The 70,891-nt window shown below is 38.2% G+C and overlaps 2 pseudogenes; one reads left to right on the top strand and one right to left on the bottom strand.

The window, feature by feature from the left end:
• Positions 1-25,976: 25,976 nt before the first annotated feature.
• On the top strand, positions 25,977-54,182 carry LOC127237798 (ras-related GTP-binding protein A-like; annotated as a pseudogene).
• A 4,948-nt stretch (positions 54,183-59,130) lies between these two features.
• LOC127237797 (elongation factor 1-alpha 1-like) lies at positions 59,131-60,032 on the bottom strand (annotated as a pseudogene).
• Positions 60,033-70,891: the final 10,859 nt, after the last annotated feature.

Here is a 70,891-nt window from a genome sequence, read left to right as displayed (position 1 = left end):
AAAATAATGAAGATAACTCAGGCAAAAGGATTCTTGGAGTATAAATAGAATATGATAGGATTCAATAAAAGAATGTTACTGGAACTGTCGTGTGATAAGGGTTTGTTTTATGTGACCTGAACTTTTATGAAAAAAAGATTTCAGATTCTGAGAGTCTCTTCTAACGCATTCCCCCAACCACTACATTTCTGTGCTTACATAATACAAATTTGGGGCAAGGGAGAAGCACATCAAGAGAATTGGGAGCTGGATTTGTTAAAAACTTTTCCCACCCACAAGACTGGAGGAGTTTGGTTCTATTCAGCCTTTCAAAAATTTATACAGTTGAACTCATTTTACTACCAGACTAGAATTGGGGACCTCAAAGATTCTTGGTCTCACTGGAGAAAGAATTCTAGGGGAGACAAGTCAAAGCAAAAGCAGATTCCCAATTGGAGTAGGGAGAGAAAATCCAATTACAACTGCTATGGTATTTTGCTAATCTTAGACATATAATAGTGGAATTTGCAGAAATTGAGAAAGCATTTCTAGGGAGCAGAGAAGGGAAAGTGATCATAATTCCATAAAATATGGAATTATGGAACCAAGATGACAATTTGGGGATAGTGTGTACATTAAAACTGCAACTATAAATGAGGTGCTAATGAATTTCTAGCTTTACTTTTGGGTCTCAGAAAGTATTAACAGGCTGACACTGTCCAGCTACATAAGGTCATTACCATGAGATTAAATATGTGTTTCATTTTTCCCTGTCTCCCCAAACTTGCCAATAAATGAGGCAAGATAAATGAGGTTTTTTTTTTAACTAAATGACCAGTTTATTATTTACTTAACTAGATTGTTAATAGAGAAATATTAACTAATTTTCTACTTACACCTTTGCTACAGAATTTTCATATATGCATATTTCCATATATATTACCATACAAACACACACATACACACACACACACACACGGTATGGTATTTTGGGGAAAAAAAATTACCTAAGGTTGAACCAGCTAGTCTCAAAGAAAAGTCAGGAAGACAGAGAACTTAGATAGTAATCAAATTACCCTTATCACTTCTGAGTATTTAAACTCTGCCAACATCCTCCACAGAGCATGGGCAGGGGGTATACACCTTTCCTTTGGCAAGAAAATACTTTGTAATGATTTTCTTTCTTTTTTTTTTTAATTTTTTTTTTATTTTACATATCAATCCCAGTTCCCTCTCCCTCCCATACTCCCATACACCCTGAATCCCCATCCAATCAGGAAGGACCATTAAAATCCACCAAGTCATTTGGAGTAAGGCCTAGGCCCTCCAGACTGTCTCTAAGTTAAGGGAGCATCCCCACATGGGGAATATGCTCCCAAAGTCCTTCTGTGCACCAGGGACACATGCTGGTTCCCCAGGCCCACCAACTGAGACCCACCTTCAGGTGGTCAAGGTCGATTCAATGATGGTTTCCCAGCTATCAGTCTGGGGTCCCTGACTTCCCCCTCTTCAGGTCTCTGTGGGTTTCTGCAGCCTGCTCTTGACCCCCTTTCTCATCACTCCTCCCATCATGCAGATGAACTCAGGTGTTCTGCTCAGTGTTTAGCCATGGGTGTCTGCTTCTGTCTCCATCAGCTACTAGATGAGGGATATAGGATGGTATTTAAGTTAGTTATCAATCTCATTATCAGGAAGGAGCATTTAAGGTAACCTCTACACTATTGCTTAGATTGTTAGTTGGAGTCATACTTGTAGGTCTCTAGATATTTCTCTAGTGTCAGCTCTCTCTTCAAACCTATAATGGCTCCATCTATTATGGTATCTCTTTCCTTGCTCTATTCTGCTCCTACACAGACTCAATATTTCTGGTGCCTCTCTCCTCCTCTTTTCTCCTTATCTTTCACCTAATTCCCTCTTCACTCACTGCTCCCCATGTTCCCAATATGTCCCTTTCCCCTTCTGTGGGGGACCTCGCAAGACTTTTTTTTTTTTTTTTTTAGGGTCCTCCTTGTATCCTAGCTTCATTGGCAGTGTGAATTGTAGGCTCCATGTCTAAAATCCATTTATGAGTGAATATATACCGTGTTCCTCTTTTTGTGACTGGTTTACCTTACTCAGGATAGTTTCTTCAACTTCCATCCATTTGCATGTGAATTTCAAGTTTCCATCATTTTTTTCTGTTGAAGTAGTATTGCTTTGTGTAAATGTACCACATCTTCTTTATTCATTCTTCAGTTGAGGGGCATCTAGGTTGCTTCCAGGTTCTTGCTATTACAAATAATGCTGCTATGAACATAGTTGAATAGATGTCTTTGTTGCATGGATGTGAATCATTTGGGTAGATGTCTAACAGTAAAATTGCTAGGTCCTGTAGTAGACTTGATTCCCATTTTCCTGAGGAACCTCCATATTGATCTCCAAAATGGCTGTTCAAGTTTAAACTCCCACCAACAGTGGAGGAGTGTTCCCCTCTCTCCACATCCTCTCCAGCAAAAACTGGCATTGGTGTTTCTGATTTTAGCCATTCTGACAGGATTAAGATGGTATGACAGAGTTGTTTTGATTTGCATTTCCCTGATGGCTAAGGATGTTGAGCACTTTCTTAAGTGTCTTTCAACCAATTTGGATTCCTCTATTGTGAATTCTCTATTCAGTTCTGTACCCCACTTTTTGATAGAGTTTTGTTTTGTTGCCTAGTTTCTTGAGTTCAGTATTTTGGAGATCAGCCCTCTGTCAGAAGTGGTGTTAGTGAAAATCGTTTCCCCACTCTGTTGGCTGCCATTTTGTCTGTTGACTGTGTCCTTTGCCTTACAGAAGCTTCTCAGTTTCAGGAGGTCCCATTTATTAATTGTTCATATCAGTGTCTGTGCTACTGGTGTTACATTCAAGAAGCAGGCTCCTGTACCAGTTGACTCAACGGCACCTCCCACATTTCTCTTCTAAGAGGTTCACTGTGGCTGGATTTATGTTGAGGTCTTTGATCTATTTGGACTTCAATTCTGTGCATGGCAGACAGGCATGGGTCTATCTGTAGTCTTCTATCCATGATCATGCAGTTGTGACAGCACCATTTGTTGAAGATGCTTTCCTCTTTCCACTGTATAATTTTAGCTGTTTTGTCAAAAATCAGGTGTTCATAGGTGTGTGGGTTAATACCAGGATTGTTGATTCGATTTCATTGCTCTGCCTGTCTATTTTTGTGCCAACACCAAGCTGTTTTCAGAACTATAGCTCTATAGTAGAGCTTGAAGTCATGGATGGTGATGCCTCCTGAAGTTCCTTTATTGTACAGGGTAGTTCTGTTTTTCCATATAAAGGTAAGTATTATCCTTTCAAGGTCTGTGAAGAATCATGCTGATATTTTGATGGGGATTGCATTGAATCTGTAGATTGCTTTTGGCAAGATTGCCATTTTTACTATGTTTATCCTACCTATCCAAGAACATCGGAAATCTCTCCATTTTCTGGTACCTTCTTTAATTTCTTTCTTTAAAGACACAAAGTTCTTGCTATATAGGTCTTTCACTTGTTTGATAAGTGTTACCCCAAGATACTTTATGTTGTTTGTAGCTTTTGTAAGGCATGTTGTTTCTCTGATTTCTTTCTCAGCCCCTTTATTGTCTGTATATAGTAGGGCTACTGATTTTTTGTTTGTTTGTTTATCTTGTGTCCTGCTAATTTGCTGAATGTGTTTGTTTATCAGCTGTAGGAGTTCCCTGGTAGAATTTTTCTGCTCACTTATGTAAACTATCATATCATCTGCAAATAATGAAAGTTTGACTTCTTCCTTTCCAATTTGTATTCCCTTGATCTCCTTTTGTTGTCTTAATGCTCTTGCTAGAACTTCAAGTACAATATTGGAGAGATATGGAGAGAGTGGACAGCCTTGTCTTGTTCCTGATTTTTTTTGAGAGGAATTGCCTTAAGCTTATCTCCAGTTTTATTTTGGCTGTTGGTTTATTTTATATTGCTTTTATTATGTTCCTGTTACTCCTGATCTCTTCAAGACCTTTATCATGAAAGGATGTTGGATTTTGTCCAAGGATTTGTTAGCATCTAGTGAGATGATCATGTGGTTTTTCTTTTTCAGTTTGTTTATATGGTGGATCACATTGAAAGATTTGTGTATGTTGAACCATGTTCACCCCTGGTATGAAGCCTACTTTGGTCATGATGGATGGTTTTTCTGATGTGTATTTTATTGATCATTTTTGCATCAGTATTCATGAGGGATATTGGTCTGTAATTCTCTTTTTTTAGTTGTGTCTTTGTGTGGCTTGGGTACCAAGGTAATTGTAGCCTCATAAAAACAGTTTGGCAATGACCCTTCTGCTTCTATTGTATGGAACAATTATTTGAGGAGTATTGTTATTATCTCTTCTTTGAATTTCTGATAGAATTCTGCACTGAGGCCATCTGGTCCTGTCCTTTTTTTTTTTTTTTTCTTTTTTCTTTTTTTCCTTTGGTTGGGAGACTTTTGATGACTGATTCTATTTCATTAGCGGTTTTAGGTCTATTTAAATTTCTTATCTATTCTTGATTTAATTTTGGTAAATGACAACTATGCAGGTTTTGTTCATTTCCTTTGAATTTTCGAATTTTTGTGGAGTACAGATTTTCAAAGTCTGACCTGAAAATTCTCCTTATTTCCTTTGTGTCTGTTGTTATGTCCCCCTTTTCATTTCTGATTTTGCTGACTTGCATGTTCTCTCTCTGCTTTGTGGTTAGTTTGGATAAAGGTTTGTCTATCTTGTTGATTTTTCTCGAAGAACCAACTCTTTATCACATTGATTCCTTGCATTGTTTTCCTAGTTTCTACTTTATTGATTTCAGCCCTCAAATTGATTATTTCCTGGTGTCTACTCCTCTGGGGTGAATTTGCTTCTTTTCGTTCTAGGGCTTTCAGTAGTGCTCTTAATTCTCTAATGTGATTAGCCTCCATTTTCTTAATATGGACTTTTAATGTAATGAACTTTCCTCATAGCACTGATTCAATGTGTCCCATAAATTTGGGTATTTTGTGCCTTCTTCATTGTTGAATTCTAGGAAATCTTTAACTGCACATTGTTCAGTTTCCTTGAGTTTTAGGGTTTCTGCAAGGTTTCTGCAAGTTGGTGGGATAAGTAAGATACAGGGTGCTATTCCTTTTTTTATTATTATTATTTTTGTATCTGTTGAGGTTTGTTACCTTGCCTAATATGTGTTCGATTTTAGAGAAGGTTCTATGTGGAGCTGAGAAGAAGGTATATTCTTTTGTGTTTGGATGGAATATTCTATAGGTTTCTGTTAGACCAAATTGGAACATAACTTCTGTTTGTTCTTTTGTTACTTTGTTAAGTTTCTTCCTGGTGGTCCTGTCTAGTGGTAAGAGTGGGGTATTGAAGTCTCCCACTATGAGTGTGTGAGGTTTTATTGAGCTTTGAGTTTTAGTAGCCTTTCTTTAAATAACGTTGGTGCCTTTATATTTGGGGCATAGATGTTCAGAATTGAGACTTTGTACTAATGGATTTTCCTGTAATGAATATGAAATTACCTTCTTTATCTCATTTGATTGATTTTGGTTTGAAGTCTAACTTGTTAGATATAAGGATAGCCTCCCCTGCTTGCTCTTGGGTCCATTTGATTGGAAGATCTTTTCCCAACCCTTTACCCTGAGATATTGGCTGTCTTTGAAGCTTAGATGTGTTGTTTGTATTCAACAGATGGATGTGTTATGTCTTCGTATCCATTCTGTTAGCATGTGTCTTTTTATAGGCAAGTTAAGGCCATTAACATTGAGGGAAAGTAAGGGACATTGATTGTTAATTCTTGTTTGTTTTAGATTTGTTGTTGGCAGTGGTATTGTGAGTAGATTTGCCCAGCTTTTTCTTTTGTGTTTTGGTAAAGTGGGATTATGTATTGCTTATGTTTTTGTGAGTGTAGTTAACTTCCTTGGGTTGGAGTTTTCTTCCAGAAGTTTCTGTAGGGCTGGATTTGTGGATATGTATTTTGAAAATTTGGTTTTGTCATGGAATATCTTATTTCCTCTGTCTATAGTGATCGAGAGTTTTGGTAGTTATAGTAGCCTGGGCCGGCATCTGTGGGCTCTTATTGTTTGTAGAACATCTATCCAGGACATTCTGGCTTTCAAAATTTCCATGTAGAAGTCAGGTGTAATTTTGATAGGTCTGCCTTTATATGTTACCTGGCCTCTTTCCTTTACTGCTCTTAATATTCCTTCTTTATTCTGTTTGTTGAATGTTTTGATTATTATGTGGTTAGGGGACTTTTATTTATTTATTTATTTATTTATTTATTTATTTATTTGGTTCAGTCTATTTGGTATTTGGTATGCTTCTTGTGCTTTCATAGGCATGTCATTCTTCAGATTGGAAAAGTTTTCTTCAATGATTTGTTGACTATGTTTTCTGCACCTTTGAGCTGGGATTCTTTACCTTCTTCTATGCCTATTATTCTTAGGTTTGGTCTTTGCACGGTATCCCACATTTCCTGGATGTATTGTGTTAAGGATTTGTTGGATTTAAGATTTTCTTTGGTTAATGAATCTGATTACTCTAGTTTATCTTCTGTGCCTGAGATTCTCTCTTCCATCTCTTGTATTCTGTTGTATTCTGTTGGTTATGCTTGTGTCTGTAGTTCCTGAACATTTACCCAGTTTTTCTATGTGCAGCATTCCCTTTATAGTTTCAGTTTATTATTTCAGCTTCAGGTCTTGAACTATTTGAATTGTTTCCTTCATTTGTTTGATTGGTTTTTTTGTTTGTTTGTTTTTTTGTTTTTGTTTTTTGTTTTTGTTTTTTTGGCTGCCCTTGTTTTCTTTAATAGATTTGTTCATTTCTTGCATTTTTTGCTTTGTCTTTTCCTCTACTGCTTCAAATTTTTTGTTTCTTTTTTCTTCCATTAAGGGATTTTCTCATATCATATTTGAGGGCCTCTGTCATTTTCATGAAGTTATTTTTTAGGTCATTCTCTTCTGCTTTATCTGCTTTGGTGTGTTCAGGTCTAGTTGGTGTAGATTCCCTAGATTCTAGTGGTGTCATACTGGTCTTTCTATTGTTGAGTGTTTTCTTGTATTGCAGTCTTCCCATTGCTTCTTCCATCGGGTGCAGGTGGATTCTCTCTCTACCCTGCTCTCCCAGTGGGTGTAGGTGTGTCAGGACTTCGATATAAATAACTCTGGATGATCCAAGTTCTCTTGGAGGTCTCTCAAGTGGAGGCTACAGCAAGGCCAAGGATAAGGGGATGGCAAGCTCCAGGTGGTGGATGCTCCAGAGTACCAGGACTGGACCACTCAGGCAGAAGGCAGGCGAAGGGGTCCAAAGGTCAGGTGAGGGCTGGCTCCAGGTGGTCTTGCAACCCAGGAAGTGCCAAGGGGATGGTGGGAATGTTGGACCTGTGCTGTGGTCAAACACTCACCCTATGCAGTGGGCCCAGCAGGCACATGGATTGAGGTTTTGTTTAAAGGAGAAGAAAGGAAGCCACATAATAATAAAGAAATATTTCAGCTTATACCTGAAACTGCCACCAGCAAGATTTAGCTGTTCCAAGTAGAAATGTGACATGTCCAAGTAATAAATAAAAGTATATGCCTTGTTTTAAGAATTAAGAGGAAGATAAATGTAAACTATCAACTTTTTATTTTGTTTTGAAATAATCTTTTGCATGTTAGGTGAAATGAAATATAATTATTCCAGCTGTTTTCACTTTTTAAATGTAAATCTAGAATTTTTTTACCACTTTGTATTCTCAAGAAGGTTTTCCAAATGAAAAAACAGACTACTGAATATGGCTCCTAATTTGGAGGAGGAAGAGTGTCTAGAAAGTTTTTCACAAGCAAAGTAAAAACACACTCTGATAACTAGCAGCCTGCCTATTTTGAGAGCTTATTTTAATATTATTGGTATTTTAATTTTATTAATCTTTGTATCTGTGTGGGCACATGTGCTCTATGTGTGTGTGTATGTGCACGCACACGTGTGTACGTGAGAGAAAGAGACAGAGACAGAGAAACAGAGAGAAAATTTTAGTACATTTTTCTTCAGGCGATTTAAGTCTTTCTTATGAAAGAAGCCAATAAAACAATGTCAAATGTTTTATTACAGTAATATACATCAGTCATGCCATTGATCTTCATACTATAAAGTTTGTGCTTACATTGAGGATAAGCAGGAAAAAAGAAAAAGGTCTGTCCGACTTCCAACTTTCATCTTTCATACTTTATCATTATACAGCTTGTTACTTTTGCAATGACAGCCAAGTTTCTGTGAATCAAACAAACCTGGATATACCTCAGGAAATATGAGAGGTAAAGGCCATCTATAAAGTTGGAAGCAGAGTTTCCACCCTCATTTCTAAGACCAATTACAAGTTTGATAAGGGAATAAAACCTCTGGAGTGAAAATTTGCCAGAAAGATCCAAAACTCCTGAAAGTGCCTCTGAATTCTAAAGCAAAAGCTTGAAACCTGAGGCTGGAAGGAAAGTACAGGTAAGCAGAACATTTCAAATGTGGAGTTTCAGTTGTCTTCAAGCTGTGAAGTCAAGATGGTACTGTTCTGACACCTATGTGGAAATATGCACAGCACACTGTCAGAGAAATTTACCAGAACTAGGTGCCCAGAGGGACTTCATCATACATACATGATTGATTTGTTAATGTACTGAGTAATTGATTAATTGATCTCAGACTCCAGGACCACAAATACTGTGTAACCTGAAGCTCTTATCCTTAGTTACACCATATTTTTTTTTTTTTTTTTGGTGGATATGAGCCTCTAATCTAAGGTCACAGGGCTATGGCTAGAACACAATCTAGGTCACATCAGAGGATTCCCTCTGGCCTGAGGTCTCTAAGCAAACATACAGACCTGAAAGATTAAGGGAAAACCAGGCCTTCTCTTTAGGCAAGACCCAATACTTTATTGCATGTTCTCCAACTCTCCTGTTTCTTGAAGTACCTTCCAAACTGCAATTAATTTCAACAAAAAGCATATTCTGAATTAAGTTCATGAGTTTATACTCTTAAAATTCTAAGTGGTTATGAAAAAGTTGGCTTTTTGATATGATTGAGATTGCAAGGGAGTTTTGATGTTCCCTTGCACTAGTCAGTTTTCAACACTGAAATGAGAAATGAGAGATGAGAAAAACAATTTAAAAGAAAACAAGGATTGTTTTGGTTCACAGTTTCAGATTATTGAAAGTTCAGCTACACTTTGATCCTGAGCCAAGGCAGAATACCATGCTACAAATGGTGTGTGATGGAGACAGCTGCTCTTATCATGGCCACTAGGAAACCAAGAGACAGAGGGAGTAAAGGACCCAGTATGAGATATACCCTTCAAGAGGATATACTCAGTGACCTACTTCTACCTAGTACCCACCTCCTAAGGATCCATGCAGCTGTGAATTCATTAATATCCAGTTCAGCAATGAAATTAGAGTCTTTAAGATCAGAAATTAGATCACCTTGGGAGCCTATGCAGACCGGGGATTGCTGTATTCTAAAACACATCAGTCTTAATTTACTAACATAAATATTAGAAGTCTACTAAGGTTGCTACAATCAGCATTTTTGAAGCAAATATTTATGGCATCTTGTAATCCCAGCACTCAGGAGGTAGAAGGAGGAAAATCACGAATTCTAGGCCACCCTGGAGCCATGTAATATTTAAAGGCAGGCTGAGCTTTGTAGCAAGTGTAAGTCCCTGCATGGGCCCTGGAGGCACCTCGAGCAAGCCTGAAGCTGTTGGCTGGAACATCTTGCCCCATCGTTATTATTGGTACTCTCCCTGTTTTGCTAACACACATCTGCTGGAGAGGAGCTAAGCCTGAAAACCCTGTTGTTTTCCACTGTGCTGTGAGTCAGAACATAAGCCCTCTCCTTCCCCCTCAATAAAGGCATTCCAACATTGCTGTTGAATGAATGACCTGCGGTCTTGTCTCTTATTTCAATCTCTAGGCCTTTACCCAATTCGTGGAACAGATTGTATCATGGGCGCTACAGAAAGGAAGACTCTATCTTAAACCCAAGGAATGGGAACGTAACTCAGTGGTAGAGTGCTTGCTTAGCATATTGTTCAATCTCCAGTACCACAGAAAGGTATAGTTACAGTAATTAGAAAATAAAATTTGGAGTTTCAAGGCAAAGTTGGACTATATAGAAATACTTCATCTTAAAACAAAATGGAGGGATTTTCCACAATAGACTGTAAAGCCACAAGTGAAAATGAATGAAATTATGTCAAGGTAAATAGTGACAATTTGATGATAGTGTGTGTTAGGCTATAAGTGTACCAAATTACCCAGGAAATAGTGAAGTTTTTTAGGAGTTATGGAATACACAGTGAATTTCTCAAGTTTGTAACTTTGACATTTCTGTGTTTACATAAACTTGTTGAGGAGACTTCCTAGTAGCACTATTACCTTTCCAGCAAATCGAAAACTGAAATATTTAATGGCTGACGAGTTAGGCAATGTCACTAATCTGACAGTCCAACAACTGGTCTAAGGCAGAAAGAATGTTTGAGACTAGGAGTTCAAGACCACCCTGTGCAACAAAGTGAGAGGACTGTCTTGAAACAGAAACATGTAAGGTTTGTGTAACTGTTATTATTCATGTCATGTTTCTGTTAAAATAATTTCTGATGTCATTTTCAGTAGGTTTAGTGTTGTTCCACCCTGATAAGTGAGCAGCAGTTCTTTTGTTCTACATAAAATAGAGATGTAAAACTGAAGGTAATGGAATAGACTAGGCTGAAATGCCACTTCAGAAACTCCAGCATGACCATGGAAGTGTGTGACAGTTACACCATGAGTCAAACAGGCAGCTATCAGTGAGTGATGGGTCACAAAAGGTAAGGTAGACATCAGGCATAAGGTTCTGATCTCATGGTCCACAAGACTTGACCTATGCTATATTTAACACTATATCTATAGCACCACTGGTTAATATGAAGATTAAACTCTCCCTTTATCCAATTGCTGTATGTTGAGTAACTATTGTAAGTAAGAAAAGTCTGGACTTTTACAAATGGTAACTACTTCAAGTGCACATATCTGTTCCTTGTCAGACATTTTCCCGACTACTATTTTCTGACAAACTATGAGAGTACATCAGTTACTATCTAATTGCTCTATTCACAATAGTCAGGGAATGGAAATAGCCTAGATGTCTATCATCTGATGAATGGAGAGTGAAGTTGTGGAACATATACACAATAGAAGATTATTCAACTATAAAAGAAAAATGAAATCCTCAGGTAAATGGGTGGAGCCAGAAATGATCATTCTTGAATAAGGTGATCTGGACCCAGAAAGACAAATGCTGAGTATTATCTCTAAAATGTTGATACTAAGTCTGAATCCTTAAAGATGTGTTTAAATTGCGTTACCTTAGATGTCAGAAAACTAGTTATTGGTCATTGGGGTGTGATTAAAGGAAAAGTGATAGAACACAAATGGTCTGAAGGGAGAATAGGGAATAATGGAATAGGAAGAGTGAAATGGTGTGGAAGATGGAAGGAACAGGGCGTAGGAGTGAGTATGGGGAGAGATAACTAACACTGAAGACATTTGAAAATGTCACATAGAAACCTACTACTGTAGAATATTCCTAAAAATGTGTGTTTGTGTGTGTGTGTGAGAGAGAGAGACAGAGACAGACAGACTTTATAATGGGAGAGTATTGCCTACACTATAGGCTATAGGAACTTTAAATTAAAAAATAAAAATAAATAAAAGCAAGGTATGTATTTGTTGTTAGTGGTAATATTATCCATGGTAATAGAGAATCCTTACAAATAATTCCTGTCATATGCTCTTTCTTCTTAACAATACAATGTACAACTATAGATAATTATATAAATAAGAATAAACAACATAAACACTTATATAATAAGAATAAGCAATTTTTATTATGTCTAGTACTAATTACAGTGTTTGTTTTTATGAAAACATAAATAGTATATTACCCATGTATAATGTGAGGCTATATAAATAGAAAACTATAACTCAGCATATTAACTGTTGGCTGAGACTGCTTTTCCCCTAATATGCATGTGGGTTTTGAACATCCAGAAAAAGGATATGGCATTATGATAATACCCTCCATGCGCCAGTCTGTGTTGGCCATTTAATCATATAATCAAACTGTAACAAGTGAACTGATGAAATTTCTGTCACCAAGTCTGACAGTGTGAGTTCAAATCCCTGAGACCTACATGATAGAGAGAACTGACTTCTGAAGTCATCCTCTGACCTCCCATATGTTTGTCTGAAAAGCCTCAGGTTATTAAATATATCAGTCGCCATATTCTGTAGGTCTTTGAAGTGTGTGATCTTGAAAACATACCTGACATGATTTGATTATTACAGATGACTATTAATTTCTATTTCTTAATTATACACTACATTTTAAATGAGCTGCATTACCAGTATCCTAAACAAGACCAGAAACATACATACAGTATAACAAAATTAACCTTAAATTTGTATCAATAAATCAAAATCTGTGCCAATGTGAAATATTTAAGACATGTTTTCTTTTAGTTTAAAAGTAGATTGAAAAGTCTACCCTTGTATCCTATCATTTCTATATTGCCCTTTTTCTTTTCAGAACAAGATCATTGAATCTAATCTCCTTTTTTTTTTTTTTTTTTTTTTTTTTTTAGCATTTTTTCCTGACCATTACCAATAACAGCCTGTAACCAACCCCCTTTAAATGATAATAAACATCCATGACTCATTTGGGAGGAATGTGAACATTATTTTCTAGACTACTGTTGTTTGTGGGTACAGTTATCTTTGAGGGAACCTTGTTAAAATCAGGATAATTTTAGATCTTGGGTGAAATAAGTTGTGAGGCTGAAATCAGCCAGCATCCTTGAAACTGTTCTGGATGTTGGATCACCTAGTTCATCCATGTATATTGGTGTCTGGTCCTCTTGTTCTAAAAATACATAAACTTGTATACATATTTTTATTAATATAAGTATGGACTATGCCTTGTATACAAGTCTGCCAAAGATGATTTTTGTTACATGTTTGAGCAGGTAAAATACACATCACATGTCTTGTAGTTCTTTTATATTACATTTCTTTATGTCTGTAGGCAATATTTCAGGGGGCCTTCCTCTATTGAACCTGATTTTCTTTATCCTGGAATGAATCCACATCCTCTCATTTCCTGTGTTAATAAAAGCATAACCTTTCCCTAAAGTAACATGTCTTTTGACTTACATTTTGAAGTTAAGACATTTTTAAAATGTATAGGTTGGTTTAATTTAGCAGCTTTCATAATCCAGTGTCTCTTATCAGTCAAAAAGTTTAAAGACATTGCAATAACATATAGGACACAAAGTATTTCCTAACTTTGCATGGCTTATTTTTTAAATTACCTTTTTTTTTTATGCATATAGAGTATTTTTTATTTAATTTTATATAACAAAGTCCAATTAAATGAAAACAAACATTTATACACAATATTTGGGAATTTGGGCGTCGTTCTTTCCAAACTACTTCCTGCTGGTAAGGGGCGCTGTCTTGGGGGATTCGAAGAAGATTCAGATATCCTAGCTGTAGTCTGTAGGGCTGTTTTGTCCAGCTGTTTGGAATGTAGGATCAGCTTGTACTCTGTTTCAGGCGGTCTGGTGTGATCAAACCATATTAGTCTGGAAGGAATCCACATCTTTTCATTTTCTGTGGAAACAAAAATAGAAATACTTTTCCCCAGTAACTTGTTCTTCAACTTAAATTTTGGAGTCAAAGCGTTTTTTTTTTTTTTTTTTTTTTTTTTTTTTAATTATTATGTTACATGTCTATCCCAGTTCCCTCTCCCTCCCTCCCTCCCTCCCCCCAAGCCTTCCCTCCCTCCTTCCCTCCCTTTTGCCCTCTCTACCCTCTCCCATGCACTCTAAACACCCTCCCCTCCCAACCCCCCACCACAATACAATATGTAGGGGAAGGCCATCCAGTTGGGGTCATGTAGATCTGACAGGTCCTGTGAAGTAGGGACTAGGGCTTCTCTCCTATCTCTAGAATAAGGCAGTTATCCCTCCATGGGGGATATGTTTGCAAAGTCCTTTTGTGCACCAGGGATACATCCTGGCTCCACTGTCTGAGGTCTCTTAGACTGCTCAGACCTTCTGGCTGAGACCCATATTCAGGGGGGTCCGAGTCAGACCCCTGTTGGCTTCCCAGCTATCAGTCTAGTGGCCCTTAGCTCCTCCTTGTTCAGGTAAGCTGTCTCTATGTACTTCTACCGCATGGTCTTGTCCTCTCCATCTGCTTCTGGGTTCTAGTTTGACTCAGTGTTTATGTATGGGTGTTTGCTCCTGTTTTCAACAGGCATTAGTTGAGGACTCCATGGAGAAGTTAGTTGTTGATCTCACTCTCCGGGGAAGGGTATTTATGATAGCCTTTCCACGGAAGCTGAGATTGTTAATTGGGAGCAGTCTTGTAGTTCCCTCGACCTTTCTTTGTGTTCAACTTTATCTTCAAACCAATATTGGCTCCCTCTTTTATGTTCTCTCTCTCTGTCTCTGTCTCTCTCTTTCCTATTTTCCATTCCTAACCAGGCTCAATCCTCCTGGTCGCACATGCCTTCCTCTCCTCCCTCTCATTTTCTCCTACTTCTCTCTCCATTAGCTGTCCTCCCCCACTATACCTGAGGTCTGGGGGACTTGTCCCTTCCCAGTTCTGTGAGGGACTTTATATGAATCTCTTAGAATACAACTTGTATCCTAGTTCCTCTGGTGATGTGAATTATAGTCTGGTGATCATTTGATCTAGGTCTAAAATCCATATATGAGTGAGTACATACTGTGTTCCTCTTTTTGTGACTGGGTTACCTCATTCAGGATGGTTTCTTCAAGTGCCATCCACTTGCCTGCGAATTCCAAGATACCATTATTTTTTTTTCTGCAGAGTAGTATTCCATTGTGTAGATGTGCCACATCTTCATTAACCATTCTTCAATTGAAGGGCATCTAGGTTGCTTCCAGGTTCTTGCTATTACAAATAGTGCTGCTATGAACATAGTTGAACAGATGTCTTTGTTGCATTGATGTGAATCCTTTGGGTATATGCCTAAGAGGGGGATTGCCGGGTCCTGTGGTAAACTAATTCCCATTTTCCTGAGGAACCGCCATATTGATCTCCAAAGTGGCTGTATGAGTTTGCACTCCCACCAGCAGTGGAGGAGTGTTCCACTTTCTCCACATCCTCTCCAACATAAGTCATCACTGGTGTTTCTAATTTTAGCCATTCTGGCAGGGGTAAGATGGTATCTCAAAGTTGTTTTGATTTGCATTTCCCTGATAGCTAAGGATGTGGAGCATTTTCTTAAGTGTCTTTCAGCCTTTTTGATTTCCTCCATTGAGAATTCTTTCTTCAGTTCTGTACCCCATTTTTTAATAGGGTTATTTGGTGTTTTGTTGACTAGTTTCTTGAGTTCTTTGTGTATTTTGGAGATCAGCCCTTTGTCGGATATAGGATTAGTGAAAATCTTTTCCCAGTCAGTGGGTTGCCGTTTGGTCTTGTCAACTGTGACCTTTGCCTTACAGAAGCTTCTAAGTTTGAAGAGGTCCCATTTATTAATTGTTTCTTTCAGTGTCTGTGCCCCTGGAGTTATGTTCAAGAAGCGGTCTCCTATACCAATTTGTTCAAGGGTACCTCCTACTTTCTCTTCTAAGAGGTTCAATGTGGCTGGATTGATGTTGAGGTCTTTGATCCATTTGGACTTGAGTTTTGTGCATGGCGACAGACATGGGTCTATCTGCAGTCTTCTACACACCCTCATCCAATTGTGCCAGCACCATTTGTTGAAGATGCTGTCTTTGCCCCATTGTATAATTTTAGCTGTTTTGTCGAAAATCAGGTGTTCATAGGTGCGTGGATTAATATCAGGATTTTCAATTCTATTCCATTGGTCTACCTGTCTATTTTTATGCCAATACCAGGCTGTTTTCAGAACTATAGCTCTGTAGTAGAGCTTAAAGTCAGGAATGGTGATGCCTCCTGATGTTCTTTTATTGTATAGGGTTGTTTTGGCTATCCTGGGTCTTTTGTTTTTCCATATAAAGTTGATTATTATCCTTTCAAGGTCGGTGAAGAATTGTGGTGGGATTTTAATGGGGATTGCATTGAATCTGTAGATTGCTTTTGGTAAGATTGCCATTTTTACTATGTTTATCCTACCTATCCAAGAGCATGGGAGGTCTTTCCATTTTCTGGTATCTTCTTTAATTTCTTTCTTTAGAGTCACAAAGTTCTTATTATATAGATCTTTTACTTGTTTGGTAAGCGTTACACCAAGATACTTTATGTTGCTTGTGGCTATTGTAAAGGGTGATGTTTCTCTGATTTCTTTCTCTGCCTCTTTGTCGTCTGAAAAAAATAGGGCTACTGATTTTTTTGAGTTTATCTTGTATCCTGCTAGTTTGCTGAAGGTGTTTATCAGCTGTAGGAGTTCCCTGGTAGAGTTTATTGGGTCGCTTATGTAAACTATCATATCATCTGCAAATAGAGACAGTTTGACTTCTTCCTTTCCAATTTGGATGCCCTTGATCTCCTTTTGTTGTCTTATAGCATTAGCTAGAACTTCTAGTACGATATTGAAGAGATATGGAGAGAGAGGACAGCCTTGTCTTGTTCCTGATTTTAGAGGAATTGGCTTAAGTTTCTCTCCATTCAGTTTGATGTTGGCAGTTGGTTTGCTGTATATTGCTCTTATTATGTTTAGGTATGTTCCTGTTATCCCTGACCTCTCTAATGCCTTTATCATGAAAGGGTGTTGAATTTTATCGAAGGCTTTTTCTGCATCAAGGGAGATAATCATATGGTTTTTCTTTTTCAGTTTGTTTATATGGTGGATCACGTTGATAGATTTTCGTATGTTAAACCATCCCTGCAATCCAGGTATGAAGCCTACTTGATCATGGTGGATGATTTCTCTGATGTATTTTTGAATTCGGTTTGCCATTATTTTATTGAGTATTTTTGCATCGATGTTCATCAGGGATATTGGTTTGTAGTTTTCTTTCTTAGTTGTGTCTTTGTGAGGTTTGGGTACCAAAGTTATTGTGGCCTCATAAAAAGAGATTGGCAATAAACCTTCTGTTTCTATCTTGTGGAACAGTTTGAGGAGTAGTGGTATTAGTTCTTCCTTGAATGTCTGGTAGAATTCTGCACTGAATCCATCTGGCCCTGGACTTTTTTTCGTTGGAAGGCTTTCGATGACTACTTCTATTTCATTTCGGGTTATAGGTCTATTTAAGTTGTTTGTCTGTTCTTGATTTAATTTTGGTAAGTGATAGTTATCAAGAAACTTGTCCATTTCCTTTGAATTTTCAATTTTTGTGGAATACAGATTTTCAAAGTATGACCTGAAAATTGTCTGGATTTCCTCTGTGTCTGTTGTTATGTTCCCCATTTCGTTTCTGATTTTGTTAATTTGCATGTTCTGTCTCTGCTTTTTCGTTAATTTGGATAAAGGTTTATCAATCTTGTTGATTTTCTCAAAAAACCAACTCTTTGTTGCATTGATTTTTTGTATTGTTTTCCTGGTTTCTATTTTGTTGATTTCAGCCCTCAAGTTGATTATTTCCTGGCGTCTGCTCCTGCGGGGTGAATTTGCTTCTCTCTGTTCTAAGGTTTTCAGTTGCGCTGTTAATTCATTTATGTGACTATCCTCTGTTTTCTTCATATGGGCACTTAGTGCAATGAACTTCCCTCGTAGCACTGCTTTCAAGGTGTCCCATAAGTTCGGGTATGTTGTATCCTCATTCTCGTTGAATATTAGAAAGTCTTTAATTTCTTTCTTTATTTCTTCTTTGACCCAGGAGTGGTGCAATTGCACATTGTTAAGTTTCCATGAGTTTGCAGGTTTTCTGCTATTTGTATTGTTGTTGAATTCCAATTTTAAAGCATGGTGGTCCGATAAGATACAGGGGACTATTTCTATTCTCTTGTATCTGTTGAGGTTTGTTATGTCTCCTAGTATGTGGTCGATTTTAGAGAAGGTTCCATGTGGAGCAGAGAAGAAGGTATATTCTTTTGTCTTTGGATGGAATGTTCTATAGATGTCTGTTAGCCCCAGTTGAGACATAACTTCTGTTAATTCTTTTGTTTCTTTGTTGAGTTTCTGATTTGTGGTCCTGTCTAGTGTTGAGAGTGGTGTATTGAAGTCTCCCACTATAAGTGTGTGAGGTTTTATATGAGCTTTGAGTTTTAGTAGTGTTTCTTTTACGAATGTGGGTGGCTTTGTATTAGGGGCATAGATGTTCAGAATTGAGACTTTGTGTTGATGGATTTCTCCTGAGATGAATATGAAATGACCGTCTTCATCTCTTTTGACTAGTTTTGGTTTGAAGTCTAGCTTGTTAGATATTAGGATAGCTACGCCTGCTTGCTTCTTATTTCCATTTGATTGGAAAATCTTTTCCCAACCCTTTACCCTGAGGTAATGTCTATCTTTGGAGCTAAGATGTGTTTCTTGTATGCAGCAGAAGGATGGATTCTGTCTTCGTATCCATTCTGTTAATCTGTGTCTTTTTATAGGTGAGTTAAGACCATTAATGTTGAGGGTGAGTAAGGACCATTGATTGTTGATGGTTGTTTGATTTAGGTTTGTTGTTGGCAGTGGTATTGTGAATATATTTGTTCTGCTTCACCCTAGGTTTCTGGTGTAGTTGGATTATCTGTTGCCTACATTTTTGTGGGCGTAGTTACCTTCCTTGGGTTGGAATTTTCCTTCCAATACTTTCTGTAGGGCTGGATTTGTAGATACATATTGGGAAAATCTGGTTTTGTCATTGAATATCTTGTTCTCTCCATCTATATTGACTGAGAGTTTTGCTGGATATAGTAGCCTAGGCTGGCATCCGTGTTCTCTTAATACTTTTAGAACATCTATCCAGGACCTTCTGGCCTTGAGGGTTTCCATGGAGAAGTCAGGTGTAATTTTGATAGGTCTGCCTTTATATGTTACCTGTCCTTTTTCCTTCGCTGCTCTTAATATTTTTTCTTTATTCTGTATGCTAGGTGTTTTGATTATTATATGTCGAGGGGTCTTTTTTCTTTGGTCCAGCCTATTTGGGGTTCGGTATGCTTCTTGTACTTTCATGGGCATGTCCTTCTTCAGATTTGGGAAGTTTTCCTCGATGATTTTGTTGAATATATTTTCAGCACCTTTGAGCTGGGCTTCCTCACCTTCCTCTATGCCTATTATTCTTAGGTTTGGCCTTTTCATGGTGTCCCACATTTCCTGGATATTGTGTGTTAAGGATTTGTTGGATTTATGGTTTTCTTTGGTCGATGAATCTATTTCTTCTAGTTTATCTTCTGCGCCTGAGATTCTCTCTTCCATCTCTTGAATTCTATTGGTTATGCTTGTGTCCGTGGTTTCCGATTTTTTGCCCAGCTTTTCAATTTCCAGCTTTCCTTCCATTTGTGTTGCCTTTATTTTCTCAATTTCGGTTTTCAAATCTTGAACCGTTTCCTTCACCTGGTTAATTGTTTTTTCTTGGCTTTCTGTACTTTCCTTAAGGAATTTGTTCATTTCTTCCACTTTTTTGTTTGTTTTTTCCTCTATTTCTTTAAGGGATTTTCTCATATCTTCTTTGAGGGCCTCTATCATTTTTATGATGGTGATTTTTAAGTCGTACCCTTCTGCTTCCTCTGCTTTGTTGTTGTGTTCCATTCTAGTTGGTGTAGATTCCCTAGATTCTGGTGGTGTCATGTTTGTCTTTCTGTTGTTAGGTGTTCTCTTGTATTGCCTTCTTCCCATAGTTTCTTCCTGTAGGTGTTGGTGGTGTCTCTTCCCTCTCTCTATGGTCCTTCCCAGATGGGCTTATGTGGATCAAAGATTCAATGTCTGTATCTCTGTGTGGTCCAAGCTCTCTAGGAGGCTTCTCTCTGGCCAATAGCCGGCAGAAGAGGACGAGGGCTGGACTGGAACTCTGGCCAATAGCCGGCAGAAGAGGACGAGGGCTGGGCTGGAACTTGAGAAGGTTTTGCAGGGTAGTGGGATCTCACTGGAAACTGGCGCTCTCCAGCTGAGACCTCGTTCTTTGGCAGGGGCCCGGATTTGGGGGTCCTTTTAAATTACCTTTTAAGGACTTTATTATTTTTAAACTATTTATTTCTTTTGTGTGACCCTTTAATATCTTCTCTTTCCTCTCCCATCTCATCCCTCACCCACTCCACAGGGAGGGTGATGCATTCCAGGAGGGGTCAACAAAATCTGTCAAGTCATTTGGAGTGGGGACTAGGCCCTCCCTCCTGCCTCTAGGTTAGGGGAGTATCCCTCCATGGGGAATGTGCTCCCAAAGTCCATTTATGCACCAGGGATACATCCTGGTTACACTGTCAGAGGTCCCTTAGACTGCCCAGGCCTTCTAACTGAGACCCGTGTTCAGGGGGTCTGAGTCAGTCCCATGCTGGATTCCCAGCTATCAGTCTGGGGTTCCATTAGTTCCCCCTTGTTCAGGTTAGCTGTCTCTGTGGGTTTCCATAGCCTGGTCTTGTCCTCCCTCTGCATCTGGATTCCAGTCCAGCTCAGTGTTTAGCTGTGGGTATCTGATTCTGTTTCCATCAGCTTCTAGATGAGGGCTCTATGATGGTGGATAAGTTAGACATTGATCTCATTATCAGGGAAGGACATTTATGATAGCCTTTCCACTGTTGCTCAGATTGTTAGTTGGGGTCACTCTTGTAGGTCTCTGGACATTTCTCTAGAGTCAGTTTTCTCTTCAGACCTATAATGGCTCCCTCTTTTACGGAATCTCTCTTTTTCTCTTTTTCCTCTTGTCTATTCCTCCCCTGACTCAATCTTCCTAGTCCCACATGCTTTCCTATTTTCCCCTTCTCTTTCTCCTAGCTCCCTCTCCACTCACTGCCAACCCTCACTTCCAATATGCTCAGGAGATCTTGTTCCTTTCCCCTTCTGTGAGGGACTTCATATGAAACTCTTAAGTTCCTCCTTGTATCCTAGTTTCTCTGGCAGTGTGAACTATAGGCTGGTGATCCTTTGCTCTATGTCTCAAATCCATATATGAGTGAGTACATAACATGTTCCTCTTTTTGTGACTGGGTTACCTCATTCAGGATAGTTTCTTCAAGTTCCATCCATTTTCCTGCAAATTTCAAGGTTCCATTGTTTTTATCCACTGAGTAGTATTGTATACATGTGCCACATCTTCTTTATCCATTCTTCAGTTGAGGGCCATCTAGGTTGTTTGCAGGTTCCTGCTATAACAAAAAATGCTGCTGTGAATATAGGTGAGCAAATGTCCTTGCTGCATGAATAGGGATCAATTGGGTATATGCCTAACAGTAAAATTGCTGGGTCCTGAAGTAGACTGATTCCCATTTTCCTGAGGGACCTCCATACTGATCTCCAGAATGGCCGTACAAGTTTGCACTCCCACCAGCAGTGGAGGAGTGTTCCCCTTTCTCTACATCCTCTCCAGTTATCATTGGTGTTTCTAATTTTAGCCATTCTAGCAGGAGTAAGATGGTATCTCAAAGCTGTTTTGATTTGCATTTCCCTGATAGCTAAGGATGTTGAGCCCTTTCTTAAGTGTCTTTCAGCCTTTTTGATTTCCTCTATTGAGAATTCTTTCTTCAGTTCTATACCCCATTTTTTAATAAAGTTATTTGGTGTTTTGTTGACTAGTTTCTTGAGTTCATTTTGGAGATCAGCCCTCTGTCAGATGTGGGGTTGGTGAAGATCTTTTCCCAGTCTGTGTGCTGCCATTTGGTCTTGTCAGCTGTGTCCTTTGCCTTACAGAAGCTTCTAAGTTTGAGGAGGATTTATTAATTGTGGATCTCAGTGTATATGATACTGGTGTTATGTTCAGGAAGTGGTCTTCTGTACCAATTTGTTAAAGGGTACCTCCCAATTTCTCTTCTCAGAGGTTCAGTGTGGTTGAATTTATGTTGAGGTCTTTGATCCATTTGGACTTGAGTTTTGTGCATGGGAATAGACTGCATCTGCAGTCTTCTACAAACCATCATGTAGTTGTGACAGCACCATTTGTCGAAGACACTTTCTTCCTTCCATTGTATACTTTTAGCTATTTTGTCAAAAATCAGGTGTAGGTGTGTGACTTAATACCAGCATGTTTGATTCTATTCCATTGGTCTACCTGTCTATTTTTGTGCCAATACCAAGCTGGTTTCAGGACTATAGCTGTGTAGTAGAGCTTGAAGTCAGGGATGGTGATGCCTCCTGAAGTTCCTTTATTTCACAGGGTTGTTTTGGCTACCCTGGATCTTTTATTTTTCCATATAAAGTTGAGTATTATCCTTTCTAGGTCAGTGAAGACTTGTGCTGGTATTTTGATGGGGATTGCATCGAATCTGTACATTGCTTTTGGCAAGACTGTCATTTACTATTTTTATCCTTCCTATCCAAGAGCATGGGATTTCCAGGTATTTTTTTAAATTCTTTCTTTAAAGACACAAAGTTCTTGATATATAGGTCTTCACTTGTTTGGCATGTGTTACCCCAAGATACTTTATGTTCTTTATGTAAAGGGTGATGTTTCTCTGATTTCTCAGCCCCTTTGCCATTTGTTTATAGAAGGGCTACTGATTTTTTGTTTGTTTGTTTGTTTCTTTATCTAGTATCCTGCTAGTTTGTTGAAGGTATTTAACAGCTATAGGAGTTCCCTAATACAGTTTATTGGGTCGCTTATGTAAACTGTCATATCATCTGCAAATAGTGAAAGTTTGACTTCTTCCTTTCCAATTTTGATCTTGATCTCCTTTTGTTGTCATATTGCTTTAGCTAGAACTTTAAGTACAATATTAAAGAGATACGGAGAGAGTGGACAGTCTTGTCTTGTTTCTGATTGTAGAGGAATCACCTTAAGCTTCTCTCCATTCAGATTGATGTCAGCTATTGGTTTACTGTATATTGCTTTTATTATGTTTAGGTATGTTCCTGTTAACCCTGATCTCTCCAAGACATTCATCATGAAAGGGTGTTGAATTTTGTCAATGGCTTTTTCAGCATCTAGTGAGATATTCATGTGTTTTTCCTTTTTCAATTTGTTTATATGGTGGATCACATTGATAGATTTTAATATGTTTAACCATCCCTGCAAACCAGGGATGAAGCCTACTTGGTAATGGTGGATGATTTCTCTGATGTGTTCTGGAATTCAATTTGATAGTATTTTATTGAGTATTTTTGCATCAATATTCATGAGGGATATTGGTATGTAGTTCTCTTTCATAGTTGTGTCTTTGTATGGCATGGGTACCAAAGTGATTGTGGCTCATAAAAAAAGTTTGGTAATGAACCTTCTTCTATTGTTTGGAACAATTTGAGGAGTGTTGTTATTAGCTCTTCTTTAACTTTCTGGTAGAATTCTGCACTGAAGCCATCTGGCCCTGGCTTTTTTTTTTTTTTTTTTTTTTTTTTTTTTTTTTTTTTGGTTATGAGGCTTTTGATGACTGCTTCTATTTCATTTTGGGGTTAAGGTCTATTTTAAGTTGCCTATCTGTTCTTGATTTAATCCAGAAATTTTTCCATTTCCTTTGAATGTTTGAATTGTGGAATACAGGTTTTCAACATATGATGTGAAGTTTGTCATGGGATACAAAAAATATTGGAATAGCCCTCTGTATCTTATCAGACCACCATGCTTTAAAGTTGGAATTCAGCAACAATACAAATTGCAGAAACCCTACAAACTCATGCAAACTGAACAATGTGGAATTGCCCCATTCCTGGGTCAAGGAAAAAATAAAGAAATTAAATATTTCCTAGAATTCAATGACAATGAAGAAACAACATTCTTGAACTTATGGACTTTGAAAGCAGTGCCATGAGGGAAGTTCATTGCACTAATTGCCCATATGAAGAAAACAGAGGATAGTCACATTAAAGAATTTACAGCACACCTGATAGCCTATCATGGTTTAATAAGGATCAGGAGAAACAGATAGGCTGAATAGATGTTTATTGAGGGAGAAATAACTTACAAACTTACAACATGGAGAAATAACTTAACAAACTTACAACACAGACAGATGAACACCAGCAGGTTCCTGGACCCAAGGATGCCTCTGGGGGCTCTCCTTCACTGTGCTGCAAGCAAGAGAATGCTAGGGGTGGGGCTGCATGGGAGTGCTCCTCAGACCTAGTCCCTCCCCCCACTATCATCTGCCCCTGTCTCCACCCTCAGTGGGCGTGGCCAGTAGCATAGGTGAGGAGAAAGTGAATATCTCACTACAAAAGCCCTGGAACAAAAAGAAGCAAACTCACTCCAGAGGAGTAGACACCAGGAAACAATCAATTTGAAGACTGAAATCAATAAAGTAGAAACCAGGAAAAAAATACAAAGAATAAATGTAACAAAGAGTTGGTTTTTCAAGAAAATCAACAAGATAGACAAACCTTTATCCAAACTTACCAAAAAGCAGAGAAAGAATATGCAAATCAGCAAGATCAGAAATGAAAAGGGGGACAAAACAAGGAACACTGAGGAAATAAAGAGAATTTTCAGGTCATATTTTAAATGGGGTTTGTGAACAGTGGACGGCATACTACTCAGTGGCAGTGTGTACTCCAAAACTCCCCAGAGTTGAGGTGGTAAATGTGGCTCTTGTTTGGTACCTCTGCCATTAAGCTTGGCTCTCAGGGAACTAAGCAGGGGGGAGCCAGCCCCCAAAACAGAGGTCCTAGCCACTAAAGGGAGTGGTGACCTCAGGGCAAGATCTCACCCAGCTAAGTTCCCAACTTGGGAAAAAGAACTAAAGGAAAGCCTAGACCCAGGAGTTGGTGGCACACAGCTTTAATTCCAATACTGAAAATGCAGAAGCTGGCAAATCTGAGTTTGAGGCAAGCCTGGTCTACAGAGCAAGTTTCAGAACAGCCAAACTTAGGCAGTGAAAGATAGTCATGTAATTGAAGAATGGGTGCGTGTTCCAGCACCAGTTAGCAGCAAAACTTGGCAGCTTTGGCTGCCAACATGATTCTAAATTTTGAGTTAAGGATTGAAAAACGGAGTTATGGAATAAAACCACTGAGGTGAGGCATGTGTCATGGATGTCCCTGAATGGAGATCTAGTTAGAGAAGCCATTGCATGAAGCTATGAAGTTGAAGTCTGGATTGTCTTGGAGAACCCAAGATGTTAGAGATGCCAGAATCATGGAAAACCAGGCAATGAGAGCTGCTAAGAGGGATCAGGACAAGCCTAAGAGAAAGAAGTGTGTTGCAGTCAACAAAGCTGAATGGATTGGGACCCAAAGAGCACTTTGACATCAGACATAAGATCTAGAGTCTGGAGTATGCCTAGTTGGTTTACAGTCTTGTTTTGCTCTATTATTTCCTCTCTATGCTCCTTTCCCTGTGTTTTGGAATGGCAATATATATCACATGCCATTATGTGTTAGAAGTATGTGGTCTGTGTTTCTAGTCTTATTCTACAGGGTATTACAGTAGAGACTTTGGACTTCAAAACAAGTTTGGGAATGTTAAAGAGTATGGGGACTTTTGAAGCATTTTTGCTTTATGATGTAGCTACAAGTCTTTGGGGTGCCAGTTGGGTAGAATGTGGTGGCCAAAGGATGGGCAATATTATGAGGTGTGGTCTTTTTTAGGGTAGGTGTGGTCTTATTGGAGGAAGTGTATCACTCTTGGGGTAGGCTTTGAAGTTTCTTTTCTCAAGATTCATTCAGTGTGACAGTTGACTTCCTGCTGCCATCTAGTTAAGAGGTAGTCAGTTCCACATCTGCCTGCACACTGCCATGCTCCCCACCATGATGATAATGGACTGGATCTCTGAGACTGTAAGCTGCCACCTCAATTAAATGTTTTGTTTGTAAGAGTTGCTATGGTCATCATGTCTCTTTACAGCAATAAAAAACCCAGACTAAAACAGGCACCAACATGGTCTCAGGTGGCTGACTAGACCCTGCGCATCCTTCTGGCCCTTGGTGGCAACAGGAGCCATCAATGGCAACTCAGACCCTGGATGCTCTAAGGCAATGGACCAAGAAATGGCCCTCAGCACCATCTTGGGCTTGGATGACATTATGGCTCCAGGTGGCATCACAGACCATTCAGACCAGTGTGGCTCTGGCAGCAGCACAGCCCTTGGACACCAACAAGGCCACAGGTTGTAGTCCAGACCTTGGGACTTCCACATGGCAATTGGTGGCAACACGGGATATGGGACTGTAAGGAGTAAGATTTTTCCTCCCTCAGCTGGTCTTGTCCCGCCACTGCACCAGCCCCAATTAACACACTGAGACTCTGTATTTGATATAATGCTGTTGGCAAGGTACTAGTTTCTTATAGGATATCTCTGTCTTAAATATTAACCCATTTCTGTTAATCTAAATATTTCCACGTGGTTTCATCTTACCGGGGAATGGGGCCAGGATCTGGTCTCCCCAGTCTCTCCATGCTGACTCCTCCTTCCTACTTCCTCTTTCCTCCTTGTCTCCTAGTCCCTCCTCTCTTGCGTACCTATTGGCCAAGAGAGCTTTATTCATTAACCAGTATGAGAAACATATTTACAGAATGACATCTCCCATCACGGGACATTACATTTCTTACCTATAAAGACAATACTCATGCCAACATGGTAACCTGTCAAGCTACCCTTTCATCCCCTAGTTCTCATCCCACTTCCCTTCATACTACCCTACTACATAACCCAGAAAACAACATTCTGAACCTTTTTTTTTCCAATACAGGACTTCATTTGCTACTCACGTCAAATATTTTATTCTAATACAAAATCCCTTCTATTCTTTCTCTAAACACATTTGACACTCAGCCTTTTTTTTTTTTTTAAACCAAATACAAAGCTAATGTGTGTTACCAAAGTAACTCTACCTCCATAGATTGTGTCTCCTGGGACCTTCCCCAGGCCAAGCTGTCCAAGCCTGTCTCTGACCCCACTGCTTGGCTCTCCCCCAAACCCCAGAAGACTTCTGCCAAGCAGGCCCAGGCCAGAATGTGTGAATGACCCTCATGCCAGAGGAAATGTATCCCTCCCTGGATTCTGTCCCATGGGACCCTTCCCCAGATCCATGCCATCCCAGCTCATCCCTGGCCTTGGTAATGGGCCATGTCCCCAAACCCAGTGGGCATCGACTACTGAGGCCCAGACTACACCAGTCAGCAGACCACACCAGCCAGAACTAGTGAATGATCCTCCTGTCCTATGGCCCACCTCCTCCCATCTCATTTCCTCCTCTACTGCTGGACCCTGTCCCCAACTCCCAATGCTCTGGCAAAGTGCTCACCAGTTGATGAGTAAGTGACAAGTAGGTGACCAATATGTTTTCCAACTTGACTGCTGCAACCCTTGGATTCTGCTCCCCCAAGAACCACACTTTCCATCAAATACCTCCAACTTTATCATCATCCCCATGGCTAGCCCACAACTCAGGCAGGTTCCATACAACAAGGTATAGTCCACACCAGTCAGAAGAACAGCCCCAGCAGCTTTACCAGAGGCTAGGCTGGTCCTAGGTACCTCAGAAGAAGATTTCAACTTCACCAGAAACCAGAATGGATCAAGGGACCCAAGGTCCCACAAACACCAGCAGAGACTCCCTACCTGAAGTTTTTCCAGGCATGAGAACCCTTGCCCACTTATACCAGAAGATCAGAGAGGAAACATAACCAAGGAACAAAACACCCCTCCAACAAAGACAAACACAGGAATCAACACTTGTACCCATAATTATACCAAATTCAGATGCCTAACAGCTAGTGTAAGAAAACAATTGTCTATTTAGGGTTTCTATTGCTTTAAAGAGACACCATGACTATGGCAACTCTTATAAAGGAAAACATTTAATTGAGGTGGCGCCTTAGAAATTCAGGGATTTAGTTTATTATCATCATGGGTGAGCAGCATGGAGGCTGGGAGTATGTGGAGTGCAAGGAGACAGAGAATTGCAGAATTCTACATCTTTGATCCACAGGCAATAGGAAGTGAGTTAAAATACTGCATGGTATCTTTAGCATTAGAGATCCCAAAGCCAACCCCACAGTGATACACTTCCTGCAACAAAGTCACCCTCCTTATAGTGCCACTTCCTATGAGATTATGGGGCCAATTATATCCAAACTACTAAATAGTAACAGACAGGACAGTTTGTCAAAACAATAACCTAGCTATCCTGTGACGGCAATACCTGACAATTTTAATGCACCTGAAGCAGAAGAAAATGTCCTTTATAAAGATGATAGAGGTCCTTAAAGAGGAAATGAAAATATTTTTTAAAGAAATTGAGGAAAAGAAAACCCAAATGAGGGGATATGTCATTCTATAAATATGTTTCTCATACTGGTTCATGAATAAAGCACTGTTGGCCAATAGCAAGCAAGATAGGCAGGACTAGGAGACAAGGAGGATTCGAGGAAGTAGTAGAGAGGAGTCAACATGGAGAGACTGGATAGAGCAGAACACAAGCCCACTCTCTGGTAAGATGAGACCACGTGGAAATACTTAGATTAATAGAAATGGGTTTATATAATAATTAGGACAGAGCTAGCCTATAAAAAACTAACATTATATCGAATACAGAGTCTCTGTGTGTTATTTGGGGCTGGCGCTGCAGTGGGTCCGACCAAAGAGAAAAACCTTACTCCTAACACCCAACATATTGAAGGCAATCAATAAATTCCTTAAAGAATGCCAAGAAATCCAAGATAAACAAACAAACAAGTGAAGGAAATGGGTCAAGACCTGAAAATGGAAACTAGAAGCAATAAAGAAAACACAAAATGAGGGAATTCTGGAAATGAAAAATCTGTGTAAGTGAACAGGAACTACATATGCAAGTATCACTAACAGAATATAAGATATAGAAGAGAGAATATCACGTGTTGAATATATATATCATAGAGAAAATAAGATTCATCAGTTAAAGAAAATGTTAAATCTAAAAAATTTCTAACACAAAACATCCAGGAAATCTAGGACTCTATGAAAAGACCAAAGTTAATAATAGCAATAGAAGAAAGAGAAGAATGTTTGCCTAAAGGCCAAGAAAATATACTCAATGAAATTATAGATGAAAATTTTACCAACCTGAGGACATGTCTATAAAGATACAAGAAGCTTATAGAACACCAGATAGAATGAATCAGAAAAAAATTCCTCTTGCCACACATACAGAATAAAGAAAAAGTATTAAAAGCTGCAAAAGAAAAAGGCCAAGTAACATATAAAGGTAGACCTATCATTGCAGACAGGTTTTGCCCTTTTGGCACTCTTCCTCTCCCTTACCAAAAGTGTTACATTCCTAAAGTTAGCCCCCAAGGTCTATTCCGTTATTTGGCCACTGAGTCACTCCTGCTAGGAAATAACAAGGTTCAGCAACAAAAATTCATTATTTGCCTAGGATGTCTAATCACATTTTACCCACTCACCCTAGCATAGGCTCCCCCCTTTCCCTTTATAAAACCACTTCCACAGAAACACTATAACACTCTTTTTTTTTAACCTCCCTCCCTCCCCCTCCCTCCCTCCATTTCTCCCTCCCTTCCTTTCTTCCTTCCTTCCTTCCTTATCTTTGCTTGATGCTGTTGCTGCTTAGGGCTCAGAAAACACAGATATCTACATTGCAGTTAATAACAGTAGCAAAATTAAAGTTGTGAAGAAGCAATGAAAACAACTTTAAGATGGGGAAATCCACAGAAACCGCTGACCCAAGCCAGTGGGAACTCAGGGACTATGGACTGACTGCTGGGGAACCTGCATAGGACCAAATTGATCCTCTGATTGAGGGTGACAGTTTTGTGGCTTGATCTGTTTGGGAAGGGGCTAGCACTGGCACCAGGACCTACCCCAGGTGCATGTACTGACTTTCTTGAGCCCATTGCCTGTGGTGGGACACCTTGCTCAGCCTTGATGAGGGGCGGGTGGTCTTGCCTAAACTTGGTGTGCCAGACTTTGTTGACTCCCTAAGGAAGGCCTTACCCTCTCTGAGGAGTAGATGGGGGTGGAAAGGGGATAAGTGGAGTGGTGGAAAAATCAAAGGGAGAGGAACTGGGGTTGGTATGTAAAATGAAAAATAATTTTTAAAAATTAAAAATTAGAAAAGAAAATAATTTTATGGCCGAGGGAAACCACAACATGGTGAATTGTATTAAAGTGTTGCAACATTAGGACAGTTGAGAACTACTGGGTTAGTCCTCCATCCTCACAGCAGGAAGACAGATATGATGCTGAAGCAGTAGCTGAGAGCTTTACATCCTGATCCACAAGCAGCAGGCAGAGAGAGAGAGAGAGAGAGAGAGAGAGAGAGAGAGAGAGAGAGAGAGAGAGAGAGAGGCATGAGCTTTTTTGAAAGCTCAATTTCCATCTCCAGTGACATACTTCATCCAATAAGGTCACACCTACTCCATCCAGGCTACATTTCTTAGTCCTTCCCAGACACTTCCCCTACAAACTAGGGACCAAACATTTACAAATATGAGCCTCTGAGGACCATTCTCATTCAAACTATCATAAGGAGTCTGAAAATATACTTAGGATCATGTCACTCCTTCTACTTACTCCTGCACACTTGCTGTAACTTCTATCGCATTTATAAAATACAAACACACACACACACACACACACACCAACAACAACAAAAAACCCCTCCATAATCCTGTGATTTGTGTCTTGGTTTCTTTTGTTGCCTCCTATATTCACTGTCTTACTTTGCCCCAACCTTCTTGTTATTACAAATCTTATCAAGCATACTCAGTCACTCTCAAAGTAATGACCTAAAATTTACACTCACTAAAAGTTAGCTTTTTAATATTGTTAGAGTAAAGGTCATTACTGTTATTTTTGAGAAATAGTGCTTCTGTATAGAATTTAAAAAATAATGAAACATAAAATAAAAAGTTGGTTATAGCTAACAGCCCAAGCAATAAGCTATCAATGAATCTGATTCCATAAACAACCAAAGTCATCGTCTTCATATCAAATATTATTTTAGTTTAAGCTGCCATAAGTTTCAATGATATCTAAATGCCTTCACATTATCATTTTAGAAGGGATGATTTGATTAAGAAGTTCTTGTGGAAAAATCCATATTTTTAATAAGTGTTTTATTTCCTCATAATGAAAAGCCTATCCATATATCTATCTTATGCTACTGTATTTTATCACAGTTATTTGTTGAAAGCAAGAACATTTTCTCAGAATAAACAATATATATATTATGAATAGCAAAATAATCATATGTGAATGCTTCTATGAATGTATATTAATTTAATAAAATTGTATATGTGAGCAGGCCTCCAGGCTGCTACTGTAAATTCTAGGGAAGGAAAATCATTTTTAGGGAATAAAATTCAATGAATGCACAGCCTGAATTTTATTTTATGCAGTGTTTAATGTATTCAAATTAGAAACCCCAAATGGCATATCAAAAAGCAGAGAAAAAACAAAGGTAGACTCTTGGTGTTCTTTAGGAATCCTGTGGTGTGCAGACAAATGAAAACTCCAGATGTCACAAGAGTTCCTCAGTATTTGGAGGAAAAAGGCAAAATGGAGAGTTCTGAACATGGGCTGAACAGGAAATCATATAGAAATGCACTCTATTCTAGTTTATCATATCCTCTTACACTGCTAAAGCATTTACTGAATTATAATCAGGGGTTTAGACTTTTTTTTTTTTTAAAAACATAAACACTTATGTATCTTTTTCCTTAACACTTTAAAATAAAATTTCATTTCATTTTATCCTCCCTCCGTGTGTGTGTGTGTGTGTGTGTGTGTGTGTGTGTGTGTGTGTGTGTGCGTGCGCGCGCGCGCGTGCACATTAGTGGGGAGGGTAGAAGTCAACTTCAGGTGTCAGACTCCTGTGATCATCTACCCTGATTTTTGAGAGTGAGTTCCTTACTGACTAAGCTAACCTTACTGACCAGTAGGCTCCAGCAATTGTTTTCTGCCTCCAGCAGTAAGATTACAAGCGTGGGCCACCATGCTATGTATGAAAATCTAGAAATAGTTCTAACAATGCTTTGTACATAGTAGTGCATTGACCTTCCCTTTCTTCCTTCCCTAGTCCCTCTTCCTATTTGCTGTTCCTTCTCTTAATCCCTCCTTGCTTTCCTGTCCTTGTCCACTTCCTTCCTATACTGTTTCATCCTTTCCTTCTTCTACTTACCCCTCCATCAATGCTTTTTTTTTCCCTTTCTCCTTCCTTTTAAAATTGTAATAGTGAGTTTTAAACTGAGTGCCTGTATGTGCTAGTAAATACTTCATTACTGGGCCAACAACTCTAGTCACTTTTAATTTTACTTTTAATATTATTCCTTATTGTCAGTAAGAAAAAAAGAGATAAAAACAGAGAGAGATGAAGAAAGACCCAGAAAGATGGGGAATTTGGGTATGAGGAGGTCAAAGACATCTTTTTTTTTTATTATTATATTTTATTTTATATAACAAAGTCCAATTAAATGAAAACAAACATTTATACAAAATATTTGGGAATTTGGGTGTTGTTCTTTCCAAACTACTTCCTGCTGGTAAGGGGCACTGTCATGGGGGATTCGAAGAAGATTCAGAAATCCTGGCTGTAGTCTGTAGGGCTGCTTTGTCCAGCTGTTTTGAATGTAGGATCAGCTTGTACTCTGTTTCAGGCGGTCTGGCATGATCAAACCACATTAGTCTGGAAGGAACCCACATCTTTTCATTTTCTGTGGAAACAAAAATAGAAATCCTTTTCCCCAGTAACTTGTCAAAGACATCTTTTAAGAGTCATTTTTCTCCTTCCAAATTATTAGAGAAAGTCATCTCTTGTAGTTTCTACCTGTGGCTTCCTGGCAAGTCTCCTGTCTCTGACTGACAACCCTTTTTATTTTTCACTTTGAATAAGAATTTTAGTAAGGTGTCCATGCTGATCTTCAATGTATGGTCTGCCTCCCTCAGCCTCCTCAGTATTAGGGATTATAGGTTTATTCCATCACCCATAGCTTAAACTTTCTACTGTCAATACTAAATATCTTGTGAAACATTTGGGGGAAAATCAACAACTTCCAACACTGGCTTGCAAACTACCTTTATTACTTAGCAGAAAGGCAAGTCCAAAAGAGGAAGTACTAGGTGAAATTAGTGATTTATAATTGACACAAAATTGTCTTCCTACAAATGTTAGGAATCAAGAGGATATTAGGACAGCCATACAGGATTTCAAATGTGAGAAACTAAGTTTGAGAGACCCAACTCTACCTTCACAATATCTGTTTTCTTGTTAGCAAATTAGCAACAGCCATCTACAAGGCTGAGGGAAGATTGGGTTGAATGATATAATATAAATGATGATATATATCTAACATATTGGGCCTATTATAACTGATGTTTGATCAAGTAAGGTGTGAAAGTCTGAAGCATTGGTGTGGCATACTCTCAGCTTACTAGTTACATGCAAAAAAGCCTCATTCAATTATATTCTCAGTCTTTTAAAAATTAACTCCTCCATCCAGGGAACTTCAGTTTACTTGTAGTTGGAAATAGAGAGCACAAATTATTATGGCTTGAGAGATGTTACTTATAAATGCTTGCTATGTTGAATTAACTTAGAAGACAGTGTTTGCCATCATTGGATCAAGCAAAAACATGCTCTTCTGATCTGAAAGGGAGAAGATGAAATCCTGGGGATGGGGAGTTTTGCATTTAATTTGAAAGATTAAAGAGTACAAGGGTATCTATCTATCTTGTCTTTCATGATATGTTATCTAACTAGCAGTGACATATTAAAGCCAGGTAATGAAAGGTGTCAGTCAAGACATGTACTGGTCCAACAAGATGGCTGAAGAGGTAAAACTGTAAACTGGTAATGAGTTAGTTTTGTTTTGTTACAGGAACAACAGTGACAGGAGTGAACTGACTCCTAAGAGTTTTCCTTGACATCTATATGCTCTTCAAGGCATGTGTGCATCTACACACACACACACACACACACACACACACACACACACACACACTTTCCATCTTCACATACACAAATGTATCTTACACATGTGCATCTTCACACACAAACATGCATTTTCATACCCTCAAGGGCATCCTCACAAATACACACACACAAGTATATTCATATACACACAACACACATGCACACGTACACATGTCTTCACACAAATGTATGCATCTTCATACCTACAAGGGCATCTTCATAACACTCCCCCTACACACGTGTATCTTCATGCATACACATGCACATGTATCTTCACATGTATCTTTACACACATGCATCTTCACATCCACATGGGCATCTTCATACACACACAAGTCAAATAATAATAAGTAATATTTTAAAATTACATGCACAGATACTATGGAGACAGTGAGGAGAGAACACTAAGCTGTGTTTATACATATGATCAAGGAAGTTGAATCTTAAAGTAATCTTGAGAATTTTTCTGACTAATGAGTCAAGTAGAAACAGGGTGCATAGCTAATTATGTTTGTAGAATCAGTGTATGATATTGAGAAAGAAGGGAAAAGGATTAGAGGCAGAGAGCTAATTTAGGAACTTTAACAGTCTGAGAGGTCAAACAATAGTCCAAACTGGACCACTACTCATCCCAGTAAACACAATTTTCTTGGAATATCATCATATCATCCACTTAGGCAACATTTATGGCCGCTTCCAGCTGCAGAACCGAGAAGCAGCAGAAGGAATATACAGTTTTTATGCTCTTGTTCATAACTAGAACTTTTGCACAATGCTAGTCTAAAGAATGACAAAAGCTGATAAAGTTATATGTACTGGAAAAAAGATTTGTGAAACATTTTGGAGATCTTTTTTCTCTCCAGATAACATCTTTATCTTGTGCTTTTTTATTACCCATATTACCATAAAGGCTATATCTATTTGTTGTAAACAATTTAAATAATTCAGAATGTAAAAAATAGACATAAAATTCTGCTTTTTAAAAGGTGATGTTTTGTTTAGTAGTTAGTAATACAGATGTTTTCTAACTTAAAAAGATTGGAATTAATACTTTTCACTTTACAGTGGTATGAAAGTCCCATGGATGCAGCACACATCATACTTAAATTTCAGATTTTAATCTTTCCTCAGTCTAGGCATGCAGTACAACATTCTGTTCCAAGACTTGGTGAGCTGAGGTAATAAGTTGCAGTTTTCAGCGAGTCACAGAATCACAGGAGTAAATCACCCATATGTTTCAGTATACTGCAGCTAAAATGTGATGTTCTGTAGATCAGGTGTTGCTAAAATTTATATTTCAAATGCACACAGTGGCCCAAGAGTTATAAGCTTGGTCTCTAGGGTAGAGTTGTTAGGAAGTGGAAGATTTGAACAATGGGGTCTACTGGAGGACCTCTCTAGGGTATTGTGGGAGCCTGACTCCTTCTATTTCCTGCATAACTCCCTTTTAAAACTGCTATAAGGTGTTTCTCTGTTATAACATTTTCACAATGATTTGCTGTCTTGTCACAGGCCCCACAATGGGACCAACTGAACATGGATTGCGATTTCCTAAACTGTGAGCCAAAATTATCTCAGGCATTTTATGATGCTAGAAAACTGATTAACACTGGTGTATTCATCATTTCGATATTTTTAACATGATGAACTAACTTATTGGGATGTCTTTCCAACATTAGACAAGAAACACACACACACACAAACACACACACACACAAACACACCTACCTCAGACAAATCTCAGATTTCTTTTTCTGTCATAAGGATCTATTTCATGCTGATCTTCCTGAGTCCTGCAGCCCCATTCACTAGAGAACTTAGTCTACCAACACCAGCTTTTCTGTGTTCCTGTGTTTGCCCTTTCTTCATTCCCTTGCTGTTACCTGGAGCTGTGCAAGGACGTGGCAATTAAGTGTGACTAACTGTATCTTCAGCCTCTCTTGGTCTTGTTTGCTTGTTATAGTTTCAATATGGATTGTTTCCTGAGAGGTCATATATTGGAATCTTAGGCCCCATTCTATATCTCTTAGTAGATGATGAGGAATGGTAAATGATAGAGCATAGTGGGAGAAACTTCACAAATTGAGAGTACTATACTTGAGACAAATGATGGTGTCTATCACATGGGACGTCTTGGTTGGTTCTAGTGGTCATTATAAAAGGAAAAAACCTGGTCCTTTTCTCTTTCTTTATCTGCCTATCTGGTAATATGTTTTCTCTCTTGTGAGTGTGCACACTCCTGTGGTACACACTACAAGACATATGCTTTCACCACTGTGAGCACTATGTGCTCACACAATCACCAGGCTGTCACCATGGTTGGTCACTGTTACATGGAATTTTCTTTCAGATTGAAACATTTTCCCCAAGTTGAGGCATTCATTTCATAAAAGGAGAGGCTCATGAGCCTCAGGAAGTAAATAAAAAGTTTCCTGTCCCAGAGAACAGAAACTTGAAATTAAGGGCACCTACATAGAACATAAAAAAAAAAAAAAGTAAACAGTTACTTGGAGTGGAGACTCTAACCTAGAACACTGGAGGAAAAAAGAGATATCCAACATTCAAGCTATGTGAAAATTGCATAGGAAGCACCAGAGTTTCAGGCCACCCCATGTTGGGGTGGGCTGTCTGGTGATGAAGCTGCTTTTAAGTCATCCCTGTTCTTCTTGTAAGTGATGTCTCACTATATTCCTATTAGTAACCCCAATTAAAAACTCATTGGTTCTGCCTGGCAGTGGTGCCACATGCCTTTAATCCCAGCACTCAGGAGGCAGAGGCTGAGGCAAGCAGATCTCTGTGAGTTTGAGACCAGCCTGGTCTACAAGAGCCAGTTCCAGGACAGCTTCCAAAACCACAGAGAAACCCTGTCTCAAAAAACCAAAACCAACCAACCAAACAAACAAACAAAAAAACCAATTGGTCATTGGTGTAATTGTTACTTTAGTCTGTTGCAGACTCCTCCATTTTGGGGATAAGCAGATGTGTGTGTGTTTGCTGTGTTTCCTCAGGAAAATATGTCATATAAGTCATTGTGCCATCTGTGCTTTTGCTTCTTCAGAACTATAGATTAATTAAATCTTCTTTCTTAGTAAAGTTAACCTAAATAAAGTATTTCATTACAACATAGATTGATATAGTTGCCAGAACATTTTCTATGTCCCACCCAGTCCTGCAGCCACTGAAATAATCACTCACAAGTTTAATATTAATTATAATTGTTTGAACAATGGTTCAGTCTTATTCCTGGCTAGCTCTTACATTTAAATAAACCCATTTCTATTCATCCATGTGTCGACATGTGGCCAATGGCTTACCAGTAATATTTTGTCATCTAACTCCTCCAGTGGCTTCTGGTGTCTTTTTGACTTCACCTTCTTTCTCCCTGTGTCTCTGCTTGTGTTTCTTGCCTGGCACTTTTCTTCCTGGCTATTGGCCAAATCAGCTTCTTTATTAATCAATGCTAATAAAAAATAGCATACAGAAACATATCACACATTATTATAGAACAGCTATGGAAGGTAAAACAACAATTTAAGGAGAAACAATATAGCAAATATTTCAGCAAACTTCTATACATGATCAAAGACCAGAGTTGAAAATGTGAATAAATAACGTCATTGAAAATCTTGAAGACACAGGGGTGGATATAACAATAATTGCTCCAGAATGTTGGTATCCAAAATTGGCCTCTTCAGGAGGCAAATGTTCAGTTTTAAGGTTTGGAACTTTATGTCAGGTAAAACAAAGCATGAGATGGGTCAAATGTATAGGACAGAAGGACAGAGAGGAAAGTCAAAGCCATATATAATAGCAATGCATTTATGGGGATGTGATTTGTTACAGCAATGGAATATCCATATTAAAATTCCTCTAATCTCAGAAACAAATCATGCACTAAACATACATTATTAAGGTATTATTAAGAACAGTCACTGAATATGCAGGTAACAACAGCTGATGATATTGCAAGGGTACTAACAGCCCTATGTTTAAAATGGTTGATTGACAAACCTGTATGGGTTGAGAAATGACCTTTAAAATCAGAAACTGCAGACCCTAGAGAGCTGGTACAGGAGCTGAAAAATGTTAAACATATTGAAGGATCAACCAGCCATTAGAATTCTTCTATATTTGCTTTAAAATGTAATCTGGGAAATGGAGAATGGTAATGGATCCAAGAACTGTCAATAAGGTGATTCAGACAATGGGTTCTCCACAGTCTGGAATTCCTTGGCCTTTTGTATTACCTAAAGGATGGCCTCTTATAGTTATTGATTTAAAAGACAGATTCTTTAATATAGCTTTACAAGAAAAAAAATAGAGAAAAAGAGAAAAATGTGCCTTATGGTGCCTACTTATAACAATCCTCAGCCTGTTATGAGATATCAATGGAAGATTCTCCCAAAGGGGCTGTTAAATAGCTCCACTATGTGCCAATATTTTGTACATCAGTCATTGGAAATGATACATAAGCAGTTTCCTTAATCTATAATTTGCCATTATAGGGATGATTATTTTACTGACTGATTTAAATGTAGGTACCTTAGAGAAAATATTTGAAGAGCTAAAATATAATTGCCTTATTGAGGATTACAAATTGCTGATGGCAAAGTAGAAAGAGGAGAGTGTATTGATTATTTAGGATATAAAATATGTCTACAAAAAATTAGACCCCAAAAGGTACAATTTAGGAAAGATCAATTGTGGACTTTTAATGACTTTCAAAGATTGCTGCAAGATATTGTCCATCTACAACCTACTATTGGAGTAATAAATCAAGAATTGAATAATTTGTTTCAAACTTTAAAAAGAGAGAAGGACATAAATAATCCCAGAGAATTATCAGTGAAAACTGAGAGAGAATTGGCTTTGGTGGAAAAGAAATTACAGCATGCACATGTGGATCATTTGTATCCAGAGCTTGACTGCATTCTGGTGATTTTACCCTCTATGCAATCACCTACAGGGATTTTAATGCAGAGGGAAGATATTATCTTAGAATGGATCTTTCTACTTAATATAGAGTAAAAATTTAAAAATTATATAGAAAAGGTCTTTGAGTTGATTCTAAAAGGAAAATTGAGACTTCATCAGTTAGTAGGACTAGCCCCAGCAGAAATTATACTACCTTTTAAAGGAGATGAAATTCGCAAATTATAGGCAGAAAATGAACATGGGCAGAAAGCTTACAGTAACTGAGAGATTAATAACAAATACAAAAGCAAGTGAATTCAATTTGTAAAGAGAACTAACTGGATCCTTTCTCATATTATTTAGGGAAAGAGTTGTTTTGCATATTTAAACTGCTGAATTTATAACAGATGATACAGAATTGACTTTATTACTTATTCGGTTACAAAAAATAATTAGGGATAGGAATGATCCAATATGTATAACAAACATGAGCAGATACAGATCCACCATGTGCTTTAGCACAAGATAGTGATGTGATTCATCAACAATTGATATTAAATGTGCTCAAGGCCTCAGAATTTCCTAAGAAAACCATCCTAATTGCAAAGGTTTGAAAAAATATGTTTTTCATCATTTGGCAATAAGCCAAGGAAATTATAAAATGTCCTACTTATGCTTTCTACAACCAAACTCCACTGCCTGAAGGAAGTAACCCAAAGTGTATTCAAAGCAATGAACTCTGGCATATAGATGTGTTTTATTTTGTAGAATATTGAAAATTATAATATGTATAGCACACAATTGATACCAATTCGGGTTTTCCACGAGCCACTTCTTTTTGTTTTGAAAAGGCTGATTCTGTAATCACACATTTGCTAGAAGTTATGGCTATCATGGATATACCTGTAAAACTTAAGACTGACAATGCTCCAGCATATCTCTCAAGTAAAATGAAACAGGTTTTCTTTTTTTGCCTATTACAATATAAATCATATTACAAGTATACCACACAATCCTACAGTGAAAGCAGTTATAGAATGATCTCATTGAACACTAATGTACATGCTAAATAAACAGAAAGAGGTTAATAAAGACCCCCAGAAATTGATTACATAATGATTCATTAACTTTGGTTTTTCTAAATGCTAGTAAGAAAGTAACAACAGCTGTGGAGAGACACTAGATAATAGGAAAAATTACAGACCATTACCAGTGAGCCACAGACCATGTGGCATTACATGGATTAATAAAAATGGGTTAATTTAAATGTAAGATCTAGCCAGTAATAAGCCTGAGCTATTGGTCAAACAATTATAATTAATATTAAGCCTGTGAGTGATTATTTTATAAGTTGCTGTGGGATTGGATGGGACACACACACACAATCCCTTTTGACCACATATAGTGCTAAAATAATCAAACCTTACCAATGGAATGTGAATAGAAGTAATGCTCATTATATTAGACATTTGTTATTGTGCAACCAATTACAGGTTAGAAGAATGATGAACATTTATCATCCCATACAGTGTCTTTGACATTGCAAGTTCAAAAGGGTCTTTGCTGTGTGCTTGCTGATCAGTGTCTTGTGAGGCTACAGCCAAGATAGCAGTAGGATTGCAGTGTTCCAAAAGAGAGGTTGGGGTAGAGCCTTTACTTCCAAGACGACTCATTCGAATGATCTTTGGTAGGATAATCTTTACACCATGAAACTCCTAAAAAGGTTAATGTCTTATGATATAGCAGCTACATTTTTCCCCATAAAATGTGACCCAGGAGGGCAAGGAAGGGCTACAAATATCTTCTGCAATCTAACTTCAAAAATAATACTCTGTTGTATTAGTTTGCTTTTTTATAGCCTAACCTAGTGATTCAGATTGGAAAACTCTACAGAGGAAAGATGTTAACTTTATCTTATGGTTTTAGAAGACAAAGAGCGTGTTGATGGCATTTATTTGATTTCTAGTGATGGTTTGATGATTGAAAGTGGAGAGAATTCACGTGACAAGAAACAAAACAAAAAACACTTTCAAACTTCATGCTTTTGAAGTAACTAATACAGTTCTCAAAAGTGAGGACTCACTTTCTCCTGTGAAATGGCATCTGACTCCATTACCTAAATATCTTCCTGAAGGCTCTACCAGGAAATGATGACTGGCCCCTGCAATTACCAAATTTTGGAAGCTTAGATGGAAGGATTGCTCTGTTGTCAAGGCCAATCTGGTTTACACAGTGAAGTCCCATGTCAATACACACACACACACACACACACACACACACACACACACACACACACACACCCCACAAATAGCCAAGGAATTGTGCTGTTCACAGTAGCTTCTTTCCATCTCAATTAGCACAAATTAAGATGAACCCCATCAGACTAGCTCAAATGCCAATCTCCCTAATAATTCTAGATTCTATCAACTTGGTAACAGTAGTCATCACACTGATTTTCTCTTGCTTTCTTTCCCCTTTTCCTGGAAAAAAATTTCTCATCTTTCTTTTGTGGTTCATCTTCATAATCTAGGATAATTTTTGTGTCTGATGACCTTTGATCTGCTAAGTCCCTTTTGCCATGTAAGATAATAGCACTGGAATGATGATTCATATGTGGATCTTCAGATGATCTCTCTCTACTGTATCAACCACAGGATGTGAATGAGGAAAGTCATTCAGAGTGTTCAATACAAATGATCTGTGAAGGGCACCCATCCATGGACCAAAGGTCAGCAAGACACTGGCTGATTTTGAAACGGGCCTTTTATTGTTTGTTAGAGCTCAACAACATGATTGTAGTGTCTGCATGTTACAAAGACAATTTTGTGATAATATAAAAATAAACTGCAGCACAAAACAAACAAGAAAGCAGAATACAGCTCAAGCAGTGCATAATTACCAAAGAGTTCAGAAAATAATAATTGCTGTTGGAATTTTAAAAAAGAAAATTTGGATAATATTGACTAGTGAAACTATTCAAATGAGGTCAAGGACATGAGTTTGATTTCTTTGTGGGTCAAATTTCCCCATCTGTTAAATCATTTAATCACATCTAAGTAGTGTGTGTGTGTGTGTGTGTGTTAAAGGAAATTACATAAGAAGATATGGTACAGTATAATTAATACTTCATTTAAACAAATCAGATTTTATGATTCAAATTTTTTATGATTACAGGTGCATTTTAAAATCACAGCTACTTTTTTATGTCTGTGTATATAACATTATATATATATATATATTTCTCACAAGATTTATGGAAATGTTAGCATGCAATTTTATTTTCAGAAAAGAAGTATTCAGAAAATTGGTATATGAGTTAGGATAAAATAAAGTTCTTTGGATAAGCTTAACTTGGAGCAAGAAAAAGAGAACTTCAACCTGTGATACATAGAATATGATTTTGGGACTCTAGCAGTGGATTTGAGTTCTTGTTCTGCTTTTTATATATAACATAATTTTACATAATTTATTTCCTCCAAATCTCTAGTTCCATTTTGTAAAATAGAATAAATGGTGTCTATTTTCAGTATTGTTTTTTATGATTAAAGACTATATGTTTACTATTGGTGTGCCACAGAAGCTTTTTTATTTGCTATTATCAGAGTCTACATCTATTCAACATCAGTACTGTAAATGTAGTCATCCTCCTGACAGGAACATGCTCTAAGACCAGAAAGACTGAGTTAAGGATGCAACTGTACACAGTCTTTTCACTGCTGTTATCATCTATTTTTCCTCTCATGATTTCATCATACTTCATTTGATATGACTGTTAAGGTGCTAGTTATCTGTTCACTTCTCTTTCTGTATTTGATAACTTGTCAATTATCTCTGATCACTTAGGCTAATGTTATGTGGAATGAAAACAGTTTACATGTGTCAATGACCCTGCAGGATGAAAACAAACCAATTTCTCTTAAATATATATGAAACTTTTATTGTGCAAGATAAAATTGTTATCCTTGAGCCTGTAGGAAAACATACAATGAACAAAGTTCTCAGTTTTTACTTCCCCTCCATCCTCAAAATGGGTCTTCATTCTTCTCTACTTGACACCCTTACCCCTGTTTAATTTTCTTCTTAGAAATGGACTCTTTTTTGACACTGAATTTTGTGTATGTTTGTTCTGCTCCCAGAATGTTCATGGATTTTTTTTTCTACAGTTAAACATCTTGTGTTTTTTCTTTTTAATGTGTGTTCAACATTACATTTCTGAGCATATTAATTTACTAATGCTGAGATAACTAATGCTACAGAGTGGGTGGATTAAACAACAGATTTTCTCCTAAATTCTGGAAGTGGGAAGTTCCAGATCAAGTTGTTGACAATTTGATTTTTCCTGAGGTCTTTCCCCTTGCCTTATAATCTTTCTGTGTCTGTACACTGCTCTTTTTTTTTTTTTATGTAAAACACTCCTTTGTGAGGCCCATACTAACATCCACAGATTTGTTTAATTACATCAAACAGGCCATGTTTTCAAATACAAGGACTTTATGAGAGATAGGGCTACATTTTGAGAGGGCTATAATTCAGTCTATAATACTGAAAAGAGAACCTTATTGGCTTAATTTACTCCCAGTCCATAGGAATCAAAATAAAGAAATTTAGATATAAGAAAAGGAGGTAGATATTTAAAATTCTTAATAGATAGCTTGTGTTCCTTTAGGAGTCTGAAAGCCAGGCATTCATTTTTCCTGTAACAAAATCATTTTTTGCCATCAGCAAGTACAACATGTCATTGCTGTGGAATAATCCTCTTGTACACTGTAAAGATTTCTCATTCAAATCAGTTTAATAAAACTCTTATTGGTCAGGGAATTAGGCAGGAAAGGCAAAATGAGAATGCTGAGAAGAAGTAAGGAATCATGAGTTTCAAGTGAGATGTAGAGGAAGCAAGATGAGAATATTGTACTGAGAAAAGATACCAAGCCATGTGGCTAAACATAGATAAGAATTATGGGTTAATTTAAGTGTAAAAGCTAGTTAGTAATAAGCCTGAGCTACCAGCCAAGCATTTGGGTCAATTATTTGACAAACAGCTGCTGAGAATTTGGGAGTTGCTGATGGGAGAGAAACTTCTTGCCTACATGTAATTTCATGTATGATTTTAAGTTTTTCAATTTATTTTTGAGATTTTCATGCATGTAGGCAATGAAATATGATCACATACAATACAATTTCCTCATTCCCACTTCTCTCAAATCTCCCTCAACATACTCCATATATATGCATTGTTTGAGATCATCCACTAGAGCATAGAAAACCCACCAATGTTCACATCTTCCAAGAAAATGATTTTCCTTCTTCCAACAACTCTCTACTACCAAGAATCTTCTCAGTAAGGGAGAAGTACCTGGAAATAATCTAATCCACCCATATTGGGATTGTCTTCAGATAGGAGTAGGTAAGGACTTTCTTAACAAGACATCTATATATTGAGTATCTGATTAAAAAAATATACGTGTAGGTCACAGTTGTTGTGAGATCATGAGTATAATATTCATGTTATACCCATAAAACAGCACTTCACAGCACACCTTCTAGTTTCTTCTCTGACATTCTTTTTACCTCATTCTCTAAGATGTTTCCTGAGGCTTGGCTGGTGGTAAGGCTCACAGAACATCATAGGGAGGGCTGAATACTGAGTTTCTTACTGTCAGCATTATGAGAATTTGTATCTCTCCACTGATTTCTGTCATCTACAGAAAGAAGCATTCCTGACCAGATCTCTAGATATAAACACAAATATTTAGACAGTGTGGCTATTTAGTAAGTAAGACTCTATTGTAGGGCCTATGCCCAGACACTGCCTCAGTGGAAAGTTGTCTGCATACTTGAGAGGCACAGGAAAAGACTTTCTGAACTCTCTGGTAGCAAGAAATATGAACAAAATCAACAAATGGGATCATGAAATGAAAAAGATTCTGTACAGCAAAGGACTGTGACATGAGTAAATAAACAGCCCACAGAATGGAGAAAGCCTTTGCAGGCTATTCATCTGACAGATGAATATAGAAGGAACAACAACAACAACTTAAACATTAATAAAGTGAACAACCTAATTAAAAATGGACAATGGGACTATCCAGAAATTTCCCAAAAGAAGAAGTGCTAGGAAGAACTTGAAAACAATTGGCCCATATTCTCACCTGATTGTAATACTATATGTTTGTTTGTACTAGTATCCCACAAACGCACATATTGAATGACTAGGCTTCAAAGTAATTAGGTGACAAAGTTTGTTTAGCTCCATTATATTCCATGGAGCCATTGTCACACATGTACTCAGCCATTAACCAAAGTGTCATGAATATATCTGTTGTTTGTATGTCTTTTGTTAAGAACTGTCAGTTGAGGTCTTCTGTTAATCTGCTTCCATTACAACAACAAATACCTCAGACAATCAGCTAGAGAGAGGAAAGGTTCTTTGTGGCTCATGATTTTGGAAGTTGTAGGGGTGACTGTGGCTGTGGTAAGGCATGAAACACAATATTGGCAAGTCGAAAAACCAGTCATCACCTCAGCCCGTCTGGGGTGTTACCGATTCATCCCAAAGTTGAGCCAGTGATTAATAACTTCCCTCTTTCTACAGTTAGTGCTGGATATAATGGACCAAGCCTTTGCATATAGACCTTTGACTGGCAATTACACAAATGACAGCAGGTCCTTTTGTTTTCCATTAAGGTGTTTGTCTTCCTTATATCTTTTGGATACCAACCACTTTCTGAAAGTAATCCTCTTAGCCCCATTGTTTAGATTTCACAAAAGATTTATTTATTTATTTTTAATTTTCTGTGTACTTGTTCGTTTACCTGAGTGTATATCTGTACACCATGTTCATGTAGGGTCTTTGGAGGCCAGAATAATGCAATCAGATCCTCTAGAACTGGAGGTACAGACAGTGATAAGTTGTCATGTATGTGCTAGTAATAAAACTTGTGACTTCTGCAAGAGCAACAAGTGTAACACCACTGCCTAGTTAAATCCTACCTTACAGCTGCCAGAATGGCTAAGATACAAGTGACAGCTAATGCTGGAGGTGATGTGGAGCAAGGGGAACATATCTCCATTGCTGATGGGAGTGCAAACTTGTACAGCCACTTTGGAAATCAATGTGGTGGTTTCTCAGAAATTGGGAATAAATACATCTACCACAAGACCCAGTTATACCATTTTTTTTGTCATACACCCCAAAGTTACTCAATCACACCACAACACTTGCTCAGGTATGTAATACACATAACCTGGAAACAATGTGGATGTTCCTCTTCCAAGGAATGGATAAAGAAAATATATTTTTACACAATGGAATGTTGCTCAGCTGTTAAAAACAATGACATCCTGAAATTTGAATGCAAATGGGTGAAACTAGAAAAAAAGGCACCCTGAATGAAGTAATCCTGTCCCAGAAAGACAAACATGATTGGTTCTTAGTCCAATTATTATCAGAAAATGTTCATCCAGCAAATGATGGAAACAGGTGTAGACCCACAGCCAAACATTAGGTGGAACTTGCGGGAATACTGCAGAAGAGTGGAAGAAATGTTTGTAGAAGCCATAGGGGTCAAGGATACCACAAAAGAATCCATAAAGTCAACTAACCTGGGTTCACAGGAGCTCATAGAGACTGAACTGACAACTAGGGAGCCTGTATGGGGCTGACCTAGGTCCACTGCACATATAATACAGTTGTATAATTTAGTGCTCTTGTGAGATTTCTAACAGTAGCAACAAGGGTTTTCTCTGACTCTTTTAATGGCTTTTGGGACCATACTCCTTATATTTATACCTTTCCCTGCCTCAATTCATAGAGAGATATTCTTATGGCAACTTGATAAGCCATGGTTGTCGATATTCATGGAAGGGCTGCTTTTTCCTGAACATAAGTTGAGTAGTGGGCTGGAGTTGGGAACAAAGGAGGAATGGAGAGGAGGGACTTGGAAGAGAGGGAGGAGAGGAAACTGTGGTTGGTATCTAAAATAAATAAATTAATTTAAAAATAAAACATTTATTATAAAATGCAGTAAGTGTTATTAATCTTTGGGTCACCTTTTCAGACTGTGGTGAAGGACTATGACACATGGAATCATGGGTATTCAATTTGAGACATACTACATTTCAGGTAATCTTTTTTGTTGATATTTTGTTTGGGGAAGGTCTAATTATATTCTTCTTCATGTGTTTATTTAGCTTTCTTTTTATTCTTTCCTTTCTTGTGTTTTTGAGTCAGGGCTTCATGTATATACTATGGAGGCCTTTGCAAACACAATGGACAACAGAGTGATGATCTGCAAGAGGCAAGAAGGCAATTTGATTCTGTGCAAATCAGTAGCTGGTGTTGGTTCAAATTTTGAGTCTGACCCTAAGTAGTTTATTTTAGCCATATGTGAGTACAGCACATTGTATGAAAAATTTCTTGCTGATTAGTGACTCATATGTGCACAATAAAGTCTAAGATGTGACTAATTTGAAACTCTTTTTGTAAAGTGTATGTAGCTTCTTCTATAAAGACAGGTTTGATAGAATAACTGAGGAAAACAATGCTCAAGATCAGTGCCTGTGAGATGATCAGGTGACTAGGAATATCAATATTATTAAAATAATGATGGGGCATCCATTTTCAGCCTATAAACCTAGAGTGTCTCTCAGACTTCTCAGTGAAGAAAGAAGTTTGAAGAGTTGTTCTTCCTTGTACTGCCAAAGTTCATCAGTTTCTTTCTTCTGTGTCCAGCAGAATGTCTGGCAGTTTCCTTTGTGAAACAGGAACCCTGAAGGACCATCCCATCTTGTTTTGGCAAGTTTAGCAGCCACTTTCCTGTGGGTTTGGCATGTCCAGTTTATATAGCATGCCATCAAGCAGTCCAGGCTAGCCTTTCCACACTGAAGGCAAACCCCACAACGAGTTTCTTTGTTATCTACTATCCTCTTCGAAGTAATTGGTGTTGCCAAGAGAAGGCATGTCTCATTGTTGAGGAAAGGCTAAGCTCTTAACATATTTTAAATGCCATAGTCTGTAGATCTTTGAAATGTTTGAAAATGACCTATCTATCTGCAATATATGTCCTCTTATCTAGAAAACCTAACATGACTATTATAGATGCTCATCTACCAATCTATATTTCCTAATTATACACTACATTTTTAAGTGAGCTAGATAAGCATACCTTAAACAAGAGTAGAAAATATATATTAAATTTGTATCAACAAATCAAAATCCATACCAATGTAAAGTATTAATTTCTATATCATATCCCTTTCTTCCTTAGAAAGAGATTGACTGTGATCACTTATACTCAAACTTATTTAAATGAGAACAAACATTCATAGTCAATATTTGGGAATTAAGGTCTAGCTTTCTAGACTACTTCCCGCTGATTTTTGGGTGCAGTGATCTTGTGGGCACCTTGGGAAAATTTAGAATTATGGTTAAATCTTTGCTGCAGTAGTCTGTGAGGCTTCATCATCTCAGCCAGTTGCCTTGAAGCTTTTCTGAATGTTGGGTCACTGGGGCCATTGTTTCAGAGGATCTTGTTTTATCAAAACATACCAGCCTGGAAGGATCCTACAGGTTCTCATCTTCTGTGGAAACAAAAGCAGAACCTCTTTTCTAAAGGAATGTGTCCTTAGACTTAAATTTTGAAGTCAAGATACCTTTAAAATATATATGTTGGTTTAACTTAGCAGCCCCCACAAATGTCTCTCTGAAGTTAATTTTAGTAGACAGCCAAGTTAGAGAAAACACAATAATATACATAATCCAGACTCTCTGTGTATTTTCTATTTTTACATGGCCCATATACATTTTTTACTCTGCTTTTCAAGGAATTAAGTTTATTAGCCTTTAATTCTTCATTTTATTTATCCTCTATCCTCTTTCTTTCAAGCCCATGTACACTTACAAAACTCACTGTGACCCCTTTAGAGGACTTTGTGAGTATGACTTTGTCCTTATTGCATATCTGTAATCATTTTATTTGACCAGGAAAGTTTTTTAGAATGTTAGGCAGGCATGTCTTGGATTGGCAGCTTTGGTGGCTGGTTCTACTCTACTAGGCTTTCCAACACAGCAGTGGTATCTTTCCTACCAGCTATGGGAGCCTTGCACACAGCTCCAGCCCTAGGGACACAGCAGGTCCATGTCACCTTTATGCAACTTGCAGCACTTTTCTCACAACCCCCATTCAAATGGTCTGTAGCAGGACCCTCAGAAAGAGCCAGAGCCTTTTGTGCCAACAGCATGAACCAGAAAGCTGGTTTTTTTTTTTTTAAGGGAGCCACACCTCTGCTTGCCTCTAGCAAACAGAGCCCACTTGAGAAGATGCTACTACCAAGAAGCCATGCTTGGCTCTGTTCTTTTCTGTTTAGAATCCCCTTTTAAGCAACTATCATTGCTCAGTTCTCTGTGTCTTCCTGAAAATATCCATCAAATGTCCCTGCATCTGCAGTAAACCCAACTCTTAAGTTACCTTTCATTCGTCCTTTAATTTTAATCTTTTCCTGATAGAAAGTTCCTGGGTAGTTGTCACTGACATCAGTTTCAGCTGTTAAGTATGAAAGCTTAACTGCTGCCTTCATCTTTTGCAGGTGATTGCTGGGATTCCAATTCAATAAATTGTCTTCACAATTGTGCAGGGGACAGAAAGGTGGCTATCAGCTCTGAGTTCTTTGCCTTACTGATAATGTGAGCCCTGGCTGCCAGATTCCAGGTCCCACAGTAGTTATTCTGTGTTGCCAGTTAATTTGAGAGAAATAAGTCATAGTTTTGGCTATTGATTCAATTATTTAAAAAAATAAAAACAAACAAACAAAAAACAAACAAGCAAACAAAAAAAACCCAAAACAAAACCAAAAAACAAAGTTAACTTTGACATCTTAACTTTTAAAAACTGTGTTTAGTTCAATTCTATTAACTATATACATCTCATATATATGCAGAAGGCTTCTAGGACATTATTTTATTTGTGAAACTGAAACTGTGTTCTCAGCCAGTAATGAGTGTCTCCTCATGCCTTCTTCCACTCAACTCAAGCAATCATCTTTCTGCTTTTTAAGAGTTTGACTCATGAGTGAATCATACAACATCTTTGTTTTTGTTGCTATTTTTTTCTTCACACACTAAACATTCATTCATTTGTAATATACTTTATTTTTATTTATTTTTGCCCTACCAAATGCAGTGTGGTGGTATGTATGTATGTATGTGCTAAGATGACTGTCTGTGGGAAAGAAAATTGACAGTGGAAAGCACAAAGACTTGCTTTGAATCCAAATTCTTCTATACCTTTTGAATTTTTTTCTGTGTATAACAAAAAATGACTCTCTTATTTTTTTTATTTTACTTATCAATGTCAGTTCCCTCTACCTTCCATCCTCCCATGCCCCAATCCCGCCCCCCCAATCCCATTCCCAATCCACTCCACAGGGAGGGTGAGACCTTCCAGGAGGGATCATCAAAATCTGTCAAGTCATTTGGAGTAGGGCCTAGGCCCTCTCCTCTGTCTAGGTTAAGGGAGTATCCTTCCATGGTGAATGTGCTCCCAAAGTTCTTTCATGCACCAGTGACACATCCTGGGTCTATCATCAGAGGTCCCTTAGAGTGCTTTCTCTTCAAACCTATAATGGCTCCCTCTATTATGGTATCTCTTTTCTTGATCTTTTCTATTCATCCCCTGACTCAATCTTCCTGGTCCCATATTGTTTTCCCTTCTCTTTCTCCTAACTCCCTCTCCACTCACTGCCCTCCACTCCCTGCTCCCAATATGCTCAAGGGATCTTGTCTCTTTCCTGTGGGTGACCTTGTATGACTCTTTTAGGTTCCTCCTTGTATCCTAGCTTCTCTGGTGGTGTGAATTGTAGGCTGGTGATCTTTTGCTCTATGTCTAAAATCCAAAAAAATGACTCTTAATTTAGAAAGAATGCTAGATATTTAAAAAAAGATAAACGTTATCTTCAGAATACCTGCCCTATTGTAATCCTATACCCATTCTCTTAAATCATTTTATCTTCAGATTACTGCATTGTCTAATACTGACAGAGGCTTGTTGCCATTTAAAACTGAATACTATATTGATCTGCTCAATTATAATAGGCAATTCATGGACATTTGTTCTTGCTGCCAATCTATCTCTGAATTGTCTTTGGCTGTTACCACGGTGACAGGCACAGAAAATTTTTTAAAAAGTCACATTTAATAGATATTTATATTTTGAGACTACCAATAATAGTAGTGGAAGTTTATTTTCAAGTGTCTTCTGTTGGGATATTTGCGTTCACCTTGGCTTTTGTCATTTATCCTTTTTCAACATTTTTATTCACTGCAGCACTTATGCAGTCATACTTAAAACTGAGTGCCTGTATCTAAAGGTGAACAGTATTTTATTCTGTGTGTCCTTGTTCTATTAGATTGATATAATATTGTTAGTTTTTCAGGATGGTTTTTAGTCAGAAGGTTAGTATGCTTAGAATGGTACTGATCTATAGGTTTTCCTGGACTGGTATCAAAACAGAATGTATTTTCAATGGATATTTTTGTTATTAAATGCTTAAACAATTTGTGAAAATGGACAAAACAGTATTGTAAATTTAAGTAACTAATCATTTCTATAGGTTGTTATTTCCTCTCTCATTTTGGATTTCATTTCTGATTGTTTTTAATAGCAATTACAATGATTTATGCTTGTTCTTGTATTTAAGACTAAACATTTAAATCAAGCCACTAATGAAAGGGAACAAGCAAAGACAGATATTGGAGTTCAAGCTTCAAGCTGAAGGTCAGAAAAGCAAAGCAGCCAGCCACTAGCTCTTTACTCTACCTCAGGCTTAAAGGGCTATCCTGTCCCAAGTGTGGCTGGAGAATAAATCTCTGAGACTGAATTCTGAATGGCACACCCCTATGTTATAATATAGGTTTCTATAGCTGGGATTAAAGGTGTGGGATCCCAAGTGCTGAGATCTCTTTTGTGTGAGCTGCTTCTCTTTTAGTGTGATTCACTCTAATATAACCCTGGATGGCCTTAGATTTACAGAGATTAATCTGCCTCTGTCTTGTGAGTCCTGGGATTAAAAATGAATGCCACTCCTGCCCAGTTTCTATAGCTAACTAGTGTGGCTGGTGGAATTAAAGGTGTGTATCATCATTGCTTGGCTCTCTTGCTGTGGGTAGCTTTGCATTTTTATCTCCAGTGGCTTTATTAAATCATAAACAATATGATTTATCTTACTTATCTTACTCCTATCACCCAAATCTACATGAATTCATTAGAAATATTTAAATAGTATATGTGTGCTCTGTGTTTAGGGTTTTGCAATGAACCATGGGAAATACAAAATATGGTCGTTTCTGTTGTTAACATGCTAGTGATCTAAGATACAGAATTCTTATAAAAAGGAACATAAATTGAGAAATTACAGCACAGTACTTTTATTGGAGATACATCGTCTAACAGTGTAGAAATGGTTCCTATCAAGAAAACCAAGGAAGTAACTTCATTTATACACCAAGTATTTTTAGGTTTAATTCGTATTAAGAAGGAAAAAGAGATCTTCTCTTTTGGAAAGATCATTGCTTCTCTGCTAATTATAGTATGTGGTGATCCAGGGGATATATTATGTGGTTAGCATGCTGCTTAGTATGGTGAAAACTTATTGTTGCTTCTTTTTGTGTAATAATGTTTATGAGTATTTGTAGTTTCCCCTGTTTCTGTTCTGTGGGCCCCACTCTCTTCCTTAACAAAAGTAAAGCATAAATCCAATTATCGATATAACTAGGGGACTGATGGCATGTTGTGTGGGACTAAAGAGAAGTCATTGTACAGCATTTATAATAAAACAAGCAATGGACAACCCATTTGGTTCCAGGCCAGTTGGTAGTAGAGAGAGCTGACAGTGGATGAGGTAGGTTGTGATTGTGTAAAGTGGTTAGAGCAGCAGAGGAAGCAGTGCTGATCTAAGGAGGAAGCCGATAACAGGACAGGACACCCCTGAAACATCACCCAAGGGGATGATTAAGAATTATCTAAGTATTCTTTGAAAGGGAGATGGTTTTAAGCAGTTAGGACACCAGAGGCTCACTTTAGGATATTCTGGGCTATCATGTTTCTATCATTTATTATTCTGTAGGCTGCCTTTATACCCCACTTATAATTTTGTCATTAAAAATAAGAAAACTGTCAGGTATCTCATATTCCAATGAAATTCTGAATAGTGTTTAGATTTTAATCTGGGAATAGAAAATATTAGCTAGTTATAATTAATAGAACTTAATATAATGATTGTAGCATATCTCCAATGCTCCAGCTATATAATTAAAAGATTGGCTAAAGCTACTGCAATTTTCTTTCTTATAAAAATCTATTAGTAAAGACATGCATTACTACCAGTCGTGTCTGGAAGCCATCCTCCAGAACTCACCTGATGCCAAAATCTTCTGCCTAGTGCACAAAATGGATCTGGTTCAGGAAGATCAACGTGACCTGATTTTTAAAGAGCGGGAGGAGACCTGGGCGTTTGTCTCGCCCGCTGGGGCGCCTGCTTTCGCGTCCATCTGGGATGGCGCTCTACAAAGCCTGGTCCAGCATCGTCTACCAGCTGTCCCCAACGTTCAACAGCTGGAGATGAACCTAAGGAATTTTGCCCAGATTATTGAGGCTGGCGAGTTCTGCTGTTCGAGAGGCGACGTTCTTGGTGATTTCCCACTACCAGTGCAAAGAGCAGCGTGATGTGCCCGCTTTGAGAGATCAGCAACATCATCAAGCAGTTCAAGCTAAGCTGCAGTAAATTGGCCGCTTCTTTCCAGAGCATGGAAGTGAGGAATTCTAACTCGCCGCCTTCATCGACATCTTCACATCAAACACGTATGTGATGGTGGTCATGTCAGATCCATCCATCCCTTCTGCAGCTACTCTGATCAACATCCGCAATGCCAGGAAACACTTTGAGAAGCTAGAGAGGTAGATGGCCCCAAGCACAGCCTCCTCATGCGCTAATGCCAAATGCTCTTTAGTAAAATGCCGAGTTACCGTTTTTTTTTCTCTTTCTCCCCTTTGCATCCCTTGTTTTTGATATTCATAATGTCGTGTGCTTAAAAGTGAGCTTTGAAATGTGTGCTTATACTATCCCATCTCTTCCCTAGTGTTAGCACTGGACGCTATGTACTCAGCTACCCAGTAGAGCTTCAGGATGGCCTTTATGCAAAGTTGGTGTGGTGTAACACTAAAGTAGGTGGTTTGTGTGTGTGTTCTGGTTACCTGGTTATAATAGATAAGAATATTAAAGCAGTTACCTTCTGTATTATCAGATCACAAAGGTGGAATGTTACTATTTTATCAGCAAGATATTAAAATGTATTTCTAAGTCCTCGGTTCCAATCATGAATAAACATTTATTATTAGCAATTTAAAAAAAAAAAAATCTATTAGTCCACCCATTATTCATCCACACATTTTTTGTTCATCTATTCCTCAATTCCAAAAGAAATATTTAACATATATCTTGGTTAAATGCCCTCTTCTCTTTAACTCAATTTAAAAATGTATTCACATAAAACTTTAGAAATTGGGTAACTGGTTTTAGCGTATTGGAAAAATATCTCAACTGATCTTACTAATCTTAATTTGTTTTCATAGAAGTTTAGTACAAAGCAGATCCAACATTTTGCTATCATTTTCTATCTGGTGAATCAATATTTGAATGCCCTCAACTAGAATACTAAATACTAAATTGAAATAAATAGAATCGATTAAAAACCTAAGTTTGTCTATTGTAGAAAGCATTGCAAAATAAAACATAGGGACAAAAATATTTTCAATATACATGCATTATTCAGAGCTCTATGTTTATGAATAATAAAAGCAACATTTTCTATTCTAGTCATGGTTTACTTGGTTGAGGTACATAAAGTGTAGTAACACCTTGAATATTAATATTACTTATGAGAAATCTAAGTATGGGCAGTGGTCAGAAGATAGTCATTCCACTACTACTGTGAGCAATAGGTAGAGAAACATTGGAGAGAAAGAGAGGTGGAACTGTTTGTGTGCTTTGAAAAAAGGCAGAAATAGAGACATGTAGGTGAGGAACAGACTGATGTGAGTGACCTGTGCTGCCTCCCGAAGCCACAGTGATGTCTGGGCCTGTGCTGCCACCAATGGTTGTGCCTGGGTCAGTGGTCCTACTGCAGCAGGCGTCTGTGTAGGCAGATGTCTGTGGCCAGTGTTACCATTGAAGGCCATGTGGATGTCTGTCTGAGGTGGTTCAGCCCCTCATCAGTCAGTGAAGATGTGGGCACAGGAGAGCTGGCCCCATGCCTGGGTGTGGGAGAGCTGGTGGGATAACCAACTAAGATACCACCCAGGCTCCTATCCATGATGTAGATTAGTTTACAGTTTAGTTTCAAAAGTTATTTTCCTTTTATTTTTGCATGCATGTGTATATGTGCCTTTGTGTGTGTGTGTGTGTGTGTGTGTGTCTGTGTGAATGTAGGTGCCAACAATACAGAAGAGGAGCTAGAATTATACGTAGGTGTGATATGCTTGACAGGTCAAGTTTAATCATCCAGCCACCTCCTCCAACTCATTGTACATTTTCTAGACCACTATTTAAATAGAATTATATTCTACACACATTTTATTAAAAATTTTGCCCAACAATTGAGAATCCTTGGTGTCGTAGCATGCATTCAAAGGTTACTTACTTTTTTTGTTGAGTGGATTTAATTATATGGTTATACAACAGTTGTTTATCCATATATTGATAGATATTTTTGTTTATTTGATGTTATGTATATAAATAAAAGTGTTATGAACATTTGTGTATAAGTATATAATATGATTTAAGTTGTGAATAAATACCTAGGTGTAGAATTGCTCTGTAATGTTTAACTTTCAAAAGTGGTTTTTCTTTCTATTCTTGAAACAGCATTTTTGGAAGAGCATTATTCACTGCCTTGTTATCTTCAACTGTCTGCTTGACCCGGAGAAGGAAGTTTCTGTTGAGAGAGCTCCCAGACAAGATTTGCCTTTTACACGTCTGTGAGGAAGCTGTCCTGATAATAAATTGATATCGGAGGACCCAGACCCAACACTGTGGGTATTGCTATTCCCTGGGCAGGTGGCTCTGGGCTGTATAAGAAAGCTTACTAAGGATGACCCAACAAGCAAGCCAGCAAGCAGCATTCCCCCCCCCCTTTTTTTTTCTGTTTTAAGTTTCTTCTCTATCTTATGCCAATCCTGGGCTATAACCCATAAGCTGAAATAAACACTCCCTTCCCCCAAATTGCTCTTTTGGTCAAAGTGTTTTATCACAGCAAACGTAGAGCAGGGCAAAAGTAGAGCACACACCAGTATTTGCATTGCCTCATTTCTTACTTATGCTCTGATGACTGAGTGTCCATGTTGTGATATCAGCAACCTAGTGTTTCCCCTGGCATACTTTCACCACTAAGATGGATTGTGTTGTGGCTGCTTTTATGTCAATTGTCACAGGCTAGAGACATTTGAGAGGATAGAACTTCAATTTAGAAAATGCCTCCATAGGTCAGACTGAAGTTGAGCCTGTAGGGTATTTTCTTAATTAGTCATTGATGTGGGAGAGAGCAGCCCATTGTACCACCTCTAGGCATTTGGTTCGGGGATACTATAAAATGAGGCTGAACAACCCATGGTAAAACTAGTAAGCAGCACTTTCCATGGCTTCTGCATCAGCCCATGCTGCCAGGTTCCTGCTCTAATTGAGTATTTGTACTGACTTCCTTCAGTGATGGACTATGATGTAGAAGAGTCAGCTAAATAAACCCTTTCTTCCCCAAATTGTTTTTGGTCAAGGTGTTTCATTACAGCAATAGAAACCCTGTTCTCAAACTGTAGTCCTCCAACACTACTACATTTTTTAAGTAGCTGCTTGCCTGGTAATTTCTTTTTACATCAACAAGAAAAGAAAACAATATACATAACAGCAGGCTGGTTAGGAGATGGTAGCTGATAAAATATTTCCAAGTGAGTTTGTTTTCAGGAACAGATTAACATTGATTTATTGGATAACTAAGTAATAGAGCATCTCATGTGTTATCTACTCATATTCTCAGTTATACTCTTCAAAACTTGTTTTTGCAGTTCAAGCTGGTTTCAAAGTGACAATCCTCCAGACTCAAGTCTCCCAAATTCTTGGATTACAGGTGTCTGCTACCATATTCTACCTAGCACCCACAATTTTGCATAATACTACATTTTATCTTGTCTTCTTTGTGCTACACTTAAAATGGTAGCTTTTTTTTTTTTTTTTTTTTTTTTTTTTTTTGCTTCTTCAACCAAATGTTAATGGATTAATTGACAAAAATATCTTTGAGAATAGGTGACTATCCTTACAACATTTCAGGTAGTTTTTTTTCTGGGGTTAATATTGACTTCAGTAGCCTGTTTGCTTCATTTTCTTTTAATTCCAGTGGAGAATTTTCTTAATAGCACCATTACATTTTTAATGGAAAGTGTTTTTTCCCCATATTTTACTGATATTTGTTGGCCTGTGGACACTTGATCTTGAAAGATGCTGTTTAAAGTATGTTTTTCATGCTGACCTTTCTTGTGCATTGAGCTCAGGATTAGCAAAGAACCTGTGATGCTGCTGCTGTAGAAGTGTTTAAGGAGACTTCCTTTGGTAGCTTGCCTAAATTACAGAAGATGTTGAATGAGTTGGTTGGGATTCTCTTAAATATAAAATTTCTATATATGTATATGTGTATATTTTTTTCTTATTTTACATATCGATCTCAGTTTCCTCTCCCTCCCTTTATCCCATGCCTCCGACCACAATCCCATCCCATTCCCACCCCCACTCCACTGGGAGGGCGATACCTTCCAGGAGGGATCATCAAAATCTGTCAAGTCATTTGGAGTAGGGACTAGGCCCTCCCTCTTGCCTCTAGGCTAAGGGAGTAGCCCTCCATGGGGAATGTGCTCCCAAAGTTCTTTTGTGCACCAGGGATACATCCTGGTTCCACTCTCAGAGGTCCCTTAGACTGCCTAGGCCTTCTTATTGAGACCATGTTCATGAGGTCTTAGTCAGTCCCATGCTGGGTTCCCAGTTATCAGTTTGGGGAGCCATTAGCTCCCCCTTGTTCAAGTCAGCCGTCTGTGTGTTCCTGTAGCTTGGTCTTGACCACCCGCACCCCTGTTTTTTTAATCACTCTTCCATCTCTGCAAGTGGATTCCAGGAGTTCAGCTCTGTGTTTAACTGTGGGTGTCTGCTTCTGTTTCCATCAACTGATGAGGGCTCTATGATGGCATGTAAGTTAGTTATCAATCTCATCATCAGGAAAGGACATTTAAGGTGGCCTTTCCACTGTTGCTCAGATTGTTAGTTGGGGTCATCCTTGTAGGGCTCTGGACATCTCTCTAGAGTCAGTTTTCTTTTCAAACCTATTTTGGTCTCTTTCTCCCTCCCTCCCTCCCTCCCCCCCTCCCTCCCTCCCTCCCTCCCTCCCTCCCTCCCTCCCTCCCTCCCTCCCTCCCTCCCTCTCTCTCTCTCTCTCTCTCTCTCTCTCTCTCTCTCTCTCTCTCTCTCTCTCCTAATCTATTTGTTCCCTGACTCAGTCTTCCTCTGTGGAACATCCTGGATCTGCTCTGAGCATACTGGACCCACGTGTCCACGCAGAACCACCCAGAGGCCACACTAGCCTTAGGATTCCATCGCCTCCGCACTCTGCCAGAGGTGAGTCTGGGACCAGTTCAGGCCAAAACCTACCCCCCTCCCACCGCCAAATCCTTCCCTGGGAACTCCCTGGGTTAGCTCCTTATCTCTCTCCCCTCTGTATACTGGGCCTGGATAGTACAGTCCTGGTACTCTGCTCCATACACTACCCAGAGCAAGCCTTCCCTCCACCCTGCTGGGCCAGCAGCTCTGGGTGAGCTTTGGGCCAGAGAGCAGGTCCAACAACTAGTCAGACGCTACTCTTGAAAGAGGCATTAAACTTCTTTTAATGGGTCCCAAAATTCTCTGACAGATTTTGTGTGAAGTTGTTACCATTAAAAAGTAGTGACCTTGAAAATTAATAACTTAAAATTTCCACACTCACATATAGTACACAAAACATTCATCTTCCTACTGAAGGTTTTACCCTACATTGTTATCATTACCTTGTCTTTTACACTTAAATGGCCAGTTGAGACCTTCTTCCATTGTTTGCCAGTTCAGGATGGCAGGTATTAGGGATGATATTCATTTAACACTTTTGCCATTTCTGGGAAGACTTGGTGACCTTGTCATCTTCAGCAACCTTCTTGTCTGTCTCTGATGACACCCACAACAATTGTCACAACACACCTGGCTTTCCTGTGACCATTATCAGCAAAGGACAGACACATCATCATATTTCAAGAATTTTGGGCCAGCTTCCAGCTTCTTGCCAATAGAATGATCAATCTTTTCTTTAATAAAGCACAACAAATTGGCAAACTGTGTGAGCTATGTGACAATCTAGTAAAGGAACGTAGCCAGCACTAATTTGACCTTTGTGATTCAGGATAATCACATGGGCAGTGAAACAGTTGGTGGGTAGTTTATGCTGACAACAGTAACCTTGCCACATCTAATGTCTTTGACAGACATGTTCTTTACATTGAAGCCCACATTATCCCCAAGATGAGCTTCACTCAAAGAGCTTCATTATACACTTCAATAGATGTTACTTCTGTTATGACATTGACTAGAACAAAGGTAACCACTGTGCCAGACTGAGATCACTAGTCTCTACTTTTCCACAGAGACAACAAATACCACCAATTTTAGAAACATCTTGGAGAGTCAGTCACTAAGCTTTGTTATTTGGACAAGTTGGTGGTGGGATACAATCCAAAGCTTCCAGCAGTGTGGTCACAAGAGACTTTCTGTCTCTTGAACCAATGCATAATAGCACTTGGATCCACTATCACCATCACAGGCAAAAGTTGGCACAAATGCTTCTGTGTCAGAGTTGTAATCAATTTTCTTAATGTAGATGCTGAGTTCCTTAATATTTTCCTCTTATCTTTTTGGCCAGTAGAGTGGCCCCATGAAATTCATTTTGTTGACACTAACAATTAGCTATACCCAGGGTGTCAGCCTTAATGTCTTCAATTTCAACACCAGTAGCAATCCAGACATCACAGTCTGCCTGAGATTTAGTCATGTTTTTGATCAAGTCTCTGTGTCTTGGATATCAATGACAGTCAAAAAATATTTTCAAATTTCCACAGTGATGTCATTAGTAACAATATGTTCATCCTCTTTATATTTGGCAGAATTCGTCAGGAGGAACTCATGAAGGTTTAAATGTTCCCAGCTGTTTACAATCTAGTCTAAAATGAGAAGCTAATATCAAGTTAATAACTGAAACTCAAATAGACAGTTTCTGTTGCATTTTTATTATCTTTGTGACAGGTAGTAATTCCAATCCAGAAAACCAAGGGTGAGGATAGCAATTGCTTAGGATTTTAAGTTCAGGTAGCATCATAAGATTTCCTTCATTATGAACTTGTGTTCTATTTTCATAAGTGTCCCTTTACTTAAAGATGGACAATACCTTTCCCCGACTCATTCCCAAGTATACAACAATCTCACAGCACATTTATGTTTTGGGGTGTGGTGAATGAGCACCATACTTTATAATGATAAATTTAAGAACTCCCAAGCAACCTCAGTGAAGCCATTCATTTTTAGTTCTAATAGACATAGTAGATATGCCAGCCTAATAGACATGGTAGATATGCCATGGGAGGTCAAAGAGTAGTTTTTGTAGTCCCTCTCCCTTTCCCCATTGGCTTCATCCTAAGTACTTGGGAGAGTATACATTTTCTTGTACATAACCTATATTTATTATTTTCCTAATAGCATTAAGCTAGAGTATTATTAATTCTAGATGAGAAGTTTATTGTCTGCTGAATCAGGTCACAGCGTCTCAGAGGTAACAGGCCTCTGCTGTGAAAGTCACCTGTAGGTGCCTTGACAGACCTGCAAACAAGACAATGATGTCCTGCTGTACTGCCCTGTAATCTAGGTTTATAAAAGAGGGGGGGAAACAAAGAAAAAATACATTCTCTTCATCTCTGTAGTTCCTAAACCATTTATCCCACAGCTGGATCACATACTAAGCCACAGCATCTTACTTTGGAGTGAATTTTATAAAATGCAGGTCTTTCCTTTCTTTCCATATGCCTATTACTCAGATACTCTCTAAATTTATCAACTTAGAGGCTGGAGAAGTGGTTATTTGTTGTCCTGCAGATGACCCCAGTTCAGGTACCATTACCCATTTAGACTCTTAACTACCTGTAACCTGAGTTCCATGGAATCTGATACTTTTCTTACCTCTGAAGGCAGATATCAGGCATGCACATGCACATGATACATATTCAGATAGACAGACAAAGCACTCACACACACAGCATACACAGCATAAAATAAGTTAAATGCATTAGCTTAGTAATGTGTGAAACTTTCCAGTGGGGATTTTTTTTTGAGATTTATTGTTTTTATTTTACTTGTTTTGTATGTATGCCTGTATACCATGACCATGCAATGCCTACTGAGGCCAGAAGATGGTGTCAGATCTCTTGGAACTGAAGTTACAATTTTTTTGTTTTTCTGATTTTTTTTTTTTTTTGTTGTTTTTTTTTATTTTGTTTCTTTTTCCTTTCAGATGTCTTGACTTCTTAACTTTCCCTTTATTTATACTATGTGTCTTTAACATCCTGTATCTTGATCCCATTTATTTTCTCATCCTTCACATCTGCCATCTGCCCCTGTACCTGCCCCCCCCCCAAGCCAATAAAATTTAAAAGAAGAAAAAAAAAAAAAAAAAAAAAAAAAAAGGGAGAGAAAGAAGGAAAATTTTGAAAATATCTCCATGGAAGTTGCATGTGACACAGTGAATCACACAGCAAACCCCTTTGTCCATGTATCTTTACTTGCAAATATTCATTGAGAAGAATGAGGACTGGTTTAAGGCCTCTGGTTTCTACTACAATACCAATGCTTGTTGGACCCTCACTGGGGCTCTTCTTGGATATCTTGTTGCCCTGTGTTGTGGAGATCCTGCATCTTTGGATATGCAGGTCAGGTCCCTTCACATGTTCCAGCAGATCATAGGTAGGTGGATGTTGGGTCTGGTCAACTCATTCATCCCTCTGGTTCTGGGCTTGGGAGCTACAGAGCTGGTCTTTCCACCAGTTCTCCCTTGTCATTACCATCAGAGTGAGCTCTCCAGCATTGTCTCAGTTCACCTCTGGCAGTGATGAGCAAGAATTGGGGTCAGTTTTCTCCTGTTTTCACACCCTCAGGGGCAGCTCTCCCACATCTGCTCTGTTAGGATCAGCTGTCTTGTGTTGGCCAGGTGAGGCACCTGGCCATTGTTCTGAGTGCTGTAGCTGGGGAGGGGCAGGGACTGCCCTCCTCTTATGAGCTCAGAGCCAGCTAGCTCCTCCACATATCTCAGGCATTGATGGGCAGGAAATTGGGGTAGTATATCTATTCTGCCCATGGTGCCACATGTCAGATGAGTAATGGGGGCAGGTCATGATGGTTGTTAGCCAATATGTTGGTACTAGGAATTAAACTCAAGTCTTCTGGAAGAGCAATCAGTGTTCTTAACTGCTGAGCCATTTCTCCAGCCCCACTGGTGTTTCTTTTTGTTCTGAGATTTGTCTGTGATGAACTCAAGTACTCTAAGATACTTCTATTCTAAAAAACGATCATAGTACTTCATTTCTTGTAGAGGTTTACAGCATTGCATTTCACCATGATCTTCAGGATTGTTGATGTTATCTGAAATGTGGTAACCTTTTGCGGTGTTTTAAAGAGATGATCTGGAAGACTGTCTTCTATTTATTCTTCAGCCTATAAAACTGACCTCATTTTTCATACAGTGCATTCTCCAAGATATCATTTATACTCAGAGAGTGAATTCAGTTTTGATGGAATTCAAGTTATTCAGTCATTTCTTATATTACTAAGATATAATTAAATAATTTCTTGGCTTTCAATGGCTCCTAAAAGCAGTGGGTTCCCAACTTCTAAACCTCATCATATTTTTGTAATTTGAGTTTTGTCCTTAGTAGCTGAGCCTTCTTCTTTGGGAATTTAAATATTAAGTATTTTGTCATATTAAATTACCCCTTGAAAAGTTTCATAGACTTGAGTTTTCCTAAGTGCAAACCATTTCTTATCTTTATATAAATGCTCTGGATGGTTCTGTAGACTGACACTCCTGAAAATAAGCATGTTACAGACAAGAGTCCAAAACAGCGGCCTATGTGGCAACTACAAATTGCTACTTTAGGGCACTCTAATTTCAATGAGCCACTGCCTTCTAGATTGCCACATTGCTCGGTAAAATACAAAAAAAAAAAAAAAGATGGTTTATGGGAGGAAAATGAAGTGAAGATCCATTGGCTTCAGGAGAAATTATCTGGGATTTTTCTGTACCATCACCCGATTATGACTATTCTGGCTACCTTAAGGATCATTCTGCTCAATTTGGAGGATATACTCCTCCAGAAAAGGAGCCCATAAGGAGATGGCATTCAGCAGGGTGGGTGTCACCTGTATGGTATTTGCAAAAACCACATGGGACATATGGGACTCCTTAGCCAGATCTGTTCAGGTTAGTTGCAGCAGCCAATGTGTATATATATATATATATATATATATATATATATATATATATATATATATGAAGAAAGAAAGAAAGAAAGAAAAAGAAAGGCTGCCAAGTCCATAGCTTGTCTCTCTTACCCCTATGCATTAATGTTTGGACATAACAAATTCGTGCTTATCAAGAAAGAAGGGGACTCATTTTTTGTTGAGTGTCGATCCTGAATATTAACTAATTGTGTACAGTCAGGTTATGATAAATCCTTTTCAACTATATTGATTGTTAAAAGGCCTGCTTATGTGATGCTGCCAGTAGATTTGGGTAATGATACTTGGTATGATAATTCGGCTATAAACATGTTTAGCAAAATTAATGAATTGATTTGTTGCTTCATTAATTTTAAGAATGACAGCACTGATAGCCATTTTGACTTCTTTTGCAGTTTCAACAACAGCATAAGTAAAGGAAATGCAGACAGCTTCCTTTGTGAATGACATGCATAGGACTGCCACTTTTGTTTTGTCAGAACAGAGTTTAATAGATCTGAAATTAGAAACTAGATTAAATGCTTTAGAAGAGGCAATGATAGAAATGGGTCAAGACATATAAAATCTTAAGATGCAGTTAGCAGCTAAATGCCATGCAGAGTTTAAGTATATCTGTGTTACACCTCTTCCATACAACTCTTCCTCTAATTGGAAGGAGACTAAGGCACATTTCTTGGGTGTATGGTAGGATACCAATGTAACCTATGATATCAAGGCATTGGAAGAGGAAATTACAGTTATGAGTCAGAGAAAGATAGATACTTGGGACTTTTCAGGCCTAGCATCAACATTTTTAGAAAATCTAAGATCCCTTAATCCATTTAGCTGGATTCAGTATTTTGTTTTCCTAGGAATTGGAGCTGCTATTTTATTTATAGTGTGTTTGGTCTTTCCTATTCTTTTCAGAATAGCACTTCACTCCATCAGCACCCTCCAGTGAGATTTCCAGCTGTTCTGCTTAAAAAATAAAAAAGGGGGAACTGCCACACCAGCTCCAGTGGAGACAGTGTAGCAATGGCTGAGAGAAATCTCAATGGCTACCTGTCCAGAGGTTTGCACCACACGTGGTTACACCTCCTGGGGAAAATTGGTTCAGGACCCTGCATGTGATTGCCCGACTGACAGTCTGGAATGGGTGCTAGGTGTTTGTTGTGCTATGATAGCTTTAATGCTTTTGATCATGGGTACTTTGGCCTATAGCTCCACTGTTAATTCAGAGAAGCCCAGAAAACACTTATAGTTTCAGGGACAGAAAGAGATACAGACCAGCCCTCAGCTACAAATCCCAGGGCACCAGTGGAGACTTCAGGTGTTAGCCCAAGGCCTAATAAATTAACATACCTAAAGCTATAGGAATTTGCCCACAAGATGACCCTGCCTAATTAGCCCACCTGTAGCAAAGCTGTTGTGGGGATTTACTACTAAGATTTTAGGGCCCTAAATCAATAAAACAGCACAAGAGTTCTTATCAATGCTGTTAAAAGTTTACTGACCAGAGACAATGATTATTCTCTAAATGCAGTAAATCAAATCCCTGGTAAGCTGACCACAAGCAGGCCAAAATAAACATGAGATGTATTTACGATCTCATGCTCCAAAATAATTGCTGACATTTCTATAGTATGTCTGTAAATTTTAAACTGTGGCCAAAGATCTGTTCCTTGAACTTTCTACATAAAAACCTGATGCTCTGAAGTAAAAATCGCAGCAGTTGCAAACCTCCTCGAGTGTGTTTGTGTCTGTCTGTCAAACTGAAGCCACTCCTGACCTGTTCATCTGTGTCTTGGTCTCCCCGCAGACCGGTCGCCCACTGAAAGGCCTACGGCACTGTAGTGTTCTGATACAGCAATCATCACTAAAAAAGACCTCTTTACAACCTCTAATTACACCAGAGGCCTCTACTGACTCTGTTTTAGAATCTTTCCTAAACTTGATGCTGTGTCCTGCTGTGTAATCTTTATTTCTTCTTGAGAACACAAGCATTTTTTTTTCAACAAGGAGGCTCACCTCTTATGCAGTTTTCAAGGAGGCTTACCTCTTCTGCAATTTTGTTACTTTCCCCTTCACAAATTCTATCCATCATTATAAGATTCTTAAATATTAACATTTAAAATTTCTCAGAGAAAGGAATCCCACTATTATGTAGCTTCTGTGCCTTTAGCAACTGGCTGTGCCTTTAGCAAATTTATGGTAAATATCCCTACAAATCCCATTTTAGTATTATTTGTTGCCTCACATCTTACTTATGAGGATAGAAGATAGAAACTTGTCAGTCATTTTAGGGAAGAGGACCCTGGTGTTTCCTTGGCTAAAATGCTGGAAACCTCCTTGAATTTCTTAGCAGTTTTCTTCTCTCACTAGACCAATCAATTCATCTCCTCCCTATGCCTCCATCCAGTAGAGCCTTATTAACTTTAAGATAGTGACCCTCAATGGTATCCCACTTCTGAGGACCCATTCTTGCCCTGCATGATAGAGATCTTCTCTTTTTCTCTCCTCATCTATGAATCTGTAAGACATCTTCTTAAAACTCAACCTCTGTGGTCCATTGACTACATTCTTTGAAGGCCACTGATTAAGTGAATGTTTTGTGTGAGCATAAGGGTTTAGAAATTTAAGTCAAGATAAAGCCCAGCTAGGAGGGGAGAAAGGCTTTCCACTGAACTCAAAGATATGTTTCTTTGCCAGCTATACATACTGGGGATCATATTCCATGACAGAGCTTAAGTCACTCCTAGAATTTGGCCCCTTATTAGAAGCAAACATAGCTGGGCATGGTGAGGCATTCAGAAAGCTAATGCAGGTAGATATCTTTGAGTTTGAGATCAGCTTGGCCTACATAGTGAATTGCAGGCCAGCCAGAGTTACATAGTGACATTCCATCTCAGAAACCAACCACACAAAAAACCCTAAAAGGAATAAAAAAATGAATTGTATGTTTAATTTTTCTTTTTGCATTTGCCAGATTCATAGGAAGTAGGGAATTGGGGAAGTTTAATGTTTTGGAATGATCTGGGAACAAAGGTGTGTGTGTGTGTGTGTGTGTGTGTGTGTGTGTGTGTGTGTGTGTGTGTATGCTATGCTATTTATATATAATAAAATTTGCCATCTTAGTTGTATAATTTTTACAAAAAGTGTATGTACAGTTTTATGGAGCTATTACTACTATCTACTTCTAGAAGATTTGCATTATCTCATATAGAAACTCACCTATTATCTACTACTCTTTCCTCACCATCCCAGTAACTTCTATGGTATCTCCTGTCTATGAAATTCCCTATTCTAGCCACCCCTTATAAATAGAATAATATATTTGCTGTTTGTGGCTTATATCATTCATCTCCAAAATTATGAGAGGATTGGATTATATTGTATGTGCTGTCCAGTCTGTAGCATTTTGTTATATTACCCGAATTAGCTAAAAGATTCATTTAAGGTTAAAAAGATTAAAAATATTTTGTATTAAATACCTTTTGTATTAGATAGGATCTCATTTATAGCACATCCAAGATGACCTTGAATTCATAATCATCCTGCCTCTGCCTCTTGAATGATGAAATTATAGGTGTTTGCTACCATGCAGCCTCTTGATTGAATAACTTACATTCTCTAAAACTTTAAAAAGAGTTTGCTAGTATGAAAGTTAAAGCATACAGAAGCACATGACATCAAGTTCAAAGGAATACTTAAGTGGTAAGTATGATAGGCAGTTATTATCATTAAATTTCTGTGTTCCATATAGCATAGAAGCAAATTATTTTGAGAGGTTGAAAGAGTCTAGTATGCTATTTTTATGACTGATCTTCAATGTCAGCTTGAATAGGTTTGGAACCGCCCAAGAGACACATCTCTGAGCATGTGTGTGAAAACATTTCTAGAGAATTCAATGGAGAAAGGCAGACTTTTCTGAGGCAGTATCATCATAAGGACTGGATTCCCAGATTAAGTAAAACAAAACAAACAAACAAACAAAACAAACAAAAAGAAGAGAGTAAACAGTATCAACATTATCTTTCTCTAGTGCAAAGTGATCAGCGCCTTCATGCTTCTGCCCACCATATCTTCAGACTCTTTTGCTTTCATGCCTTTCTCATGATGGTGAACGTGTTTTCAAACTGTGATTTGAAATAAGTTCCTCCTTCCTTATGCTACTTCTTACTATATATTTTGTTATAACAGTAAGGCAGTAACTAATACAGCAAGTCAGTGATTGGCTTCAGGAATTGGAAAGAATAACTGTAATGTTCTGATTGTAAATTGCCTTGGGATATCCTCTGAATCTGCAGAAAAGACCTTTAGTACATGTACTGGATAGTTCTTATGTCAGCTTGACACAGAATAGAGTTATTTCAGAAGTTATTTCAATTCAGAAAATGTTCCCAATAGATTGGCCTGCAGATGAGCCTGTGGGCCATTTTCTTGATGAATGATTTATATGAGCAGACCTATTCCAAAGGGGATAGTACCATTCCTGAGCAGGTGGTCCTGGATGGTAGAGGAAAGCACATTGAGCAAGCTATGAGGTGCAATCTAATAAACAGCATTTTCCATGGCTTCTGCTTCCCTGCCTCCAGGTTTTGTAATTTTGCGTGTAGTTATCCTTTCTTGCCAGTACCATTTGTTGAATGTGCTGAGTTTTCTCTGCTGTGTAATTGTAAGTATTTTTGTTAAAACCTTGCTTGGTATAGGAGTGACCATGTAAAACATTTTGTAAGGTTTCATGGGAAGGGAGATAGAATACAGTGGTATAAAAGATTAAAATGGAATAATGATACATAAAGGGTTAAATTTGGAGGAGACTGGAGAGCAGGATGAAGAATGGGATTCAGGGAGGGGTAAATACATTAATAACCTATGAAAATGCCATTTGTATATATACTATAGATGCTTCCTAAAATACAGACATATACATATATAAAAAAGACTTTGGATACAATCATTCTGTAGTGAAACAATGAGTACACTAGACACCTCAGGATAACAAATAAAAATCCAGTGCCATGAATAGATTACTAGTTTTGGAATTGTTGGCAAGTGAAGGTCCAATGACTTCCAAACATTGTAGAACATTGCCAATACTGTTGGATTAATCACCAGACTTTATTGTAAAACCCTATTGTTGATACATGATACCTGATACATAGAATACAGAAAAATCACTTGGAAGCTCCATGCATACTTCTTAGCTTTCAGAGTTCTAGAAGGTGCTATGTATACTGCCAGAGGAGAAAAGAAACCACCAATTTTACTCATCTGTAACTCTGATCTACAATAATGACTTATCTCACAAAATATGCCCACAGATGAAATGATAGCACAAATGTCACAGGAGTAACCAACCCCTTTATGATTGTATTTAAGGTCCATTCTACAAGATGAAGTCCATGCCTACTCTATTAGTTACTTTTATATTGCTGTGAAGATATACTGTGACAAAGGCAACTTATAAAAGAGAGAATTTAATCTGGGGCTCCCTGTTCCAGAGGGTAGTAAAGTTCATGACCGTCATGGTGGGAAGCATGGTAGGCAGGCAGTCAAGCAGGGATGATGCTGGACCAGTAGTTGAGAGCTTACATCTGATATGTCTAATTTGGATCCATGAGGCAGAGAGAGAAAAAGAGAGGGAGAGGGAGATATCGCTGGGAATGGCATGAGCTTTTGAAATTCCCAAGTTGCCCCTAACTAACATATCTCCTCTGACAATGCTTATTAATCTTCCCAAACAGTCCCACCGAATGGAAACAAAATACTCAAATATATGAGCCATGGGGGCCATTCTCATAAAAATACTTGTGCCTATTTTTAATGAGGCCAGGAATCTGTGCCTAAATGGGTATGGGTCCTGGGAAAGAACCCATTACTAGCATTCTGCTAAATGGACAGAATATTAAATGATTTAATATTATACCCATATATCATTGCATCTGTCAAACTTCACAAGGAAAGCTTCTTTTTATAGTAGGTGGTGATTGTCATTGAAGAAGAGGTAGTAGAAAGATTGTGAGTGCCAGGGGCATTGTATGATGACAAGGAAACTGTTTTCCAGACACAGAAGGGCCCACATATAGATTCATATTAAGACAGCATGCACAAAACTTTAGCCAGTTCAAGTCAGTCAATATTCCATTTTGGATATGGGAGGAATCTCATCTCTAATTAAAGAGCTAATGGCAGCTGATAATGGCTGGGATAGGGAGAGTCAATTTTCTTCAAAGGTATGGCTTTTGGGCAACCCTCCAGTGAAGGCCACATATCCACAGCAGCATAAATGCAATTAATAAAATAGGGTATAAAAAAGAGTAAACTGTCTTCGATATCACAACCAATAAAATACACATCAAAACTACAATGAGGTATTGTTTTATCCTAGTTGAATGGCTAGTAACCAACGTACACAAGAGCAGTATTAAAAGGATTTGGTAGGTTATATGTATGTATATGTACATGTAAAAATTATAGAAAAGTAATGAGTCTAACAGGTAATTGGGGTGAGGAATTGAGGAGAGATATCTGGAAATGATATAAATCGAGTATATACAGTCTACTCATATGTGAAATTGTAAAAAATTGACATATTTATGGATTTTTAAAAAAAAGTCTGCAAAATTATGGAAAAAGTAGAACTCTTAAATACTTGTTGTTGGAAATGTATATTAATATGACTATTGTAGAAAACAGCATTTATTTTCCTTAAGTAACTGGAAATAGAACTATCATATGCTTTAGCAATTTACTATTGGGTATATTTCCAACCTGTGTTCTATATGTACTATAGCACTATCACAAAGACAAAGACATGAAATCCAAAAAGGTATCTACAGATGGATGAACAGATAAAGTAAGTGTTTTATCTATATACAATGGAATACATTGTATATATGTATATATATACAATATTGTATATATATACATATTGTATATATGATTAAATTTATAGAAACATGGAAGATCCTGTGCTGCTGCCAATGCAGTCTGCTGGGTATAAATGATGGGAGATGCTTCCAGAAGTGATGGCTTCTGATAACCTAGTATAGCTGGTTGTGATACTGCAGTGGCTGTAAACTGAGTAGCCCATGGTGGATTCTTCTGTCCTCCAAACTGAGCCATGATGTAAGGAGGGAGAAACCTTGACTTGTACTTGTTTTCCTTGTATAGTAGATATCTTAATCTGAGTTGGGTCTGGTTTGGTTCTTCAGCAATCGTGCAAGTCATTCTGTTGAATAATGTATCAGACACAGAAAGACAAATATCTCATGTTGTTTCTTGTTGCTTTCTCAACATTCATTTTTCTTTGAATGTGTGTTAGTAGCTAATCCTGAGTGTAGTAGGCTTTCTCAGACATTCAGCCCCCAAATAATGACACGCAGATTAATGGTTAATTATGAATTTGTAGCCTT

This window comes from Phodopus roborovskii, unplaced genomic scaffold (genome assembly GCF_943737965.1).
Source record: "Phodopus roborovskii unplaced genomic scaffold, PHOROB, whole genome shotgun sequence".
In the NCBI taxonomy this organism is placed as follows: Eukaryota; Metazoa; Chordata; class Mammalia; order Rodentia; family Cricetidae; genus Phodopus; species Phodopus roborovskii.
Note: the sequence above shows the minus strand (reverse complement) of the source record. Positions and strands in the feature narration are given on the sequence as shown.